Raw genomic sequence first — 61,004 nt, 5'->3', positions numbered from 1 at the left:
TCCCAGCACTTTGGGAGGCCGAGACGGGCGGATCACGAGGTCAGGAGATCGAGACCATCCTGGCTAACACGGTGAAACCCCGTCTCTACTAAAAAATACAAAAAACTAGCCGGGTGAGGTGGCGGGCGCCTGTAGTCCCAGCTACTTGGGAGGCTGAGGCAGGAGAATGGTGTGAACCGGGAGGCGGAGCTTGCAGTGAGCTGAGATCCGGCACTGTACTCCAGCCTGGGCGACAGAGCGAGACTCCGTCTCAAAAAAAAAAAAAAAAAAAAAAAAAAACCATCCTGGCTAACACCGTTAAACCCCCCTCTCTACTAAAAAATACAAAAAACTAGCGCGGCGAGGTGGCGGGCGCCTGTAGTCCCAGCTACTCAGGAGGCTGAAGCAGGAGAATGGCGTAAACCCGGGAGGCGGAGCTTGCAGTGAGCTGAGATCCGGCCACTGCACTCCAGCCTGGGTGATAGAGCGAGACTCCGTCTCAAAATAAATAAATAAATAAATAAATAAATATAAATAAACATAAGTATCCGTTTGAGTGTCTGCCTTCAGTTTTCTCAGGTGTATACTCAGGAACAGAATGGCTGGATCACAGGGTCACTCTACACGTAATTTTTTGAGGAGCTGCAAACTCGAAAGAAGTGCAAGGGAGAGCTCCAGCCGAGGGACAGAGCCCTGGGGAGGGACGCATTCTCACCAACGCTTTCCCGTCGCTTCTTTCAGGGACTGGCTGGGACCGGCAGCGCCATCCATGGCCCTATTTCTCGAGAACCCACAAACCCACAACAGAAGAGGCCCAGAGGCATGAGGAGGGGTTGACCCGGGTGGGCACCCAGCCTAAATAAGCCCCCTTCCTCCCCTGCCCTTCCCCACCCATCCAAAGTCAAGGGAAGGATTCTGAGACCTCCGTCCTCCTAGTGCTCCCCAGACGCCTGACCCCATCCTTATCGGGACATCCGCACCACCCAGCTCAGAAGCCTTTGCAAAAGGGGAAGACACTGAGAGCTGCAAGAAAGTGACAAAAATGCCACCAAGTGTCACACAGCATTCCTAGCTCGGGGCTTTTTGTTGGCTCCCACCAGTTCCCCACCCCCACAGCCGCCCGCCCCCTCACCCGAGCTGTTCCCCTCCCCCACCTTACTCTCTCCTTTGCTTTCTCTAAACGCTTCTCCTTAAAACCTTTAAACATTTTAAAATTCTTTTTTAAATATTTGTACAGAGCCTCAGGTTTATAGAATCCATAAAACAATGTAATTCTTGGGACCATCGGTCTATCCATGGTCAGCTTTATTTTACTTACTTATTTACTGAGACAGAGTCTCACTCTGTGGCCCAGGCTGGAGTGCAGTGGTGAGATCATAGCTCACTGCAACCTCAAACTCCCAGGCGCAGGAGATTCTCCCACCTCAGCCCCCTGAATAGCTGGAATTACAGGCACACGCCACCGCTCCTGGCTAATTTTTGCATTTTTTTTTTTTGTAGAGACGGGGTTTTACTGTGTTGTCTAGGCTGGTCTCGAACTCCTGGGCTCAAGGGATTCTCCCGCCGCCTCGGCCTCCCAAAGTGCTGAGATCGCAGGCATGAGCCACTCTCCGTGGCCCATTTTATCTTCCTTGATAGAAACTCTTTTCAGAATTCTGTTTTTGCTTTGGTCTCTGATAAAATCACATCTGCATATAACCACAAAACACCACATACCTGCGTTACATGACATTATGTTAAACAGCCATCATTTTGACTGGCCGCAGTGATTCATGCCCATCTCTACTAAAAATACAAAAAAAATTGCCTGGGCATGGTGGTGTGCGCCTGTAATCCCAGCTACTTGGGAAGCTGAGGCAGGAGAATGGCTTGAACCCGCGGGGCAGAGGTTGCAGCGAGCCGAGATTGTGCCACTGCACTCCAATCTGTTGACAGAGCAAGAGACTGTCTCAAAAAAAAAAAAAGCCATCATTTTAGGAAACATTTACATGTGGAAACTTCTATGTGTATTGTTCACAATTTATGGGAATAAAGAATTTTACTTTGCAAAACACATATAAATTTAAAAATAAAGAGGAAGGAAGGCACATGCATGAGCCTCCCTGGTCACCAAGAACTGAGACATGACCTTGTTCCCATGCTCCCATGTTTATCTTGCTGATTACCACCACTCCAAATACTCTTTGCCCCTTGTATTCCTTTGCTCAGTTACTTAATTTTTTTTTTTAGACAGAGTTCTTGCTCTGTCACCCAGGCTGGAGTGCAGTGGCATGATCACAGCTCACTGCTGCCTCGAATTCCTGGCCTCAAGCCATCCTCCCACTTTAGCCTCCTGAGTAGCTGGGACTACAGGTGCAAGTCACTACGCCTGGCAAATTTCTTTTTTGTATTTTTGGAGAGATAGGGGTCTCACTATGTTGCCCAGGATGGTCTCAAACTCCTGGGTTCAAGTGATCCTCCCACCTTGGCCACCCCAAGTAGTTGGGATTATAGGCATGAGCCACTGCGCCTGGCCCAGCCTTGTTTATTTTTATTTATTTATTTATTATTTCTTTTTTTTTTTTGAGATGGAGTCTGTCACTCAGGCTGGAGTGCAGTGGCGCGATCTCAGCTCACTGCAAGCTCCGCCTCCCGGATTCACGCCATTCTCCTGCCTCAGCCTCCCGAGTAGCTGGGACTACAGGTGCCCGCCACCATGCCTGGCTAATTTTTTGTATTTTTAGTAGAGACGGAGTTTCACCATTTAGCCAGGATGGTCTCGATCTCCTGACCTCGTGATCTGCCAGTCTCGGCCTCCCAAAATGCTGGGATTACAGGCGTGAGCCACCACGCCCGGCTATTTTTATTTTTTTTGAGACGGAGTCTTGCTCTGTCATCCGGGCTGGAGTGCAGTGGTGCGACCTCAGCTCACTGCAACCTCTGCCTCCCAGGTTCAAGTGATTTTCTCACCTCAGCCTCCTAAGTAGCTGGGATTACAGGTGCCCGCCACTACACCTGGCTGATTTTTGTACTTTTAGTAGCGACGGGGTTTCACCATGTTGGCCGTGGAGCCCAGCCGCCTTGTTTATTTTTCAAAGTCTTCTTGCATATGTTTGTATCCTGAAACCAAATCTCATTTTATTATCTTTGTGTCTGAGCTTTTTCACAAGGTGGCTTTTTCCTGTGGGACTTCGGAGACTTTTTCTTCTCAAGATTCTACTATGGGCCGGGCGCGGTGGCTCAAGCCTGTAATCCCAGCACTTTGGGAGGCCGAGACGGGCGGATCACGAGGTCAGGAGATCGAGACCATCCTGGCTAACACGGTGAAACCCCGTCTCTACTAAAAATACAAAAAAAAAAAAAAAAAAAAAAAAACTAGCCGGGCGAGGTGGCGGGTGCCTGTAGTCCCAGCTACTCGGGAGGCTGAGGCAGGAGAATGGCGTAAACCCGGGAGGCGGAGCTTGCAGTGAGCTGAGATCCGGCCACTGCACTCCAGTCCGGGCGACAGAGCGAGACTCCGCCTCAAAAAAAAACAAAAAACAAAAAACTAGCCGGGCGAGGTGGCGGGCGCCTGTAGTCCCAGCTACTCTGGGGGCTGAGGCAGGAGAATGGCGTAAACCTGGGAGGCGGAGCTTGCAGTGAGCCGAGATCCGGCCACTGCACTCCAGCCCAGGCTAGAGCGAGACTCCGTCTCAAAAAAAAAAAAAAAAAAAGATTCTACTATGGAAACTGTCACACTGCAATTTAAGACTTTTCTTCCCCCCGACTTCATTCAGAAAGGGGCGTGGCTAGGCATGGTGGTGTGTACCTGTAATCCCAGCATTTGGGGAGGCTGAAGTGGGCAGATCACTTGAAGGTCAGGAGATCGAGACCAGCCTGGCCAACATGGTGAAACCCCATCCCTACTAAAATTACAAAAATTAGCTGGACGTGGTGGCGCATGCCTGTAATCCCAGCTTCTAGGGAGGTTGAGGCAGGAGAATTGCTTGAACCCAGGAGGCGGAGGTTGCAGTGAGCCCAGATCGTGCCACTGCACTCTAGTTTGGGCAACAGAGCAAGACTCCATTCCCCCCCCAAAAAAACTGCACACCCCTGGAGTTATTTTTTCACAGCTGTATAATATTCCAAGTACTTTATAAAGTTACCACTGAGGAAGTACTAGGGTTTTATTAATGACTTAATGATCATCATGTTCATAGATTGCTTTGAAGGATTAATGATGCCCTTTTAAACATTTCACCCCTCTCTTCCTCCTTACTGCCCGAAATCTTGGTGATCTCTAGGAGGGGCCAAGACTGGGGACACTTTTGGGCCCAGATGCCCATGAGGACCCCACTTCTGCTTTGGCCACTTCTGCTCAGCTATCCCCGCGGTTGCTTATATACCATCTATTTATAACCCCACCCCCCCACCCCACGTCACCTGCCGCCTGCCAGGGCAACCAGTGAACTCAGTGCCCATGGGGAAGGGGAAGTGGGTTACTAGGCGCTAGAGTTTGTTTGGGGTTTGGGGGTGCCTCTGCCGCTTCCTGAAGGGCTTCATTTCCTAGAAACTGAGAACACTGAGCTGACAGATCAACCCCCCTTCCTTCCCGCAGCGAGTCATGGGGCGAAGAGGAAGAAGAAGAACCAGGTGCTAAGACCCCAAGGTGCAAACACATGCACTCCCCCTCAGCCTCGGAGCACGGGGCCTGGCTGCCTTGTCCCTCTGAGCCATCGCAGCCTCTCACTTCTGCCCTTATTATGTTTGGGCTCCTCCTGGACTTCCCTTCGGCACCGGAGACCCCTGCAGCCCTGACCTCAGGAGACTGAGAGGCCTGGGTGGTCTCTGGGACGGCAGGGCGGGGGTGGGGGGAGGCACACATGTGCAGGACTGGCTCCTCCCCACTCTGCTCCAGGGCCGAGGCCCCAAATAGCTGGACTTCTATATTTAGAAGCTGGCTCAGCAACACCAGGGAACTATAAATACAGCCCAGATCAGTGCAGCCTCCAAAATCCCCAGGCCAGGCTGGGACGGGTAGGGAGCAACGAGTTAGGGAGATGTCAGTGGGGTCAGATGGGGTCTGCAGTGAGGGCCCCCTGAGCCAGGTGCACACTGACAGGCCAGGCTCCAGGGAACCCAGGTGTTCAGCCTGCTGGAGGAGACAAAGAGACCATAGTGGGACCTGCCCCGGGTGGGGGACCAGGGTTGACCAGCGGGCTTCCCACCCTCTCCCCCGTTCTCTGGGGCTTCCTGGCGCAGGGACAGCTGTCTGGTCTCACAATAGCTGCGCCGCCCTCCTGGAGCCAGCTGCGGGGCTCATCCGCGTGGGGGCTGCCCGGCCCCTTCCTCTGCCATTGTCTCCCAGCCAGGGGGCATCCTGTTATGCCCCCTCCACCCAGAGACCCCATCTGACCCCGGCCTCAGCCCAGGCTTGTGCAGGTGCTAGGCATGAGCTGGTGGCATAAGAAGCTGGGGAGTGGGGCGTTGGGGGTCTCTTGGTCTCCCTCCCCATTGCAGAGGGCAGCAAAGCGTTCACCCCGCTCTGAGATCAACCTAACCACCCCTCCTGTTGTTTACTGAGGGTCCACACCCAGCTGCACTTCTACAATTCGTTCCCTCCAGTCTGGTCCTCACAGGCGCCTGGAGAAGTTCTGACCATTTCACAGATGGGGAAACTGAGGCCCAGAGAGGCCACATCACCTACCTGAGACCACGCAGCCCAAAAGGGAGCTCCGGGTGTAGTGGCTCACGCCTGTAATCCCAGCACTTTGGGAGGCTGAGGAGGCTGGATCACCTGAGGTCAGGAGTTTGAGACCAGCCTGGCCAATATGGTGAAACCCCATCTCTACTAAAAATACAAAAAAACTAGCCTGGTGCGGTGGCAGGTGCCTGTAATCCCAGCTTACCCAGGAGGCTGTGGCAGGAGCATCGCTTGAACCCGGGAGGCGGAGGTTGCGGTGAGCCAAGATGGCGCCACTGCACTCCAGCCTGGGCAACAAGAGCGAAACTCCGTCTCAAAAAAAAAAGGAAAAAAAGTTAGCCAGGCATGGCAGCATGTGCCTGTAGTCCCAGCTACTTGGGAGGCTGAGGTGGGAGGGTGGCATGAGCCCAGAAGGTGCAGGCTGCCTCAAGCCGTAATTGTGCCACTGCATTCCAGCCTGGGCAACAGAGGCCCTGTCTCTAAAATAATAATAATAAATTAGGCCAGGCACGGTGGCTCACGCCTGTAATCCCAACAATTTGGGAGGCCGAGGCAGTCGGATCACCTGAGGTCGGGAGTTCGAGACCAGCCTGACCAACATGGAGAAATCCCATCTCTACTAAAAATACAAAAAAAAAAAAAAATTAGCCCAGTACGGTGGCAGGCGCCTATAATCCCAGCTTACTCAGGAGGTTGAGGCAGAAGAATTGCTTGAACCCGGGAGGTGGAGGTTGTGGTGAGCCAAGATTGCGCCATTGGACTCTAGCCTGGGCAACAAGAGCAAAACTTAGTCTCAAAAAAAAAATTATACTAATTAATTATTTTAATTATATTATTATTATTATTATTATTATTGGTTGGATAATCTTAGGTTGCTTCTTTTTTTTGTTTTGTTTTTAGTTGGAGTCTTACTCTGTTGCCTAGGCTGGAGTGCAGTGGCGCAATCTCACGATCTCAGCTCACTGCAATCTGTCTCCTGGGCTCAAGCAATTCTCCTGCCTCGGCCACCCAAGCAGCTAGGATTACAGGCAATCTTGGGTTACTTCTGAGCTGAGCAACCTGGGGCCAGTGGCCCGAAACCCCCAGGTGCCAGTTCCCCTTTTGACAGATGAGGACCATGTTCCCATCCCCCATCATTGCAGAACAAAAGTCATGAGGTTGTCCAGAAGCTGCAAAATAGGTCAGCCGGACTGAGACTTCAGGACAAAGAGAAGGTGGAGAAATATAGGCAGACACCCCGGCAGGGACCAGATCAGCAAGGCTGAAGGAGGCTTCCCTTAACTGGGCAGCAGTGGAGTGGCAGGAGTACTAATTTGCATGGTTTACCATATGGGGACCCACTCAGTACAGGCTCTGTGCTCCTGCTCTGCAGAGAACAAGACAAAAGTCACTCAAGGGGCTGAGAGCCTAATGCCGCTCGAGGGCAGATGGTTGCAAGGGAAGAAGCAAGAGGGTGAGAAGTACTGGAGAGACTCAAGAAAGCCTCTGGGCATGGTGACTCATGCCTGTAATCCCAGCGCTTTGGGAGGCTGAGGCGCGTGGATCATTTGAGGTCAGGAGTTCGAGACCAGCCTGGCCAACATGATGAAACTACTAAAAATACAAAAAACTATCCAGGCATGGTGGTACATGCCTGTAACCCCAGCTACTTGGGAGGCTGAGGCAGGAGAATCGCTTGAAGCTGGAAGGTGGAGGCTGCAGTGAGCCAAGATCGTGCCACTGCACTCCAGCCTGGGCTACAGAGCGAGACTCTGTCTCAAAAAATAATAATAGGCCGGGCACGGTGGCTCACGCCTGTAATCCCAGCACTTTGGGAGGCCGAGGCGGGCGGATCACGAGGTCAGGAGGTCGAGACCATCCTGCCTAACACAGTGAAACCCCGTCTCTACTAAAAAAAAATACAGGCCGGGCGCCTTGGCTCAAGCCTGTAATCCCAGCACTTTGGGAGGCCGAGACAGGCAGATCACGAGGTCAGGAGATTGAGACCATCCTGGCTAATACGGTGAAACCCCATCTCTACTAAAAAATACAAAAAACTAGCCGGGCGAGGTGGCGGGCGCCTGTAGTCCCAGCTACTCGGGAGGCTGAAGCAGGAGAATGGCGTAAACCCGGGGGGCGGAGCTTGCAGTGAGCTGAGATCTGGCCACTGCATTCCAGCCTGGGCGACAGAGTGAGACTCCGTCTCCAAAAAAAAAAAAATAATAATAATAATAATAAATAAAAATTTAAAAATGAGGACCTGGTTGTGCTCAACTGCAATCCCAGCTACTCGGGAGGCTGAGGTGGGAGGATCACTGGAGCCCAGCAGTTTGAGGCTGGAGTGAGCTATGATCATGCCATTGCACTCCAGCCTGGGCAACAGCAGACTCTGTCTCTAACATAAAGTACAATAAAAGAAAATAATGTCAATGATCTCTATGAAGGGGTGTAGGGACAACCCCTGGCATCAGGAAGCGCCTCCTGCCTCCCTGAGATTCTGCAGATGCCAGCTGTCTGACCTACCCGTCTGATCTGCAGAGAAGGGATGTTGAGCCCTGGGGTTCTAGCTGGAGTTTCTGGCTTTCTGAGTAAAAAAAGGCAAAATCCCTCCAGAGCTGGTCTGGCCTCTCTTCTTCCAGCTTCTGCTGATGTTCATTCCCCTCCCCAACAGCCCGTGGCCACCCCCACAGGAGCCCGGGACAGGAAGGGGTAAATTCTAGGACTGGAGATGTTTGGTTACTCCCGGGACAATAGTTCTCTGACTTCAGTCATTAGTGACTTTTTTTTTCCCCATTGCTGCAATCTCCCCCTTTGAACAATTGAACTATATTTTCCTTAGCATTCATCACTTCTGAATCTTGAATTTATTCATGTAACAAGGAGACTTGATTTCGGCATCCTCATTGAAAATCCCTCCTCATTGCCCCAAATAGTAGGGAAACCCAAAAATAAATATGAATATAAGGAACAGAAAACCGAGTCCTTGAATTCTGGCTGGACACAGACGCCTGCTAAGCCTCAGGGCCACGGAGGCGCAAAGACACGTTAGCGCCCATAGAGACTCTCTCCTGGGCTCATCACAGGGACCCCGGGGCTGGGCTGCCTGCCTGTGGATCTTCTCAGCTGGGTCAGTCATTTGTGCCTCAGTTTCCTCCTCTGTCAAATGGGAATTGCAGATGTTTTGAGGAGTAAATGAGTTAAAATAGATTAAAAAAAAAAAAAACACTTAGGACCTGGTGCAAATTAAGTGCTCCATAAATAATAGCATTTTCTTGGCAGCATGGCAAGATCTCGTTTCTACCAAAAAAAAAAAAAAAAAAACTTAAGGAAAAAACTAGCCAGGCATGATGGTGCACAGCTGTAGTCCCAGCTCCTCAGGAGGCTGAGGCAGGAGAATCGCTTGAACCCGGAGGTGGAGGTTGCAGTGAACTGAGATGGCGCTCTTGCACTCCAACCTGGGCAACAGCAGACTCTGTCTCTAACATAAAGTACAATAAAAGAAAATAATGTCAATGATCTCTATGAAGGGGTGTAGGGACAACCCCTGCATCAGGAAGCGCCTCCTGCCTCCCTGAGATTCTGCAGATGCCAGCTGTCTGACCTACCCGTCTGATTTGCAGAGAGGGGACGTTGAGCCCTGGGGTTCTAGCTGGAGTTTCTGGCTTTCTGAGAAAAAAAAGGCAAAATCCCTCCAGAGCTGGTCTGGCCTCTCTCCTTCCAGCTTCTGCTGATGTTCATTCCCCTCCCCAACAGCCCGTGGCCACCCCCACAGGAGCCCGGGACAGGAAGGGGTAAATTCTAGGACTGGGGATGTTTGGTTACTCCCAGGACAATAGTTCTCTGACTTCGGTCATTAGTGACTTTTTTTTCCCCATTGCTGCAATCTCCCCCTTTGAACAATTGAACCATATTTTCCTTAGCATTCATCACTTCTGCATCTTGAATTTATCATGTAACAAGGAGACTTGATTTCGGCATCCTCATTGAAAATCCCTCCTCATTGCCCCAAATAGTAGGGAAACCTAAAAATAAATATGAATATAAGGAACAGAAAACCGAGTCCTTGAATTCTGGCTGGACACAGACGCCTGCTAAGCCTCAGGGCCACGGAGGCGCAAAGACATGTTAGCGCCCATAGAGACTCTCTCCTGGGCTCATCACAGGGACTCTAGGGCTGGGCTGCCCGCCTGTGGATCTTCTCAGCTGGGTCAGTCATTTGTGCCTCAGTTTCCTCCTCTGTCAAATGGGAATTGCAGATGTTTTGAGGAGTAATGAGTTAAAATAGATTAAAAAAAAAAAAAACACTTAGGACCTGGTGCAAATTAAGTGCTCCATAAATAATAGCATTTTCTTGGCAGCATGGCAAGATCTCGTTTCTACCAAAAAAAAAAAAAAAAAAAACTTAAGGAAAAAACTAGCCAGGCATGATGGTGCACAGCTGTAGTCCCAGCTCCTCAGGAGGCTGAGGCAGGAGGACCCCTTGAACCCTGGAGTTTGAGGCTGCAGTGAGCTGTGATGGTGCCACTGCACTCCAGCCTGGGTGACAGAGTAAGATCTCTTAAAAAATATATAACGTTTGTTTGTTTTTAGACATTTTCGCTCTTGTTGCCCAGGCTGGAGTGCAAGGGCAGGATCTCGGCTCACCACAACCTCCGCCTCCTGGGTTCTATCAATCCTCCTGCCTCAGCCTCCCGAGTAGCTGGGATTACAGGCATATACCACCACACCCGGCTAATTTTGTATTTTTAATAGAGACGGGGTTTCTCCATGTTGGTCGGGCTGGTCTCGAACTCTTGTCCTCAGGTGATCCGCCCACCTCAGCCTCCCAAAATGCTGGGATTACAGGCGTAAGCCACCACACCCAGCCAAAAAATAACATTTAAAAAAATTATTAGGTAGCTCGAGAGACAAGCTAATCATGTGATTTATCCAAAAAGGAAAGAACCCGCCTATCACATGATTCTCTGTTGATTAACGAAGTGCCCAGGGGCCTCTGAAATATAAATTTCCCACAGCGGAAACTGGCTTAGAAAGACCAGAAAGATCCGGGCGGGGGGCGGGGGTCTGCTCTGTGCAGTGAAGCTTCTCTTCTTGGCGCTGCCTGGCATGGGAAGGGCCCTTCTTCCTTCCTGGTCTCCTATGTGGACACTGTAATGCCTCAGTTTTCTTGCTTTCTGTCTTTTTGTTTTTGACACAGGATCTCACTCTATCACCCAAGCTGGAGTGCAGTGGCACCATCCCAGCTCAAACTCCCCAGATCGGGTGATCCTCCCTGCCGCAGCCTCCTGAGTAGTAGTAGCTGGGACCACAGATGTCTGCCACCAGCCTGGATAATTTTTTTTTTTTTTTTTTTTTTTTTTTTTTTTAGAAACAGAGTTTCGCCATGTTGCCCAGGCTGGTCTCAAACTCCTGAGCTCAAGCGATCCTCCTGCCTCGGCCTCCCAGAGTGCTGGGATCACAGGTGTGAGCCTCTGCACCTGGCCTGTTTCCTCAACTGGGAAATGGCAGGGGAAGCTTCTGCCAGCTGAGACACTGGCTCTGCCAACTCTGGTATGCCAAAGCGCTAGGCACAGGCCGAGCCCCACCAGCGTGGGCGCCCAGAGCTATTTCTGACAAGGCCCCTTTGCGCCTGCCCAGGGAAGAGCCAAGTGGCCCCAGGCTTGGGGCCTGCCGCCCAACCCGGCTGCCACACCTTCCCCTCCAGAGCAGCCAGCCCGAACACAGAGCCCAGAGGGTTCGTCAGAGCCACATGGTGGAAACTCCAGCGGAGGGTTTTTGAAGGCAGGTTGCACTTCATTCTTGCTGAGGGAGTGCACTGTGTGTGTGTGTGTGTTTGCAGCGCCCCTGGGTCTGTGTTTTTATTGCACTTTCCTGCTGGTTTCCAGCTGCCCCGCCAGTTCCGGGGAGGGCTCTGGGCCAGCGGCTGTCCGCCCCACCTCCTTCATAAAGTCCTGGCCTCGGGACAGTCCGCACAGCTACCCAGGCTGAGGAGACGGGGCAGCCCGCAGAGCTGCCCGGCTTGGGAGACAGGACAGACCTGTCCCACTCACTCTTTCCCTTGCCGCTCCTGCCGGCAGCTCGAACCATGGGAGGCCGCCTCTTTCTCGGTAAGTACTTCGGGGCCCCGCTGGGAGGGGCGAGGAAGCTCCAGCGGTACCTTTGGCTGCGTCTGAGAAACGGGAGGCGCCGCTGGTGGCTGTGGGGCCTGCGACGGAGGAAGCCACATGGTCAAGCAGGCACGCTCGGCACATGGGGAGAGGGGCTGGTTGTGCTTAGACACCCCCACAGCCCGGCAGGAACTCCAGGGTGCGCTCGGAGCCTGCTACTCTGCCGGAGGTATCCTCAAGCTTTCTACTGGAGCCAGTTTGGCATCTGCTCCCTAAGAGGGGAAACTGAGGCACGGGGGAAGGAAAGGGGCAAAAAGTGAGTGCTGGGACCCTGAGAGCCGCCGTGCTTAATGTAACGCATAGAAGGACATGGGCGGGGGTGGGGAAGCTAGAGGCCAGGACTTCTCCACTGCAGGGGACCCCCAATTTGTCCCTCGCAGTCTCAGCAGCAGGGGCAGCCCCAGAGTCCCCAGTTCTTGCTCCCCGCAGACCTGGCTGGGGCTCAGCTGTGGATCGAAAGAACTTTGGCTGGCTGTGGGTTTGAATTTGATTTTTGTTGTGACTTCCCGGGGACTCCCTTTCCCGCCCCACCCAAGGTGACTGTAACGGTTATCAGGGTAACTCGTTGCCTAAGCAACAGAGCAACAAAGAGAGTGAAGAAATGACATTTGGGGCAAAACCCAGAACTTCCCGGACCACAGGGACACAGCTTCCCTGGGCCAGCCCCAGGTGGCAGGTGTCAGCTCAGCACCCCGCCCTGGGCTCGAAAGCAAGAGACAAGAGCCCACCTTGGGGTTCTTGGGGGCACACCTGGTGGGGGCAGCTGCTAAGACCTGGCTTCCCAGTGGTTCCACGCCCTGGTTGTCTGTGTCACCCGGGCCAAGTCAGAGAGCCTCTGCGCCTCACTTTTCTCATCTATAAAATGGAGCACAACCCGTCTCCATCTTAGATTGTTTTAAGGGTTGAGTGAGTTAGGACACAAACTATTCCTGGTTCACAGTAAGAATTAGGTAAACAGCATTTTAAAAGTGTTGGCTGGGCACGGTGGCTCACGCCTGCAATCCCAGCACTTTGAGAGGCTGAGGTAGGTGGATCTCTTGAGCCCAGGGGTTGGAGACCAGCCCGGGCAACATATTGAGATGTTGTCTCTACCAAAAAAAAAAAATTTTTTTTTTTTGAGACAAAGTTTTGCTCTTGTCGCCCAGGCTGGAGTGCAATGGTGCAATCTCCGCTCACTGCAACCTCCGCCTCCTGGGTTTGAGCGATTCTCCTGCCTCGCGCCCCTACCCCGAGTAGCTGGGATTATAGGCACCTGCCACCATGCCCGGCTAGTTGTTGTTGTTGTTGTTTTTTCTGTATTTTTAGTAGAGACGGGGTTTCACCATGTTGGCCAGGCTGGTCTCAGACTCCTGACCTCAAGTGATGCACCCGCCTCGGCCTCCCAAAGTGCTGGGAGTACAGGCATGAGCCACCATGCCCAGCCAAAAAAAATGTTTTTTAATTAGTCGGGCTTGGTGGCATGTGCCTGTCCTAGTGAGCCCTAGTGGCTCAGGAGGCTGAGGTGGGAGGACCCAGATCCCTTGAGCCCAGGAGGTTAAGGCTGCAGTGAGCTATGTTTGCACCACTGCACTCCAGCCTGGGTGACAGAGCAAGATCCTATCTCGAAAAAAAAAATAAATAAATAATAAGACCGGGTGCAGTGGCTCACACCTGTAATCCCAGCACTTTGGGAGGCCCAGGCCAGCAGATCACCAGAGGTCAGGAGTTCGAGACCAGCCTGGCCAACATGGTGAAACTCTGTCTTTACTAAAAATACAAAAATTACCTGGGCATGGTGGCAGGCACCTATAATCCCAGCCAGTCGGGAGGCTGAGGCAGGAGAGTCACTTGAACCTGGGAGGTGAGGTGGAGGTTGCAGTGAGCCGAGATCACGCCACTACACTCCAGACTGGGCGACAGTGAGACCATATCTCAAAATAAGTGAATAAATAATAAATTATGATGATTATTAAATTATGGTAAGATGCTGGTAGGTCTGGGGAATTGTCTGGGGGTCCTTAGGAGGAAGCCTAAAGGAGGAGTGACTGCCCCGCCCCTCACCCCAGGATCTCTATGCAGGAAACTGACTGCTTAGGGCTCAGCCCAGAGAATGCAAACCAGATGAAACTCAAACCAGAACAGCAGCTTCTCTCCCAGCTTCTGTTTGGGCAACTTCCAAGGCCCCAGATGGAGGCAGCCAGGCCCTGTAGCCTCACGGTGGGAGTAGAGAACTCAGCCCATGCAGAGGGGATGGGGCACAATGGAACCCTGCCCAGGGCCCTGGGAACCTCAATCCCTCAATTCCTCCTTCCCCAGCTCTTCTGTTCATTGGATTCTTCTTGATCCTTTTCTGGGCTCCAGGCCTCAGTTTCTCTATCTGTAGAATGGGCATCAACACAGCCCCTGCCTCCTAGAGTGGTTTTGAGCTTTAAAGGAGTTACCTGGGGCTTTGGGAGTTGGAGATGAATCTGCCTAGATCCTGTCCTGCCAGGGGAGGTCATTTTGTGGTCTGTTCTGCAAAGAGGAACTGGGTTCTGGCTGAGGGAGGAACTAGCCAAGCCCTGTGGCCAGAGAGGAGGAAGAGGAGAATCCTGACAGAAGCGGGGAGCATGGGCTTGGGCAGCGGGGTTTAACCCAGCTGGAAGGAGTGTGGAGGTGGGAGTGGGGATCTGTGCCTTCCACCCACCTAAGGGGTACGAAATTTGAACACAGGGGCTGAGTGGTCAGGGGACCTCCAATCCGCACCCCAAACACCCGCCCTCTGAAGCTTTGCTCACAACAACAGACCCCAAAATTCCCCTGGGAGCTCCTCCAGGGTTGAATTGGGGCAAATGAGTGGTGAGTCATTCCTTCCCTTAGGCCCAGGAAGTGACTCATGCCCAGCCGTTGTCCTGGTCCCCATCCCTCTGCCCGACACCTCCCTTCAGGTCTCCCAGATTATTGGGGTCCCCAGGATTCCCAGATCGGCAGGGACTGGACGTCCCCCCCAGCCCGCCGTGGGCCCCACCTGCTGCTCAGATCCCAACGCCCTCCCTTCCCCCGCCCTTCCCTTCTGTTTCCATCCACCCTCCTTTCTCATGGTTTTCTCTCTTCCTTGCTGTTTCTCTCTCTGTCCCACTGTTCTCTCTGTCCCATCTCCTCCTGTTTCCTCTCCTGCTTTCTATGGGCCCCTTGTTTCTCCACCTCTCTCTTTCGCCATGTAATTTCTGTCTCTCTCCATCTCTCCATGTCTCTGTCTTCTCTGTCTTCTCTTTCTCTAGCTGTCTTCTTGCTCCTCTGTCTCACTCTCTCTCTTTCTCCAGCTCTGTCTCCTTTCTCCTCTCTGTCCCTCTGTCTCTCTGTCTCTCTCTCTTTTTTCTTTTCTTTTTTCTTTCTTTCCTTTTTTTTTTTTTCTTGAGAGTCTCGCTCTGTTGCCCAGGCGGGCATGCAGTGGCAGGATCTCAGCTCACTGCAACCTCTGCCTTCTGTGTTCAAGCGATTCTCCTACCTCCACCTCCCCAGTAGCTGGGATTACAGGTGCGTGCCACCACGCCTGGCTAATTTTTGTATTTTTAGTAGAGATGGGGTTTCAGTATCTCTGTTGGCCAGGCTGGTCTCACACTCCTGACCTCAGGTGATCCATCCGCCTCAGCCTCCCAAGGTACTGGGATTACAGGCGTGAACCACCATGCACAGCCCTCTCTCTCTCTCTCTGTCTTTCTGTCTCTCTCTCTCTCTCTGTGTCTCTGTCTCTCTTTCTGTGTCTCTCTTTCTTTCTGACTCTTTCTCTCTCTCTGTCTCTCTCTTTCTCTCTCCCTCTGTCTCTCTTCCTGTCTCTCTCTGTCTCTGTCTAATCTCTATTTTCTCTCCACCTCTGCTTCTTTGTCTCTATCTCTCTGATGAACAGCAAGGAGATCCCTAGGTCCCCATCTCTGAATCCCCTGGTGATCTGAGGAGGGTCCCCCAGGACATGGCTTGGGAGGGGGAACTCCCTGAGCGCTGGGAACCGCCACTCCATGTGCACCCCAACAGGCGGCCACAGTGTCTTCCTGTGGGAGGGCGCCCAGGGGGTGAAATATCACCACTGGGTGCCAGGACAGACCGCCAGGGCTGGTGGCGGTTGTGGGTGTGGTGTGTATGCACCTGTGTCCCTGGAGGAAGTGTGGAGGTCCAGGGCATCTTAGAGCCTGGGGGATCCAACGCCGTCATTTTTTTTTTTTTTTTTTCTGAGACAGAGTCTTGCTCTGTCACACAGGCTGGAGTGCAGTGGCATGATCTCGGCTCACTGCAACCTCTCCCTCCCGGGTTCAAGTGATTCTCATGCCTCAGTCTTCCAAGTAGCTGGGATAACAGGCACCTGCCACCATACCCAACTAATTTTTTGTATTTTTAGTAGAGAGGGGGTTTCACCATACTGGGCAGGCTGGTCTTGAACTCCCGACCTCAAGTGATCCGCCTGCCTCAGCCTCCCAAAGTGCTGGGATTACAGGCCTGAGCTACCATGCCCTACCACGTCTTCATTTTTACCTAAAGAAATGAAGATGGCAGGCCGGGCGCAGTGGCTTATGCCAGCACTTTGGCAGGCCAAGGCAGGCAGATCACGAGGTCAGGAGACGGAGACCATCCTGGTTAACATGGTGAAATCCTGTCTCTACTGAACATACAAAAAGTTAGCCAGGCGTGGTGGCGGACGCCAGTAGTCCCAGCTACTCTGGAGGCTGAGGCAGGAGAATGGTGTGAACCCGGGAGGTGGAGCTTTCAGTGAGCTGAGATTGCACCCCTGCACTTCAGCCTGGGCAACAGAGCAAGATTCCATCTAAAAAAAAAAAAAAAAAAAAAAAAAAAAAGGCGGGCGCAGTGGCTCAAGCCTGTAATCCCAGCACTTTGGGAGGTGAAGACGGGCGGATCACGAGGTCAGGAGATCGAGACCATCCTGGCTAACACGGTGAAACCCCGTCTCTACTAAAAAAATACAAAAAAAACTAGCTGGGCGAGGTGGTGGGCACCTGTAGTCCCAGCTACTCGGGAGGCTGAGGCAGGAGAATGGCGTAAACCCTGGAGGCAGAGCTTGCAGTGAGCTGAGATCCGGCCACTGCACTCCAGCCTGGGCGACAGAGCGAGACTCCGTCTTTAAAAAAAAAAAAAAGAGGCCGGGCACGGTGGCTCATGCCTATAATCCCAGCACTTTGGGAGGCTGAGGCCGGCAGATCACGAGGTCAGGAGATCGAGACCATCCTGGCTAACACGGTGAAACCCCCGTCTCTACTAAAAATACAAAAAAATTAGCCGGGCGTGGTGGCAGGCGCCTGTAGTCCCAGCTACTCGGGAGGCTGAGACAGGAGAATGGTGTGAACCCGGGAGGCGGAGCTTGCAGTGAGCCTAGTTCCTGCCACTGCACTCCAGCCTGGGCAACAGAGCAAGATTCTGTCTCAAAAAAAAAAAAAAAGAAAAGAAAAAAGAAATGAAGATAGCAGGCTGGGCGCGGTGGCTTACACCTGTAATCCCAGCATTTTCGGAGGCCAAGGCGGGAGGATCAGTTGAGGCCAGGAGTTCAAGACCAACCTGGCCAACATGGTGAAACCCCATCTCCACAAAAATACAAAAAAATTAGCCAGGCTTGGTGGCGGGTGCTTGTAATCCCAGATACTCTGGAGGCTGAGGCGGAAGAATTGCTTGAACCCGGGAGGTGGAGGTTGCAGTGAGCCAGGATTGTGCCATTGCACTCCAACCTGGGAGACAGAGAGAGACTCTGTCTCAAAAAAAAAAAAAAAAAGAAGAAGAAGAAGAAATGAAGATGGCAGTAAATGCTCAGGCACACCAGACAGCAGTCATGTGGTTCATTCCCACACATACTACACTGGGGAGTGGGTGCCATCATCATCCCTGTTCTACAGAGGGAAACTGAGGCAGAGAGGCCCACTGTCTGGGATTTGAACTGTCTATTTTCTTAGCCACTCCCCACACACCCCAGGTGGGAAGAGTGGCAGCTGGAGCTGAGACCCCCCTCCAGGCTCATGGCCCTTCCCTACTTCTCAGTTCCTGAAACTCCACCCGCAAGCCGAGCTCGGGAGGCTGAGGTGGGAGGATTGCTTGAAGCCAGGAGTTCAAGATCAGCCTGGGCAACAGAGCAAGACTCTGTCTGTAAAATAATTTTTAAAATTATTTTTAGGCCAGGTGCGGTGGCTCATGCCTGTAATCCCAGCACTTGCGAGGCCGGGGCGGGCGGATCACAACGTCAGGGGATCAAGACCATCCTGGCTAACACAGTGAAACCCCATCTCTACTAAAAATACAAAAAATTAGCCAGGTGTGGTGGTGGGTGCCTGTAGTCCCAGCTACTCGGGAGGCTGAGGCAGGAGAATGGCGTGAACCCAGGAGGTGGAGCTTGCAATGAGCCGAGGTCATGCCACTTCACTCCAGCCTGGGCGACAGAGTGAGACTCAGTCTCAAAAACAAAAAAAAAAGTATTTTTAATGTTTTGACCTGGCATGATAAATTATTTTAAAATTTTTGAGTCAGGAAATGTGGCTCATGCCTGTAATCCCAGCACTTTGAGAGGTTGAGGCAAACAGATCACCTGAGGTCAGGAGTTCGAGACCAGCCTGGCCAATATGGTGAAACCCTGTCACTACTAAAAATACAAAAAATTGGCCAGGTGTGGTGGCGGGCACCTGTAATCCCAGCTACTTGGGAGGCTGAGGCAGGAGAATCACTTGAACCCAGGAGGTAGAGATTGCAGTGAGGCAAGGTCACACTATTGCACTTCAGCCTGGGCAACAGAGCAAGATTCTGTCTCAAAAAAAAAAAAAAAATTTTTTTTAGTGCACACCTGTGGTCCCAGCTACTTGGGAGGCTGAGGCAGGAGGATTGCTTGAGCCTAGGAATTGGAGACTGCAGTGAGCTATGATTGCACCACTGCACTCCAGCCTGGGTGACCAAGTGAGACCCTGTGTCAAAAACAAAAACAAAAACAATAAAAAAAAACAGCCCCTATGGGGACAGGGTGACAGACTCTTTGGCTTTGAGCATCCGAGTGGGACGTGACATCTGCCCACTCTGTTTGAACGACGGGCAGGATCTGAACCTGAGAGGGGTCAGCATCCTCCTCCCCCAAAATGCATCACCTTTACGCCTCCTTTCCCACCCTGGGATTCCCTCTGATCCCCTTTCCTTTCTCTGTTGCAGCATTCTGTGTCTGGCTGACTCTGCTGGGAGCCGAAACCCAGGACTCGGGGGTGAGTCTGCTGGGAAGCAGAAAGCACAGTCCACAGCCAGAGTCTGGGGAGGGCCCTGGACCCCGCCCATCCCCCTTCATCCCAGGGAAAGAGAGGCCTCGTGCACGGGAAACTCAGCGCCCTGCCCATCTCCCTCAGTGCCCCTTTTTGTGTATCCCCTTGCCCCTCACCTTCTGACTGTGCTCCCTGCTCTTGCAGACTGTGCCCGGTGGTGCCCTGAGAACTCCTCGTGTGTCAGCGCCACCGCCTGTCGCTGCAATCCAGGGTTCAGCTCTTCATCTGAGATCTTCACCTCCCCCACAGAGATTTGTGACGGTACAGAGGCTTGAGGGCAGCGCAGGGTACATCGAGATTATGAGGCATTGCCCAGTGCCAGTGGGGGAAAGAGGTTGTTGTTAGGGGCCACAGCCTCACATTCCAGACTATCATCATGGACAGAGAAAAGACAAAGAGGGCAGGCGCGGTGGCTCCCACCTGTAATCCCAGCACTTTGGGAGGCTGAGGTGGTCACATCGTTTGAGGCCAGGAGTTTGAGACCAGCCTGGGCAACATGGTGAGACCCTGTCTCTACGAAAAATACACAAAATAACCAGGCGTGGTGGCACACATCTGGAGTCCCAGCTACTTAGAAGACTGAGGCGGGAGGATTGTTTGAGCCCAAGGATTTGAGGCTACAGTGAGCTATGATTGCACCACTGCACTCTAGCCTGGGCAACAGAGTGAGATCTGTCTCAGGGAAAGGAAAAGGGAGGGAGGGAGGGAGGGAAAGAAAGGGAGGGAGGGAGGGAGGGAGGGAGGGAGGGAGGGAAAGAAAGGGAGGGAGGGAGGGAGGGAGGGAGGGAGGGAAAGAAAGGGAGGGAGGGAGGGAGGGAGGGAGGGAGGGAAAGAAAGGGAGGGAGGGAGGGAGGAATGAAGGGGGAAATAAGGGAAAAATATGAAGGGGGAGAAGTATGAAGTGAATAGGTGTGGCTTCCTGGGGAGAGAGAAGCTGGGAGCTCAGGAAACTGGAATCTGTGCCTCAGTTTACCCTTAAGACTGGGGAGGGGTACATTCTGGCTATGAGTTTTTTCTGCCTTTTTTTTTTCTTTTTGAGACAGAGTCTCACTCTGTCTCCCAGGCTGGAGTACAGTGACCTGATCTTGGCTCACTGCAACCTCCACCTCCCAGTTTCAAGCGATTCTCCTGGCTCAGCCTCCTGAGTAGCTGGGATTACAGGCATGCGCCACCACGCCCAGCTAATTCTGTATTTTTAGTAGAGACAGAGTTTCCCCATGTTGGCCAGGCTGGTCTCGAACTCCTGACCTCAGAGGATCCACCCACCTCAGCCTCCCAAAGTGCTGGGATTATAGGCGTGAGCCACTGCACCCGGCCGCCATGGGGTTTAAATTTCTACAAAAAGACTGGGGATGGGGATGTGGAGCTTCCTGTTCATCCCCCATCTCAGCTGTGTTCACTGTGTCCAAATCTAGGATGCCAGCCAAAGAACTGAGCTCAAGGGTGGTCTTCAGGAATGGCTTGCTCCAGCTGCAGCACAGCCTGTGCAGTGCAACTTAGGATTCTTTCCAAAAGATACTAAGCAGCAGGCCCCATGTTGGGGAGTCAGGACGGGGGTCTCTGCCCTGACGGAACTCACATCTTTGGGAGGTGACTCCCTGTCCTGTTGTGTTCCAGACATCAATGAGTGTGCGTCACCGTCGAAAGTGTCTTGCGGAAAATTCTCGGACTGCAGGAACACGGAAGGGAGCTACCATTGCGTGTGCAACCCGGGGTATGAGCTTGTTTCTGGGGCAAAAACATTCAAGAATGAGAGCGAGAACACGTGTCAAGGTAAGAACCACCCCACGTCCTCTGACTCTTCATCTGTGAGGTTTGGGGTCACCAGAGCCATTCTGGCAGCATCCAGAGAGCAGGGCCTTGGTTATAGGGTCAGTGCCTGGGGTCTGAGATGGGACAGGTGTGCATGTACCTACCCCACCACCCCAGAGAGGCAGAGTGATGTGAGGATTAAGGGCTGACTTTGGGACCAGCTGCCTAGGACAGATCCTGAAAACCAAGTGTATGACATTGGCCAGGATACTTATTCAGAAACTTCTGTCCACATGTGAGAGGTGATAACATTATCATGCTTGTAATTCCAGTGCTTTGGGAGGCTGAGGCGGAAGGATCTCTTGAGGCCAGGAGTTCAAGACCAGCCCATAGCAACATAACAAGACCCCACCCCTATAAAAGGGGAGACCAAGGCAGGTAGATTGTTTGAGCCCAGGGGTTCCAGACCAACATAGGCAAGCGGGTGAAATCCTATCTCTACAAAAAATACCAAAAAAAAAAAAAAATTAATTAATTAGCCAGGGGTAGTGGCCTGTGCCTGTAGTCCCAGCTACTCAGGAGGCTGAGGTGGGAGGGTTGCTTGAGCCTGGGAGGTCAAGGCTGCAGTGAGCCATGATCAAGCCACTACACTCCAGCCTGAGTGACAGGGCAAGATCCTGTCTCTAAAAAAAAAAAAAAGAAGAAAGAAAAAGTCAAGCCAAAGCTTTCTTAGAGGCAGGATTTTAAAAAATTAAAAACATTCAATAAAAAAAGAGGCCGGGCGCAGTAGCTCAAGCCTGTAATCCCAGCACTTTGGAGGCCGAGACGGGCGGATCACGAGGTCAGGAGATGGATACCATCCTGGCTAACACGGTGAAACCCCGTCTCTACTAAAAAAATACAAAAAACTAGCCGGGCGAGGTGGCGGGCGCCTGTAGTCCCAGCTACTCGGGAGGCTGAGGCAGGAGAATGGCGTAAACCCGGGAGGCGGAGCTTTCAGTGAGCTGAGATCTGGCCACTGCACTCCAGCCTGGGTGACAGAGCGAGACTCCGCCTCAAAAAAAAAAAAAAAGAACTGGCTGGGCACAGTGGCTCACACCTGTAATCCCACACTTTGGGAGGCTGAGGCTGGCGGATCACAAGGTCAGGAGTTTGAGACCAGCCTGACCAACATGATGAAACCCCCATCTCTACTAAAAATACAAAATTAGCCAGACGTGGTGGCGGGCACCTGTAATCCCAGCTGCCAGCTACTCGGGAGGCTGAGGCAGGAGAATCGCTTGAACTTGGGAGGCGGAGGTTGCAGTGAGCCGAGATCGTGCCACTGTACTCCAGCCTGGGCGACAGAGTGAGACTTTGTCTCAAAAAAAAAAAAAAAGATAGGTCAGGTGCCATGGCTCACGCCTGTAATCCCAACACTTTGGGAGGCCATGGTGGAAGGATCACTTCACTTGAGGCCAGGAGTTCAAGACCAGCCTGGGTAACATATCAAGACCCCATCTCTACAAAAACAAAAATATAGACAAGGGGAAGAAAGAGTCCTTATCTTTTATTTGTTTTGTTTGTTTGTTTGTTTTTGAGATGGAGTCTCACCCTGTCACCCAGGCTGGAGTGCAGTAGTGTGATCTTGGCTCACTGCAACCTCTGCCTCCTGGGTTCAAGTGATTCTCATGTCGTAACCTCTCAATTACCTGGGATTACAGGCGTGAGCCACCATGCCCAGGCTGAGTCCTTATCTTTTAAAGATTAAAAACAAAAGTAACTTTGACTTTTGTTAAATGTATGACCTTGGACAAGTTACTTTAACTTTGCACCTCAGTTTACCCATCTATAAAAGAGGAATAATGGGCCGGGCACGGTGGCTCAAGCCTGTAATCCCAGCACTTTGGGAGGCCGAGACAGGCGGATCACGAGGTCAGGAGATTGAGACCATCCTGGCTAACACGGTGAAACCCCGTCTCTACTAAAAAATACAAAAAACTAGCCGGACGAGGTGGCAGGCGCCTGTAGTCCCAGCTACTCGGGAGGCTGAGGCAGAAGAATGGTGTAAACCCGGGAGGCGGAGCTTGCAGTGAGCTGAGATCTGGCCACTGCACTCCAGCCTGGGCGACAGAGCGAGACTCTGTCTCAAAAAAAAAAAAAAAAAAGAGTAATGGCATTTACTTACAAAAGTATTAACAGGCTGGGCACAGTGGCTCACACTTGTAATCCTAGTACTCTGGGAGGCCGAGGCAGGTGGATCATCTGAGGTCTGGAGTTCAAGACCAGCCTGGCCAACATGGCGAAACCCCGTCTCTACTAAAAATACAAAAATTAGCTGGGTGTGGTGGTGCATGCCTGTAATCCCAGCTACTCGGGAGGCTAAGGAACGAGAATCGCTTGATCCTGAGAAGCAGAGGTTGCAGTGAGCCGAGGTCACAGCACTGCACTCCAGCTCAGGTGACAGAGCAAAACTCCATTTCAAAAAAAAAAATAGACTGGACGTGGTGGCTCACGCCTGTAATCCCAGCACTTTGGGAGGCTGAGGCGGGTGGATCACGAGGTCAGGAGATTGAGACCATCCTGGCTAACACAGTGACACCCCATTTCTACTAAAAATACAAAACATTAGCCGGGCATGGTGGTGGGCACCTGTAGTCCCAGCTACTCGGGAGGCTGAGTCAGGAGAATGACGTGAACCCAGGAGTGGAGGTTGCAGTGTGCCAATATTTCGCCACTGCACTCCAGCCTGGACAACAGAGTGAGACTCCATCTGAAAAAAGAAAAGCACTTGAAAGCTCCTGGCTTGCGGAATGTGCTCTATCAGCAATGGCTATTGGGGATTTTATTGTAATTCTGATCTGATGCACCCCCAGGATGGGCACTGTAGGGTGCAAGATCAGAGAGCAGCTGCAAGGCTCTAACCCTGCACAGAGGCCACAGCTTTTGCTATGGTCTTGCTTGAGGCCATCGCTCAGGCCAGGAGAAACTGGAACTCCAGGCTTTGCCTCTTTTCCAGGGAAGCTGTTTGGGCAGGGGAGGGGCTTCCAGCATCCACAGGGGCAGATGGGAGCCAGCAGTGGGCAGCTGAGAGCAACAACCCATTCAAAGAGAGGGCGTTAGTGCAGGGTACCAAGATCAGGAAGAGGAGTGGCGCAGAGGTGGGAGGTGATGAGACTCAGACTGCAGAGAGAAGAAAGGGCCCGCAGCCCAGATCCCAGCTCCACCTCTCCTGCTCTGCATTCAGGCAGAGTGCAGAGGGACGAATAGGGAGGTAAGGTGGGGGACAAGACAGAGATGCACGTACCTGGGACATGAACCTGCATGGAGCCCAGCAGGAGGCTTCTGGCCACCACACTGCTAGTCCCCAGGGGCCCTTGCAAGTGGACTTCGTGTTGCCCCATATGCATGTGACTTGGCCAGAGGACAGAGTCTTCATGTGAATTGGAAAAAGATCCCCTCTCCCAGTGGACACATTTGACAAACAAAGAGTGGACTGGTTTTCAACCCCTGCTCATCTCACTGGCCCAATACCTTTGTGCAGTGAGCAACCTGCACAACTGTACTTGGCGATCATGGTTTCCTCCCAGGGTGCCCCGGCTAGGGGTGCTGCCCACCCGCTGCTATGAGCCCCCTGCATGGGATGGTGGTTGTGGTTATGGAGGAGGTGTGTTGCTGTGTTAGAAACAGGCCTGGGCTGAGAGAAGGGGACTCAGTCAGGCAGCTGGGCAGAGACATGGACAGCAGGGCTGAGGTGATAGAGGGACCTCCACGGACATCAAGGCAGGTGATGGAGACAGCAGCCTGCTGGTTTGGAGCAGGACCTATCACCAGAGGTGAGAAGCTCAGAGGGGCCTGAGCCCCTCCCTTTAACCCTCGGCACTCCAGGCTTCACTGTTGCATCTGAGGACACGTGCACCCAATGTCACAGCCCATGGGGCTTCTGACATCCGGGCCAGAGACCTGGGGTGGCTTGCTCCACTCCTCACCCCACTGTCTCCAGGCATCTCAGGGCCATCCTAGACACCTGCTCACCCATCTTTGTCCCAACCCTGAGACTCAGGAGCCTCCACAGGGGACCACATCGGAAGCTTGGAACATCCCCCTGCCCATCTGGCATCTTATTTGCATAAAACAAAAGGGGGCCGGCACTCAGGATATTTCATGGGCTCATGACATGGCGTGGGGTGGCGCATTCCAGTGCAGTATCCATCCTTTCCGCCATCGCCGGGGACTGCCAGGATGAGACTTGCTGCCACTGGGGCTCACATGAGCTCAGCCACACCTGGAACCCCTCTGACATCTACTCCTACCATAATGAACCCCAAAACCCTGTCCAGAATCTCAGGAGGAGGAATCTCAGCCAACAACTTTGCTTGGAGAAGACGCCTCCTGACCGTCTTGCTGGCCATTTCACCCTCATCCATTTCCCCATTCAAGGCTCCACCCTCACCCACTCTGATAATTCCTGGGCCTAAACGCATCTCCAATGACCAAAGCTTGGGACGATGCTGTGGCCAGGGGTGGGCAGGGTGACATGAGCCCCACAAATGGATTCAGAGGGCCGGGTGCCGTGACTCATGCCTGGAATCCCAGCACTTTGGGAGGCTAAGGTGGAAGGATCACTTGAGGTCAGGAGTTCGAGAGCAGCCTGACCAACATGGTGCAACCCTGTCTCTACTAAAAATAGAAAAATTAGCTGGGCGCAGTGGTGTGCACCTGTAATCCCAGCTACTCGGGAGGCGGAGGCAGGGGAATTGCTTGAACCTGCGAGGCGGAGGTTGCAGTGAGCTGAGATCACATCACTGCACTCCAGCCTGGGCGACAGAGAGAGACACTGCCTCAAAAAAAAAAAAAAAAAAAAAAAAAACAGAGGATTGGATGAAGGAAGCGGCTCCAGCCTGGACTAGATGGTAAGAGAGAGTGTCACTGGGGACCATCGCCCCAGGCCTGATCCTCTCCTGAGCCCAGTCCTGGTCTGGACCACTTGGGGACAGAGATGGAAGCTTGAACCCCATTCAGCAGGGCCCACAGGTCTCCGTCCCTGGTGGACTGACAAGGGATGAGAGGACAGATACATCTGCCACCCCTCACCCATTAGCACCTGTGCCCTCTCCAGCCACAAGCCCCTGCTCACGGCCAGCTCTGCTCAGATATGGATTCTCACCACATCCTGCTATTTCCATACCCGTAAATCCCTTCCTGGGGATCAGAAAAAAGCATCTTTGTAGACTCCGGGCTGCTTGGCTGGACATCAGTCCCCACTGTCCACCCCAGCCTGGTGCCCACTGTCCAAGCAGCCCTAGCCTGTCCCGCACTCTCTCTCACTCACCCCACCCTGCCATTGCACTGCATCACGGGCGCCCTGGCTCAGGGAGGGGTCTTGGCCCAAGCCCATGAAGCTGCGCTCTCAGAGCTAGTGTGGATGGGAGAGCGCCGTTCTGCCAGGGCCACCAGGATTCTGAGAATTTGGCCAGCGAGCTGCCATCCTGGGGGAGCCAGGCCCAGAGCACTGTTGGGAGCCAAGACGCGTCCTGTCCAGGCGCACGGCATGTCCCTTGCATTTGGTTCTCAGCAAGGCCCCACCCTGGCCTTTGCTCGGAATCCTCAGGCTGGGACACACCAGCTTGGAGCTGCCCAGAAAGGCAGAGCAGAAGGGAGGACTTGGCTGCTTCCGGCCACATCTGGACAACAGAGGGCCTGGGCCACCACCCTCACCATAGGATGCCTCTGTGTGGATTGGAAAAGGGAGGATACAGTGGTGCCTTCCAGATGCTTCCGTGCCAGGAAACATGGCGGACCCTCAGCCCTGAAAGCTGCTCACAGCTACGGGCATCCTTCACCCTCTCCTTCCTCTTGCAGACGTGGACGAATGTCAGCTGAACCCAAGGCTCTGTAAAAGCTACGGCACCTGCGTCAACACCCTCGGCAGCTACACCTGCCAGTGTCTGCCTGGCTTCAAGTTCAAACCTGAGGACCCGAAGCTCTGCACAGGTAGAGGCCCCGGGAAGACGCTGTGAGGCTGGATGGGAGCTGGGGATGGAGCCGAGGCAGGTCCTGCAAAGCAGCCGAGGAGGAGGGAGAAGATCCGCAGGTTCCCACAAGGTCAAGGACCTGCTAAGCCCCTGCCTAAGGATTCACCTCCCAGGAAGGTCCCACCACACGGCAGGGAGGCGGCAGGGCCTCTGGGGCTCGGAGTGCCCTTGTGGGCCCCCAGACCTCACCCCTTCCTCGTCTGTCACGTGTGAGTGGAAGAAGGTGTCACTTCCAGTTCTGAGAAGGGGAACCTCCACTATGACCAGGGAGGGAGCTGATGAGAGGTTTTAGTTTTTAGTCATGGAAGTCCGGCTCCCATGATTCAGTTTCCCTTTTGCTTTCACCTCCTATAAACTGAGGACCATGGTCCCTGCTGTGCCCTTCTGGTAGGAAGACCATCATAAGATGCTTTGAAGGTGAAACTGAAGGTCACCAGGTGGTGACACGTGCAATAGTGGTCTTCAGTCCGGGGCAATGAAAAGACAGGGAAGTGGGTGCAGTGAGTGGAGGGCAGGCCTGGGCTGGTCAGGGACAGGGATTGACCCTCTGGCTTTGTCCTCAGATGTGAATGAATGCACCTCCGGACAAAACCCATGCCACAGCTCCACCCACTGCCTCAACAACGTGGGCAGCTATCAGTGCCGCTGCCGCCCGGGCTGGCAACCGATTCCGGGCTCCTCCAATGGCCCAAACAATACCATCTGTGAAGGTTGAGAGCTCAGATCCCACGTTCCCAGAGACCCACAAACATCTAATCACATGTTCAACGGCACCCCACAAACCAAGCGGAACGAACGCTGGAGGCGCCCGGCTGTGCCAGGCGCTCCTTCTTCTGAGGCTAGATGAGAAAAGAGCAGGGGTCCCCGGGAAGGAGCTGGGGTACTGAGGGGGGAGGCTCAGGGGGACCCCAGGCAACAGCTGATGACTCACTGGGAGGAAGACGTTTCACCGTATTCGTAACCGGCACATCTGCACGGGGCACACCTGCTGTGCCCAGGCCTCTCCACGCTTCCATAACCCAGCGTCCGCCACTCCAAGGGGGGCACTAATGCCGGGAAGAACGAGCTGGGGGCACAGACAGGAGATAGGACCCTCTCTGGGCTCGGACAGGGCCTGACCCCCTTCTTCCTGTCCTCAGATGTGGACGAGTGCAGCTCCAGTCTGCATCAGTGTGACAGTTCCACCGTCTGCTTCAACACCGTGGGTTCATACACCTGCCGCTGCCGCCCAGGCTGGGAGCCCAAGCACGGAAACCAGAAAAACCAAAAGGACACTGTCTGTGAAGGTACGACCTGACCCTAGAAGCTCCCCAACCCCCAACACACACACACACAGACACTCTCCCGCCTAATGAGCCGCTTGTCTCGTTCCCTGCAGAGATGAATTTCCCCACCTGGACCCTGCCCCCCGGAGTCCACAGCCAGGTGAGTGGCCCCCGCAGGGACGAGGCGGCAGGAACTCCATCCACACAGCACTGCATCTGTCTCCTTGTCCTAAGCTTCCCACCCGCCGTCCAGGCTCTCTGACCCCCACATCTCCTCTCTCTGCAGACACTTTCCCAATTCTTCAACAAAGTCCAGGACCTGGGCAGAGACTTCAAGACAAGCTCAGCCAATGTCACCATGCAGGTAAGGGCAGGACGCTGGGGGACCCTAAGATAGTGTAGGATCAGCTTGGGGAGGCTTCCGTGTGGCCAGAGAGAGTGCCCAACCCAAGCAGGGGCCTCTAGTCAGAGACATACATGCGCATAAGATACACACACCACATACAGTATGTACACAAACATACGTACACCTGGACACGTGAAGACGCACGCGCGCGCGCACACACACACACACACCAGGTATCATGGCAACAGAGTGCAGCACTTAAGAACCTGGAGATGGGCCACAGGAGTTCAGATCCCCCCATTGCCACTTCTTGCTATGTGATCTCAGGCAAGTGAGCCGCCCTCTTTGGGCCTCGGTTTCCTCATCTGTTTTTGGGGTTGTGGTGGGTTTTTTTTTGTTTTTGTTTGTTTGTGTGTTTTTTTTTTGGAGACAAGGTCTGGCTCTGTTGCCCATTCTGGAGGGCTGTGACACGATCATGGCTCCCTGCAGCCTCAATCTCCCTGGCTTAAGTGACCCTCCCACCTCAGCCTCCGAAGTAGCTGGGACCAAAGGCACGCACCACCATGCCTGGCTAATTTATTTATTATTTATTTATTTATTTAATATATTTATAGATGGGGGTCTTGCTATGTTGCCCAAGCTGGTCTCGAACCCCTGGGCTTAAGTGATCCTCCTGCCTCGGCCTCCCAACGTGCTAGGATCACAGGCATGAGCCACTGTGCGTGGCCTCATCTGCAACACAGGCATGAAAATAATGCCTCCTTCATATAGTCAGTGTGAAGGGTAAATAAACTAATAGCGGTAAGACTCAGAGAACAGTACCTGACACATGATAAGCTTTATAGAAAGGCTTTCCTGGCCAAGCACGGTGGCTCCCGCCTATAATCCCAGCACTTGGCCGGGCGCGGTGGCTCAAGCCTGTAATCCCAGCACTTTGGGAGGCCGAGACGGGTGGATCACGAGGTCAGGAGATCGAGACCATCCTGGCTAACACGGTGAAACCCCGTCTCTACTAAAAAAATACAAAAAGAAATTAGCTGGGCGAGATGGCGGGCGCCTGTAGTCCCAGCTACTCGGGAGGCTGAGGCAGGAGAATGGCGTAAACCCGGGAGGCGGAGCTTGCAGTGAGCCGAGATCGCGCCACTGCACTCCAGCCTGGGTGACAGAGCGAGACTCCGTCTCAAAAAAAAAAAAAAAAAAAAAATCCCAGCACTTTGGGAGGCTGAGGCAGGCGGATCACCAAAGGTCAAGAGTTTAAGACCAGCCTGGCCAACATGGTGAAACCCCATCTCTACCAAAAATACAAAAATTAGCTGGGTGTGGTGGTGTGTACCTGTAATCCCAGCTACTCAGGAGGCTGAGGCAAGAGATTCGCTTAAACCTGGGAGGGGAGGTTGCAGTGAGCCAAGATTGCACCACTGCACTTCAGTCAGGGCAACAAGAGTAAGACTTTGTCTTAAAAAAAAAAAAAAGTTTTACCATATGTGTTTAGCACCATAGAAAAATGATGTGAGCCACTTAACATCATTTTAACTTTTCCAGTGGGTAGATTATTTATTTAGTTAGTTTTAGAGATACGGTTTTGCTTTGTCACCCAGGCTGGAGTGCAGTGGCACAATGACAGCTCACTCCATTCTTAACCTCCTGGGCTCAAGCGATCCTCCCGCCTCAGTCTCCCAAGTATTTTTTTTTTTTTTTTTTTTTTGAGACGGAGTCTCGCTCTGTCGCCCGGGCTGGAGTGCAGTGGCCGGATCTCAGCTCAATGCAAGCTCCACCTCCCGGGTTTACACCATTCTCCTGCCTCAGCCTCCCAAGTAGCTGGGACTACAGGCGCCCGCCACCTCGCCCGGCTAGTTTTTTGTATTTTTTAGTAGAGACGGGGTTTCACCATGTTAGCCAGGATGGTCTCGATCTCCTGACCTCGTGATCCGCCCGTCTCGGCCTCCCAAAGTGCTGGGATTACAGGCTTGAGCCACCGCGCCCGGCCAAGTCTCCCAAGTATTAAGAGCTGAGACTACAGGTGTGAACCACTGTGCCTAATTTCTTCATTTTTTGTAGAGACGAGGGTCTTGCTATGTTGCCCAAGCTGTTCTTGAATTCCTGGATTCAAGTGATCCTCCCACCTCAGCCTCCGAAAGTACTGGAAGTACAGGTGTGCACCACCGTGCCTGTTGTCCAATAACTACACTTTATAAAGTAAAAATAAAGTTAAATTAAAGTTAAGATTGCAGGCCAGGCATGGTGGCTCAAGTCTGTAATCCCAGCACTTTGGGAGGCTGAGGCGGGCAGATCACCTGAGGTCGGGAGTTCAAGACCAGCCTGACCAACATGGTGAAACTCCGTCTCTAAAATAACAAAAAAATTAGCCGGGCATGGTGGCTGGGACCTGTAGTCCCAGCTACTAGGGTGACTGAGGCAGGAGAATCACTTGAACCCGGGAGTCGGAGGTTGAAATGAGCCAAGATCTGCTGCACTCCAACCTGGGAGACAGAGTGAGACTCAGTCTCAGATAAATAAATAAATAAAGTTAAGATTGCATTTAACCCAATAGATCCAACGTATTAACCACTTTAACATGGAATGATTTTTTGTTTTGTTTTGTTTTGTTTTTGAGACGGAGTTTCGCTCTGTTGCCTAGGCTGGAGTGCAGTGGCACCATCTCGGCTCACTGCAAGCTCCGCCTCCAAGGTTCATGCCATTCTCCCGCCTAAGCCTTCCAAGTAGCTGGGACTACAGGTGCCGCCCACCATGCCTGGCTACTTTTTTGTATTTTTAGTAGAGACGGGGTTTCTCCATGTTAGCCACGATGGTCTCGATCTCCTGACCTCGTGATCTGCCTGCCTCAGCCGCCTCAAGTGCTGGGATTACAGGTGTGACCCACTGCGCCCAACCAAAGTTACTGTTTTTGTTTTGCTTTGTTTTGTTTTGAGACAGAGTGTCGCTCTTGTTGCCCAGGCTGGAGTGCAATGGCATGATCTCGCCTCACGGAAACCTCCACCTCCCGATTCAAGCAAGTCTCCTGCCTCAGCCTCCTGAGTAGCTGGAATTATAGGCATGCACCACCATGCCTGGCTAATTTTGTATTTTTAGTAGAGACGGGGTTTCTCCATGTTGGTCAGGTTGGTCTCGAACTCCCGAGCTCAGGTGATCCACCCGCCTTGGCCTCCCAAAGTGCTGGGATTACAGGCGTGAGCCACCATGCCTGGCCGGGAATTATTTTTTTTAAACCCTGAGATATTTTGTATTCTTTTTCTTAGAATAAGTCTTTGAAATCTGTTGTGTATTTTACACTTCAGAGCAGGTTCCGATGCATTAAAAGTGCTGGACAGAGTTAGAACAGAACCTGCCGGGGATGGTGGTGGCCACCGGTAATCCCAGCTACTGGGGAGGCAGGAGGATTCCTTGAGCCCAGGAGTGGGAGCCTGCAGTGAGCTAGGATTGCCCCACTGCACTCCAGACTGGGTGACACAGCAAGAGCCCGTCTTTAAAAATAAAATAAAAGGTTGAGTGTGGTGGCTCACGCCTGTAATTCCAACACTTTGGGAGGCCAAGGTGGGCAGATCTCTTGAGTCCAGGAGTTCGAGACCAGCCTGGGCAACATTGTGAAATCCATCTCTATAAAACAGTACAAAAATTGCCGGGCACAGTGGCTCATACCTGTACTCCCAGCACTTTGAGAGGCAGAGGCGGGTAGATCATCTGAGGTCAGGAGTTCGAGACCAGCCTGGCCAACATGGTGAAACCCCATCTCTACTAAAAATACAAAAATTAGCTGGGCATGGTGGTGGACACTTGTAATCCCAGCTACTCAGGAGGCTGAGGCAGGAGAATTGCTTGAACCCAGGAGGCAGAGGTTGCAGTGATCCAAGATCGCGCCATTACACTGCAGCCTGAGCAACAGGAGTGAAACTCCATCTCCAAAAAAAAAAAAAAAAAATTACAAAAACTAGCCAGGTGTGGTGGCACGCTTCTGTACTCCCAGCTACTCAGAAAGTTGAAGTGGGAGGATCGCTTGAGTCTGGGAGGCGGAGGTTGCAGTGAGCTATGATTATGCCACTGCACTCCAGCCTGGGAGACAGACCAAGACCCTGTCTCAGAAAAAGAAAAAAAAAGAACAGAAAATCAAAACAGAGCCTGGCAGGCAGGCTGTGCCCAACCAGTGTTAAGCACTGTGATTCATACATACATGGAGGCATATACTCAATCCACCACTTGTTTTCTGGTTACTGCATGAGCTCAGTGATTCCCTTGTGCCTGTGGGTCTCCAGGGTGTCCCCTGGTGGGCGGGGGGGTGAGATCCAGGTCCTTCAGGCAACTCCTGTGGTCCCATGCTCCAGCGATTCTGTCACCCGCCACCCCCTAGAACCTCATCAAATTGGTGGACGAACTGATGGAAGCTCCTGGGGACATAGAGGCCCTGGCCCCACCTGTCCGGCACCTCATAGCCACCCAACTGCTCTCAAACCTTGAAGATATCCTGAGAATCCTGGCCAAGACCCTGCCTGAAGGCCCCTTCACCTACCTTTCCCCTTCGAACACAGGTGAGACCTTGGCCTGCCCTGCCCCAACCCTGGGCCCCACCTGGTACCCGGGAGACCTTGGCCTGCCCTGCCCCAACCCTGGGCCCCACCTGGTACCTGGGGTCCCTAATCACTACTGCCCCTCTCCCCTCAGAGCTGACCCTGATGATCCAGAAGCAGGGGGACAAGAACGTCACTATGGGTCAGAGCAATGCACGCATGAAGCTGAATTGGGCTGTGGCAGCTGGAGCCAAGGACCCAGGTAGCAGCGGCCGTCTGGAGCGGGAGTCCGTGGGAGAGACATGGAGGAGCTGGGATGGGGCCAGGGTGAGGTTCAGAATATGGAACAACTGACTGGGCATGCCTGCAATCCCAGCATTTTGGGAGGCAGACGTGGGTAGATCGCTTGAGCTCAGAAGTTCAAGACCAGCCTGGGCAACATGGTGAAACCTGGTCTCTACAAAAAATAAAACAATAGCTGGGTGTGGTGGCCTGTGCCCGTAGTCCCAATTACTCGGGAGGCTGATGTGAGAGGATCAATTGAGCCCGGGAAGTTAAGGCTGCTATGAGCTATGATCACGCCAAAGCACTCCAGCCTGGGCGACATAGTGAGACCTTGTCTTAAAAAAAAAAAAAAGGCAGGCGCAGTGGCTCATGCCTGTAGTCCTAGCACTTTGGGAGGCTGAGGCAGGTGAATCACCCGAGGTCAGGAGTTCGAGACCAGCCTGGCCAAAATGGTGAAACCCTGTCTCTACTAAAAATACAAAAATTAGCTGGGCGTGGTGGCAGGTGCCTTTCATCCCAGCTACTCGGGAGGCTGAGGCAGAAGAATCGCTTGAACCTGGGGAGTGGAGGTTGCAGTAAGCTGAGATTGCGTCACTGCACTCCAGCCTGGGTGAAAGAGCGAAACTCCGTCTCAAAAAAAAATTAAAAAAGGAACAGCTAGAAACTGACTCATCGGGAGAGGCTCCTGGCATCATCGTGGTGGGCTGGCTGAGCCTAAGTTGGGCCATCTTGGGAGGGAGGATAGAGCATGGGAGGAGGACAATAGGAGTAGGCAGCGAGCGTGTCTGTTCCCCAGGCCCCGCCGTGGCGGGCATCCTCTCCATCCAGAACATGACGACATTGCTGGCCAATGCCTCCTTGAACCTGCATTCCAAGAAGCAAGCTGAGCTGGAGGAGATCTATGAAAGCAACATCCGTGGTGTCCGACTCAGACGCCTGTCGGCCGTCAACTCCGTCTTTCTAAGCCACAACAACACCAAGGAACTCAACTTCCCCATCCTGTTCGCCTTCTCCCACCTTGAGTCCTCCGGTGGGGAGGAGGGAAGAGACCCTCCTGCCAAGGTCTCTGCTCACTCTGCTCACTCTGCTCCTTCCTCAAAGATAACCCAGGGTCTTTGCATGTGCTGGGCCCCTCCCTGTAAAGCTCTTTCCCCATGTGACTCCGTTTTTTATGATTCCGGTCTTCTCATTTGGGCCTTCCCTGACCTCATTACTTATTTACTTATTTTATTTATTTTATTTTATTTTACTTTTTGTTTTATTTTATTTTTTTGAGACAGAGTCTCACTCTGTCGTCCAGGCTGGAGTGCAGTGGCACGTTCTCGGCTAGCTGCAATCCCTGCCTCCCGGGTTCAAGCGATTCTCCTGCCTCAGCCTCCTGAGTAGCTGGGATTACAGGCGTGTGCCACCACGCCTGGCTCATTTTGTATTTTTAGCAGAGACAGGGTTTCTGCATGTTGGTCAGTCTGGTCTCAAACTCCTGACCTCAGTTGATCCACCCGCCTCAGCCTCCCAAAGTGCTAGGATTACAGGCATGAGCCACCACGCCCGGCCTTTCTTTTCTTATTTATTTATATTTTTAGACAGGAGGGTCTCACTCTGTGGCCCAGGCTGGAGTGCAGTGGCGCGATTATAGCTCACTGCAACCTTGAACTCCTGGACTCAACCATTCCTCTGGCCTCAGAGTTTTGAGTAGCTGAGGCTACAGGCATGCACCACCACTCCCAGTTAACTTTTTTATTTTTGATAGAGACAGGGATCTCACTATGTTTCCCAGGATGGTCTAGAATTCCTGGGCTCCTCCCGCCTCAGCCTCCTGAGTAGCTGGGACTTTAAGTGTGCACTACTATGCCCAGTTAATTTTAAAAAAAAATTTTTTTTAATGGAGATGGAGGTCTCGCTATGTTGCCAAAGCTGGTCTCGAACTCCTGGCCTCAAGCAATCCTCTCACCTTGGCCTTCCAAAGTGCTGGAATTACTTACAGGTGAGAGCCACCACGCCTGGCCACCTCCTAATGTACTATGTATGTTACTTATTCATTAGGTTTATGATATAATCTGCCTCTCCCACTTTTTTTTTGTTTTTGTTTTTGAAATGGAATTTCACTCTTGTCACCCAGGCTGGAGTGCAGTTGCTCAATCTTGGCTCACCACAAACTCTACCTCCCAGGTTCAAGCGATTCTCCTGCCTGGGACTCCCGAGTAGCTGGGATTACAGGTGCTTGCCACCACGCGCAGCTAATTTTTGTATTTTTTAGTAAGAGACGGGGTTTTGCCATGTTGGCCAGGTTGGTCTCAAACTCCTGACCTCAGGTGATCCGCCCACCTCGGCCTCCCAAAGTGTTGGGATTACAGGCATAGCCACTTTGCCCGGCCACCTCTCCCACTCTTATGTCAACCTCACAAGGGTAGGTGCTTGTGTCTGCGGTGTTCACGGCGTGTCTCCAAACTGTTACATTCCGTAGGTGCTCAGTCAATACTCATCTAGTAAACAAGCAGTCCTCTTGGGCTCAGTGCAAGCCCAGGACCTAAGAGTGAGCTCCAGGCCAACCTCTCTTGACCACCCCTGTCTGCCCACAGGACGTGATGCCTGGGCCACAGCAGGAGCTGATCTGTGCCTTCTGGAAGAGTGACAGCAACAGGGGAGGGCACTGGGCCACCGAAGGCTGCCAGGTGCTGGGCAGCAAGAACGGCAGCACCACCTGCCAATGCAGCCACCTGAGCAGCTTTGCGATCCTCATGGCTCATTATGATCTGGAGGTGAGCAGCTGGGGCCATCCTCAAGCGCCCACAGGTAACAAGGTCCAGCAGCAACCAGACAGGCAGCTAGTTCTCCATGGAGCCCTGCTGGTTGCTCAGATATGTCTGCATGGTTGCACAGCCCAGGTGTCCCCACATCATACCCCTCGCATCCTCTTCCTTTGGCCTCTTCTCTACAACCCAGCAACTATACATTGGGTGCAGCCAGTAGCTCCTCTGCCTGTCCATCCTGTACCAATTGTGAGATGTCAAGTAAAAGCTCCCCGTGTAGAGCATTCCAAGGGAGCACCACTTGCCCTTTTTATTTCAGACAGAGTCTTACTCTGTCATCCAGGCTGGAGTGCAGTGATGCAATCTCAGCTAGTGAGGTTCAAGGGATTCTCCTGCCTTAGCCTCCCAAGTAGCTGAGATTACAGGCGTGCACCACCATGCTTGAGTATGTTTGTATTTTTAATAGAGACAGGGTTTCACCATGTTCCCCGGGCTAGTCTTGAACTCCTGACCTCAGGTGATCCACCCGCCTTGGCCTCCCTAAGTGCTGGGATTACAGGTGTGAGCCACCATGCTGGCTTTTTAAAATTTTTTTATTTTTTATTTTATTTTATTTTTTGAGACAGAGTCTTGCTCTGTCGCCCAGGCTGGAGTGCAGTGGTGTGATCTTGGTTCACTGCAACCTCTGCCTCCCATGTTCAAGCGATTCTCCTGCCTCAGCCTCCCAAGTAGCTGGGATTACAGGTGCACGCCACCATGCCCAGGTAATTTTTGTATTTTTAGTAGAGGCGGGGTTTCACCATGTTGGGCAGGCTGGTCTTGAACTCCTGACCTCAGGTGATCCGCCCACCTCAGCCTCTCAAAGTGCTACGATTACAGGCGTGAGCCACCGCACTCAGCCTGGAGCACCACTTTCTGTATGTGACTTCAGTAGGATCCATAGTTAAGCTGGGCCTTGTCAAAAACTGCAATTAGGCGGAGAAGGGGGGCGCCTGTGGTCCAGGCCAAAGGCCCAGCAAGCACAAAAATGTGAAATCCCTAGACTCCCCTGCCAGCTGGTAAGTGTGGCCAGATCTAGGAGGGACAAGGGAGGCGGTCAGAGAGGTGGGTCCGTCAGAGTGTTGGCGGAAAAGGGACCACAAAGAGGGCAGGAAGGCCTCAGGCCCTGAAGAAACCCTGAGCACCCGGTGCCACTCCTAGGACTGGAAGCTGACCCTGATCACCAGGGTAGGACTGGCGCTGTCACTCTTCTGCCTGCTGCTGTGCATCCTCACCTTCCTGCTGGTGCGGTCCATCCAGGGCTCGCGCACCACCATACACCTGCACCTCTGCATCTGCCTCTTCGTGGGCTCCACCATCTTCCTGGCCGGCATCGAGAACGAAGGCGGCCAGGTGAGGTCCCGCCCGGCTCCCACCTGAGCCCTGGGGTCAGGGAGGCCTGGAAGGGGTTATTCCCGCCCACTCCCGGGGCTCGGTCGGGTAGGCGGGCCCTGGAGGCATGAGGCCCCGCCCCTGCCCGGGATCTGGCCCCGCCCGCCGGGGGGGTCGGGTTCTCTTTAAAGGGCGCTGGCCTTGGAGCCGCCTGGCCACGCCCCGAGTCCCCGCTCGCTTCTATAAGCGTTGTTGGGGATGAGCCCCGGAGGGGAGCCTGGCCCGGCTCCAGACCCGCCCACGCTTCGGCTGTGGTCCCGCCCACTCTCGGGCCCTGGCGCCGCATGCCCCGCCCCACGCTGACATCGCCCCGCCCCTCCGTCCCCGCCCCGCAGGTGGGGCTGCGCTGCCGCCTGGTGGCCGGGCTGCTGCACTACTGCTTCCTGGCCGCCTTCTGCTGGATGAGCCTCGAGGGCCTGGAGCTCTACTTTCTTGTGGTGCGCGTCTTCCAGGGCCAGGGCCTGAGTACGCGCTGGCTCTGCCTGATCGGCTATGGCGTGCCCCTGCTCATCGTGGGCGTCTCGGCTGCCGTCTACAGCAAGGGCTACGGCCGCCCCAGATAGTGAGTGCAACGAGGTGGGGGCAGGGGGAGGGCAGGGTGCTAGGCCAGGGGCTCACAAGCAGTGCCACGCACGATATCCGGCTGCCCTCGGTTCTGCTTCTGGCTTCCTGGGGCACTGATGGGACCCCTCCCTTACCTTCCAGCTGCTGGCTGGACTTTGAGCAGGGCTTCCTCTGGAGCTTCCTGGGACCTGTGACCTTCATCATTTTGGTAAGTGCCCACTCTCCCTCCACCAAAGCCCAAGCGCCATGGGCCCAGGCCCGCCTGGACCATCGCTCTTGCCCTCTAACCCACAATCTGCTCCCCGCCCAGTGCAATGCTGTCATTTTCGTGACTACCGTCTGGAAGCTCACTCAGAAGTTTTCTGAAATCAATCCAGACATGAAGAAATTAAAGAAGGCGAGGTGAGAGGAGGGGCTGGGAGGACTTAGAGGCAGGGCCGGGGTGAGGGGCATGAAGCTGGAGGTGATGTGGGGGCCCACGCTGCAACCCCCCTCCCCGCAGGGCGCTGACCATCACGGCCATCGCGCAACTCTTCCTGTTGGGCTGCACCTGGGTCTTTGGCCTGTTCATCTTCGACAATCGGAGCTTGGTGCTGACCTATGTGTTCACCATCCTCAACTGCCTGCAGGGCGCCTTCCTCTACCTGCTGCACTGCCTGCTCAACAAGAAGGTGGGGGCCTGGGCACAGTGGCACACACCTGTCATCCTCCCACCTACTTGGGAGGCTGAGGGGGGAGGACTGCTTGAGTCCAGAAGTTCCAGACCAGCCTGGGCAACATAACCAGACGCTGTCTTTACAAAAATTTTCAAAGATAGCCAGGGTGAGGCCAGACAAGGCGGCTCACGCCGGTAGTCCCAACACTTTGGGAGGCCGAGGTGGGCAGATCATCTGAGGTCAGGAGTTTAAGACCAGCCTTGGCCAACGTGGTGAAACCCCGTCTCTACTAAAAATACAAAAATTAGCCGGGCACGGTGGCACATGCCTGTAGTCCCAGCTACTTGGGAGGCTGAAGCAGGAGAATCACTTGAACTGGGAGGCGGCAGTTGCAGTGGGCCAAGATGGCACCATTGCACTCCAGCCTGGGTGACAGTGAGACTCATCTCAAAAAAAAAAGATAGCCGGGTGTGGTGGTGAATACCCATAACCTCAGCGAGACTCATCTCAAAAAAGAAGATAGCCGGGTGTGGTGGTGAATACCCATAATCTCAGCTTCTCGGGAGGCTGGGGCAAGAGGATCACTTGGGCCCAGGAGTTCAAGGTTGCAGTAAACTATGATAGTGCCACTGCACTCCAGCCCGGGAGACAGGGGCACCCGATCTCAAAAAAATAACCAAACACAAAAACACCAAGGTGGGGCTAAGGGCAGAGCATGGGGAGGAGCATGCACGGTCCCAGGGCCTGCTCCTGCCCTGACCCGGTGTCTGGGCCGGCAGGTTCGGGAGGAATACCGGAAGTGGGCCTGCCTAGTTGCCAGCGGGAGCAAGTACTCAGAATTCACCTCTACCACGTCTGGCACTGGCCACAATCAGACCCGGGTAAGGGGCTGCGCCTAGGGCGGGTGTGTGGGCAGGAAGGCACCAGGGGTGGCAGTGCTCAGGCCTCACTGGGCTCTCCTCTCCAGGCCCTCAGGGCGTCCGAGTCTGGCATATGAAAGCACATGGTTCATGGACGGTCCAGCAGCTCCTGTGGCAGCAGCTTTGTACACGAAGACCATCCATCCTCCCTTCGTCCACCGCTCTGCTCCCTCCACCCTCCCTCCCTAAGCCCCATGTGTGCCACCAGGAGGGTGTGGCAGCTATAGTCTGGCACCAAAGCCCAGGACACCCAGCGGGGTGGAGCCGGAGCCACTGGTCCTGCTGCTGGCTGCCTCTCTCCTCCACCTTGTGACCCAGGGCAAGTACAGGGGCTGGCCCAGGGCTGCAGCGTGTTGCCCTGGCACCTGGGGCCAGTACTCAGGACAAACTGAGGGCTCTTGTCCCAGCCTGGACTTTTCCTCTCATGTCTGCTGCAGAACTGAAGAGACTAGGTGCTGGGGCTCGGCTTCCTTGTTAAGCTAAGACTGATGTCAGAGGCCCCATGGCAGGGCCCCTTGGGGCCACTGCCTGAGGCTCACGGTACAGAGGCCTGCCCTGCCTGCCCAGGCAGGAGGTTCTCACTGTTGTGAAGGTTGTGATGTTGTGTAATGTGTTTTTATCTGTTCAAACTTTTCAATGTTGACACTTAAAATTAAACACATGCATACAGAAGATGGCCTTGCCTGCTGGTGGTGATTCAGACGCCAGGCCCAGGGTGTCCGTCAAAGTCCGAGATGACCAAGAAACAGATGGTGTGGGAGCCAGGTTTCCGTAATAACAAGTTTATTCTCACACAATTTCTAGCTTCTCAACAGTGGCACCTGGAAAGGGGAGGTGAAGCTGCATGCGGGCGGCTCCGGGTGGGCGGCTCTGGACTGGCAGGTCACGTGGTGGTTACCGGCTCTGCACGTGGTGGTTACCGGCTCTGCTCAACTGTAAGACACAGGAAGCGGTGAACCGAAGGGCCGGGGTAGGAACCCTCTGCCCCAGCCCCCTGCCCTGCCCAAGGCACTTACTGTATGTGGATATGTCGATTTCCTCTGGAAGTTCTGCCACATTAACTTCAAACCGGTCCTGGACATCATTGAGGATTTTGGCATCATTCTCATCAGACACAAAAGTGATGGCTAGGCCTTTGGTGCCAAAGCGACCCGCCCGGGCCACCTGCAGGCAGAGAGGATCAGGGTCAGGCCACAGATACCACCTCAGGACTTGAGAAAAAGCAGGGTTGGGGCCCCACCCCACCGCCAGGGGAAAGCGACATGCCCGTGAGGCCACTCACCCGGTGCAAGTAGGTGTCCGAGTCCTCAGGCATGTCGTAGTTAAAGACGATGTTGACTCGCTCGATGTCCATCCCCCGGCCAAACAGATTGGTGGCCACCAGGATCCGCCGCTGGAAATCCTTGAACTGCTGATAGCGTGACAGGCTGGGGTGCAGGAGAAACAAGTGGAGGCCGTCAAACACTGGGCTCCTGGGTGGCGCTCCCTGCAGCCTTGGCGGGTGGCTCGCACTCACCGCTCCTCCTGGGCCATGCCCCGGTGGATGGCGATGGCCGGGAAGTTCTGCTCCACGAGGAGCTGGGCCAGGGCCATGCAGCGCTGCACTGACTTGACGAAGATTATCACCTGAGGGAAGGAGTGGCGGTCAGGGCCACATAGTCTGGCGGCCCAGCGACCCCGATGGTCCAGAGCCCCAGGATGGGCTGATGGAAGTGTCACCTGGTTAAACTCCAGCACGTCCAGGAGATCAAAGAGCTTGCGGTTCTTCTCACTGTCTTTGAGTTTGACGTAGTACTGCTGCAGGCCGTGCAGCGTGAGCTTGGTCTCGTCGTCCACAAACACCTCCATGGGCTGTGTGGGAAGGGAGGTGGGAGGGGCGGGCAGGGATCACCTCTGGGCATCTCGCCTGCCCAGAACCTTCCAGTGGGCGACTCCTTTGTGCGACGCTTCCCAGAGGGCCTCCTGCACTGGACCTCAGTAAACATCGCTCAAAACCTGGATGTAAGCTCTGGCCCGGCTCAGGTGTGGACCAAGCTTGACTCCCAGTTTGACAAGACCGAGGGGAGGAAAGGAGGCTCCGCCGGCTCCCAGCATCCCAGCATCCTCCGAGGCATGTGGGCTGTGCGGGTGTCCTGGGGCCCCAGGCTCCAGGCCCCTGGGGAAGGCCGAAGCTGCCACTCTCGCCTTACTCACATCCTGCATGAACTTCCTGCACACAGGCCGGATGTCCTTGCTCAGGGTGGCGCTGAACATCATGCACTGCTTCTCGTGTGGTGTCAGGCGGAAGATCTCCTGCACATCCCGCCGCATGTCTGGGTGGGGAGGGCAAGACATGTGTGGGCATGAGCGTCTGCCATGCAGGACCCCCACCCCAGACCAGACCCAGACCCCTCCCAACCTGTGCCAGGGAGCCAGTGGCACCGTGACGAGGGCGGAGTGAGCCGCGGGAGTGGCCAGTCCTGGTGCCTGAGGGGCTGGGGGGTGGCCAGCGAGCGCAGGCGCGGGAGGAGCTGCAATCCACTTACGCGCTGGCGCGGAGCAGCCGTGCCCGTGCGCCTCGAGACACGCTTCAGGGAGGGAAGCCTGAGGCAGAGACAGCCGCTGGGGTGAGAGCTGCAGCTGCCTCCCAGGACACAAGCCCATCTCCCACCGGCCCTGTCGAGGCTCACTGAGGGTAGGTGGGGCCTAGAACCAACCCAACAGGTGGCAGAAGCCTCACACTCCTAGAGGTATGTGCGCGTGCCTTTACGTCCAGGAGGGACGGGGGCTTATTTGGGTCCCGTGGTCCCATTTGGCTCGGGCTCAGAAACAGCACGTCCCTCTGCCGGCAGCAGAGCTTTCCCTAAGATCACCACAGGAGCCCGGCCTGCCAGCCACCCATGTGATCCACTCAAGAGTCTTCCGCCTGCTATGGGGCCCGCCTAGTCGCTGATTCTCCAGCTGAGGCTGCAAGGCAGATGACTCACCCAGCTGCTCCAACATCTTGTCACACTCGTCCAGCACAAAGTGCTTCACATTCTTTAGGCTGAAGCTCCTGTTCCGCACAAGCGCCAGGATGCGGCCCGGGGTCCCCACCACGACATGGGGACAGTTCTTCTTCAACACTTCTTCATCCTTCTTGATGGAGAGACCCCCGAAGAACACAGACACCTACGGGGAGGAGGAGGAAGCTGCTCCATGCTGATACCCGGCCCAAGGCCCCAACCAGCTCGGCCCCAGCAGCCCCTGAGGGCACCTATTACCCAACCCCAGCACCTGTGAACAGGAGGCCTCAGGAGACCAAGACAGGCCTGAGAGCCTCCCGGGGCTCCACTCAAAGGAAGCCCCAGGCTGGGACCTGCACAGGCCCCTGGGAGCCATGCATAATTCATCAGGCTTTTAAGGAGCAAAAACCACCGCAAACCTCAAAGGCAGCTGCCCCTGCCAAGCTTGGTAAATGCTGGCTGGGCCAGAGCTGAGGCTAACAAAGCTGCAGAAACCAAGCGGCACCTGACCAAGTCCAACCTGAGGGGCTCACCTTGACGCTGGGCATGTACTTGGAGAAGCGCTCATATTCCTTGCTGATCTGGAAGGCCAGCTCCCTCGTGTGGCACATGACCAGGACCGTCACCTGGGAAGTGGCACGAGAAAAGGGCCTTCAGGCAGTATCCTAAACCCCACCCCCACCAGAGTCCACCCAACCCAGTCCCCCCCACACCACAGGCCATTTGAAGACCCAGTCCAAATGCCTCCCCCTTCTCACGGCCCTTCTCTAACCCTCACACCCTACACCCTCCCACAGTTACTGAAACCTGTCTCCCAACACCAGGACCCACAACGAGAAACAGACAATGGCCCGCATAATGGTTAGACCTGGCCTGCCCGGGTGATGTGGGACCCAGCTCTTTAAGGATTTCCTGAATCTCGGCACTCAGGCGGCCTCAGCCCCGGTCTTCCCACCCATGCCACCAGACAGTGGACCACACCACAGCCCTCCACGGCACCTTCATCCATCAGGATGTGCTCTGAGATAACGAGGGCATGGGCGCCAATATGAGGCCCAAAGATGTGCACCCGGCCTGACTCAGGAGCAAGACACCAGAATTCACTGAAGTGTCTCCCCAAGATAGTGGCACACAACAAGATAAAGGGAGAAGATAGCCAGGGCCTAACAGCAAGGACAGCAGTGACAGCTGGATTCAGGGCAACCCAACCTTCATAGATGGACACTCTCTAGGTAGGTGGCAAAACAGCAGCAATGCCTCTGGGACAAGGGGCAAACTGTGGGCACTTTCCAGTTATTTTGGCTTATTGGCAATTTCTGATTTTTGTTATAACTGATTACTCTATTTTTTGAGACAGAGTCTCCCTCTGTCACCCAGGCTGGAGTGCAGTGGTAGGATCATAGCACACTGCAGCCTCGACTTCCTGGCCTCAAGCGATCCCCCAGCCTCGGTTTCCCAAAGCGATGGGCTAACAAGTGTGAGCCACCTCACCTAGCCTACTCTACTTCGGCCGCCACAGGTAGGGTGGGGCTGGGAAGGGAGGAGCCCACCCACCTGTCCATTAACAGGCTCAATCTGCTGTAGGGTGGCCAGCACGAAGACCGCCGTCTTGCCCATCCCGGACTTGGCCTGGCACAGGACGTCCATGCCCAGGATGGCCTGGGGAATGCACTCGTGCTGGACTGCAGGAGAAGCAGAGCGTGAGGGACGAGAACCTGGAGACACCCCTGTGCAGGCTGCTCACCAGTTGACCGGGGGGGCCCACAGTGAGGGCAATCAGAAGAGGCCAAGTCCGGACAAGGCCATAGACACCTGCCGGGCTAGGGTATCCGCCTGGTCAAAGCAGAGCACCCCGGTGCTGAGAGCAGCCATAGGCCCCGCTGGGCACAACTGATCTGAGGGGCGGGCAGGCCCCTCCCTCACCCACGGCACACTAGAGGCAGCACTGCTCTGGGCGGGCAGGGCTGGTCTTGTCTTGGTGAGGACCTGGGCAAGAGGATGACACCCAGAAGGCGTACCCTCAGACGGATGCTCAAAGCCACAGTCCACGATGGCCCGCAGGAGCTCCGGCTTCAGCAGAAAGTCCCGGAAGCCAGAGCTGTGGATGGAAACGTAGGATCCCTTGATGTCTTTCTTAGGGGGAGCTGGTGTGCTCTCTTGAGGAGCCTGGGGCTCTTCCTCTTCATCGTAATCCAAAAGATCGTTTTCCACATCCTGTTCTGCCATGATGCTGAGAAGAGAGAGAGGCAGGGTCCGGCGAGTGGGCACAGAAGGATGATGAAGCTTCATTCAAACAGCATTCTCTACCACCTCCTTCCATAAGCCAGCCCATCAGCTCCACCTGGGCTGCATCTCGTAGCTTCGCCGTCTTCACCTCCGCACCCCCAAGCCACCCCATCTCTCCCCCATGCCCCGCTTGCCACACCCACAGACAGAACACCCTCCACCTCTAAGGGCTTCCCATGGCTTGCAGAGTTAAAATCCCAACTCTCACCACAGGCCAGGCAATCCCCTTGGTTTGACCCCTGCCCACCTCATCCCACACCACCCCCAGCCTTGTTCAGCTGCTCAGACCCCTGGAGCTCCTGCCCCAAGCCTTTGAACCCGGTTGTCACCACCAGCAATGCTCGGTCCCCAGGTCTCTGCACAAATGCATTCTTCTCCACACGCAAGCCTCAGCTCCAGTGAACCTCCTCGGGCTACCTAGCCCAGAGAAGCCCCCTACCTATCACTCCCCAAGGAACCCACTGGGCTTGCATGGGGCAGAAGCCCAAAGACCCCAGGGTAGGCCTGCCAGGATGCTGGCGGGAACTGAGTTTGCAAGAGAGCAAGCAGTATCTGCCCAGCCCCAGCTTCTCCCGCTCTCTGTGGTCTGCACAGGGGAATAATTAAGTGCTCTCATGAAAGGCCTCCTATTGGGCCTGGGCCAATAAAAATAAAGCTGAGAAGATGGAAAATGGAATTAATACAAAGTCTGCCTACCTCTTTGCTTTATTAATCTAATGCATACCAAGTGCCTGCTGGGTGCAAGGGACCCAAACATGAGGACAATTGTCTTTCATCCTCCTCCCCTACTCCAGACTCCAGTGGGGGGTGGAGCAGAGGGCTGCAGCTGCTACAATTCTTCCTGAGGCTGGATGCTGAGGATCCTAAGCCACTTCTGGCCCCGCTGTCACTCAATCCCAGCCCAGAAACAGCAATTCCATTCTCTCAGTGGCTGTTTTCTCTCTCTCAACACCCCTGTCCATGAGGCAGTGAATCCCACCCAAGTGAATCCCACCCAGAGGACCCAACTGGCCCTCTGGCCAGTTCTCACCTATGCCACCATGCTGGCCCCAATGTGCTATCACCTGTTTTTTATCATTATTGAGACGGAGTCTTGCTCTGTCACCCAGGCTACAGCACAGTGGCACCTCAGCTCACTGCAACCTCCGCCTCCAGGGTTCAAGAGATTCTCCTGCCTCAGCCTCCTGAGTAGCTGGGATTACAGGTGCTTGCCACCACGCCCAGATAATTTTTGTATTTTTAGTAGAGACAGGGTTTCACCATGTCAGTCAGGCTGGTCTCGAACTCCTGACCTCGTGATCCGCCCGCCTAGGCCTCCTAAAGTGCTGGGATTACAGGCGTGAGCCCCTGCGCCTGGCCTTGTTATTTTTAATTAGAACAGCTTTACAGGCCAGGCGCAGGGGCTCACGCTGTAATCTCAGCACTTTGAGAGACCAAGGCGGGCGGGTCACCTGAAGTCAGGAGTTCCAGACCAGCCTGACCAACATGGTGAAACCCCATCTCTACTAAAAATACAAAAATTTAGTCAGGTGTGGTGGCAGGCGCTTATAATCCCAGCTACTCGGGAAGCTGCTGCAGAAGAATCGCTTAAACCCGGGAGGCGGAGGTTGTGATGAGCCAAAATCATGCCACTTCACTCCAGCCTAAAAAAAAAAAAAAAAAAAAACTTCACAGAGATATTTACATGCTATACAGCTCACCACTTAAAGCAGACAATTCAGTGGTTTTTAGTGTAGAACACACATGTGCAACTACTACCACACGTGCAATTTTAGAATACTTCATCACCTTGAAATAAAAGCTCCTGTACCCTTTACCCATCCATACCCTAAACACCCCACCCCAGCCCCGGGCAACCACTAATCTGCTTTCTGTTTCTATGGATTTGCTTGTTGTTGTGGATATTTCACATACATGAAATCTTACAATTTGTGACATTCTGTGTCTGGCTTCTTCACTCAGCACAACGTGCTCTAGCACATCATCAGCACTCCCTTTTTTTTTCCCCCTCTGAGACAAGGTCTTGCTCTGTTGCCCAGACTGGAGTGCAGTGGCCCAATCAAAGCTCACTTCAACCTCTGCCTCCTAGGCTCAATCAAGCGATCTTTCCACCTCAGCCTCCCTAGTAGCAGAAGCTACAGGCACCCGCCACCACTAATTTTTGTATTTGTAACAGAGATGGGGTTTCACCATGTTGCCCAGGCTGATCTCCAATTTCTGGGCTCAGGCAATCCACCCACCTTGGCCTTCCAAAGTGCTGGGATTACAGGTGTGAGCCACCACACCCGGCCTCATTTCTTTCCATGGTCACCTAATGTTCCATCTCATCAATATACATTTTGCTTAACCACTGTCAGCTGGACATGCAGAGGCCATCATCTCTTGGCTGAATTAAGCCAATAGCCTCCTCCCCGGTTTCCCTGTTGCCATCCCCCAGCCCCTCCCTAGAGCAGCCAGAAAGAACCTATCAAACTAAGTCACGGCCAGGCCCAGTGGCTCACGCCTGTAATCCAGCACTTTGGGAGGCCGAGGCGGGCGGATCACCTAAGGTCAGAAGTCCAGGACCAGCCTGACCAACATGGTGAAACCCCATCTCTACTAAAAATACCAAAAATTTGCCGGGTGTGGTGGCAGGCACCTGTAATTCCAGCTACCCGGGAGGCTGAGGCAGGAGAATCACTTGAACCTAGGAGGTAGAGGCTGCAGTGAGCCAAGATCACACCACTGCCCTCCAGCCTGGGTGACAGAGCAAGACTGCCTCAAAAAATAAATTAAAAAAAAAAAAAAAAAAGCCTGAGTACATCACTGCTCTGCTCAAAACTTTTAATGGGTTCCTTCCCACTGTGCTTAGAAAAAAACTCAAGTTTCCACACAGCCAGCCTACCAGGCACCTCCTGACCTGACTCCTCTATACTCAGACTCATCTCCCCCATTGCCCCTCACTCACCGGCCTTGCTACTGTGTCTCAAACACACCTCAGCACCTTTGCACTTGCTGTTCCTGCTGTCTGGGTCACAAATCCCCCACTTCTTTTGGGCCTCCTTTGCTCCAGAAAGGCATTTCCTTACAGCCCCAAATAAAACAGCACCGCTTCCAGTCAGCCCTGCCCTGTGAGAACAGCTAATAAGCACTCCATAGCCTAGGCTGAATAAATGGAACTAGAATAAAGGAGTTCAGGCAGAGCTGAGCAGGTTTCTTTATCTGATCAAACAGGCAATCTGAAGGGGTCACTTCCCAGGCAGCAAGGAAAACATGAGCCAAGAAAGGTCAGTCCAAAAAGCACCAAAGCCTTTTGGGGTATGGAGAGTAGGACTAGCTGGCTGGCATCCGGGCAGAAGAGAAAGCTGGAAGAGCTGGTCGGCCACAGGGCATGTTTTTTCTTTTTTTTTCCTTTTTTTTTTTGGAGACAGGGTCTTGCTCTGTCACCCAGGCTGGAGTGCAGTGGTGCAATGATAGCTCACTGGAGCTTCGACCTCCCAGACCCAGTGAGTCTCCCACCTCAGCTTCCTGTGTAGCTGGGACTACAGGTGCATGCCACCACGCCTGGCTAATTTTTGTATTTTTAGTAGAGACAGGGTTTCACCATGTTTCCCAGGCTGGTCGTGAACTCCTGGACTCAAGCAAACGTCCTGCCTCTGCCTCCCAAAGTGCTGGGATTACAGGCATGAGCCACCCACCACACCCAGCCTGGGCATGTGTACTTGCTAAGCAATAGGGAATTGCTAATTAGGTTGGAGCTGAGTCAATCAGGATCTGCCCAAGAGTACTGTAATTTACTCCACAGATGAAGGGGGAGGTTAAGACCAGCAGCAGGGAAAACCAGTCACCAAATGAAAGAGAAGTAACCAGGGTAGGGGCACGACGTAAGGAAAGAAAGGGTGGGACATGCCACAAGACAGGAACATCCCCTGAGCAATCCATGGGTAAAGAAGAGCCACAGTCTATTCTGGGCTCCACATCTAGGTGGCCAAGAGATGCTGTATTTTAAGGAAATAAAGCAAAGTTGTTTTGTTGGTGGTGAAAGAAATGTGTGGCAGGCCGGGCATGGTGCTCACTTCTGTAATCCAGCACTTTGAGAAGCCAGGGTGGGTGGATGGCTTGAGCCCAGGAGTTCCAGACCAACTTGAACAGTAAGTCGAGACCCCGTCTATACAAAAACAATTTTTTAAAAAAATTAGCCGGGTGTGGTGGCATGGGCCTGTAGTCCCAGCTACTTGGAAGGCTGTGCTGGGGAGGATCGCTTGAGCCAGGAGGTCCAGGCTGCCCGTGATGGCGCCACGACATTCCAGCCTGGGTGACAGAGGGAGACCCTTTCTCAAGAAAAATAAACTTAAAAAAAGAAATTGGGGCCGGGAGTGGTGGCTCACACTTGTAATCCCAGCACTTTGGGAGATGAAGTGGGCGTATCACTCGAGGTCAGGAATTAAGAGACAAGCCTGGCCAATATGGTGAAACCCGTCTCTACTACAAATACAAAAATTAGTCGTATGTGCCTGCTTGAACCCGGGAGACGGAGGTTGCAGTGAGCCGAGATAGTGCCACTGCACTCCAGCCTGGGCGACAAAGCGAGACTGTATCAAAAAAAAAAGAGAGAGAGAGACAGAGAAACATAAATTGGGGCAATTTGAATCCGTTAAGACACAAAATTTTCGAGAAACCGGGCTGGACAGGATCTAAAACTCAAAACAGGATCCGGCGGGGTTTTCCCCGCCCAAAGTGGGTAGCCATGACCGCTGAGGCGCCAGAAGCGGATGAACTTGAAAGGTGACAGCAGGGAACTCACAACCCAGACCGCCACGTACACCCATTTACCCTCAAGTGTCCCCAGGCAGGCTTTCCACCCCGGAGTTTATTCCCACCTGGGGACTCCTATTTCCAAAACAAAGTCTTTTTTTTCTTTTTTTGAGGCAGAACCTCGCACTGTCACCCAGGCTGGAGTGCAGTGTCGCCATCTCGGCTCACTGTAACCTCTGCCTCCCGGGTTCAAGCGATTCTCGTGCCTCAGCCTCCCGCGTAGCTAGGACTACAGGCGCCCGCCACCACGCTCGGCTTTTTTTTTTTTTTGGTAGAGACGGAGTTTCACCATGTTGGCAAGGCTTGTCTCGAACTCCTGACCTCAAGTGATCTGCCCTCCTTGGGTCTCTCTCAAAGTGCTGAGATTACAAGAGCCACCGCGCCCGGCCTTCCAAAAGAAAGTCTTATGTGCCCCAAATCTCAGAATCCCGAATCCCGTGAAAAGTAGACCAAGAAGAAAGTAAACTGGGAAAGGGGTCAAGTCCCTCGGACCCTAAGAAACCCCTGAAAACTGGAAGTTCCGACTTCTCCCACCCAGGCCCCAGACCCCAGCGTCACGCCCTCGTCCCTCTCCAAATGGCCCCAGGCCGCCGCGGGTCTATTGGGACGGACTGACGGACTCCAAGTGGGACTCGGAGCGCCGTCGGCCATGACAGCCCCTCCCAGAAGCGGGCCCCGAGCCCCGCGCGCCAACGGCCGGCCCACCCCTAGCGCATGCGCCCCGGTCCCCAACGGCCAACACACAGCGCTCTAACACACCAACCGCCCCGCCCCCCCGGTCTCGCGACCCTTTCTCCTCCTCCCCTTAGCTCCCAACGTCTCCCCTAGTCCTCTCGCTCTCAGGTCAGACGTCCCCACACCGCTGCCCCGCGCCGGGGAACCGCCGCTCACCTGGCTCCCCGTTCTTCTCCGCGTGCTGCTAAGAGAGCCTTCTGACCGGTTATCCGCCGGGCGCTCAGACACGAGCTGCTGCGCTTCCTGCCTCTTGCGTCGGGCTGCTGCTCTGCTCACTGGATCGCTGCCTTTTCATTCAAGAGAGGCTGAAGCAGTGATTGGGTCCTGTGGAAGGGACCGGGAGATTATTGGCGGAGACGGGAAGAAAGAGAGCCTGCCTTACGCCTCGCGTTCATTGGTCAATCTAAAAGTAGGCGCGCCCCAGTGAGCCGACAGACTGGGGCCGGCAGCGCACGGTCTCGTGATCTGGGTGTGGTGCTCGGTGGGAGCCGCCATGTTTAGTACTGATAACTGAAGACCAGATGGTTGCCCCTTGGCTTGTGCCCCACCCTTTTCGAAGCGTGGCTTCTGCGCTGGGCGCTGAAACCGGAACTGTCCCAGTTGCTATCAATATGCGGCCTGGGGTCCTCCACAGTGGAGGCTCTGAAAAAGAATAGGGAGCTTGGAATGGTTCGAGTGGAGAGAACATTTTGCAGTATTTGGATTTCTATCACTCAATGATAGTTTTGTCTCCTTGAATTTCACATAAGTAGAAGCATGCAATAGGTTGTCTTTTGTGTCTGACTTTTGCTCAACAAAACTTTTTTTTTTTTTTTTTTTGAGACGGAGTCTGGCTCTGTCACCCAGGCTGGAGTGCAGTGGCGCAATCTCTGCTCACCGCAACCTCCGCCTCTCGAGTTCAAACAATTCTCCTGCCTCAGCCTCCTGAGTAGCTGGGACTGCAGGCGCCCGCCACCACACTGGCTAATTTTCAGATTTTTAGTAGAGACGGGGTTTCGCCATATTGGCCAGGCTGGTCTCGAACTCCTGGCCTCATGTGATCTGCCCATCTCAGCCTCCCAAAGTGCTAGGATTACATCAGCCATTCTGCCTGGCCCCAACAAAGTGTTTTTGAGAATTGTCTGTGTTGTGGGGATATCAACAGCTCGTTTTTATTGCTGAGTGGTATTTCATTGTGTGGCTATACTGTAATGTAGCCAATATAGTTTCACCCACCTGTTCTTGGCTGTTTCCGGTCTTTGGCCACTGTTAATAAACTTGTACTGTAAGAGTATTTTGGGGAAGATAAATTTTCATTTCTTTTAAATACCTAGGAGTAGCATGGTGACATGGTCACTGAGCTTCATTAGATCCTGGCAGATTTATTTTCCTATCTTCCTCCCTCTCTCCCTCCACTTTCCTCTTTCCTGCTTCAGGGTGTGACTCTGTTACCTATCATGCCCAGCTAATTTTTAAAAATTTTGTAAAGGTGGGGTTTTGCAGGCCGAGCGTGGTGGCTGACACCTGTAATCCCAGCACTTTGTAGGGGCCAAAGTGGATGGATTAGCTGAAGTCAGGAGTTTAAGACCACCCTGGCCAACATGGTGAAACCTCATCTCTACTAAAAACACAAAAATTAGCCGGGCGAGGCCGGGCGCGGTGGCTCAAGCCTGTAATCCAGCACTTTGGGAGGCCGAGAGGGCGGATCACAAGGTCAGGAGATCGAGACCATCCTGGCGAACACGGTGAAACCCCGTTTCTACTAAAAAAATACAAAAAACTAGCCGGGCGAGGTGGCGGGCGCCTGTAGTCCCAGCCACTCGGGAGGCTGAGGCAGGAGAATGGCGTAAACCCAGGAGGCGGAGCTTGCAGTGAGCTGAGATCCGGCAACTGCACTCCAGCCTGGGCGACAGAGCGAGACTCCGTCTCAAAAAAAAAAAAAAAAAAAAAAAAAAAATTAGCCGGGCGTGGTGGCGGGCACCTGTAGTCCCAGCTACTTGGGAAGCTGAGGCAAGAGAATGGTGTGAACCCGGGAGGCGGGGCTTGCAGTGAGCCGAGATGGCGCCCCTGCACTCCAGCCTGGGTGACAGAGCAACACTCTGTCTCAAAAAAAAAGAAAATGCCAAGTAAAGAAAGGATCAGCCAGGTACCATGGCTCCTGCCTATAATCCCAGCACTTTGGGAGACCAAGGAGGGCGGTTCACTTGAGGTCAGGAGTTTGAGACCCGCCTAACCAACATGGAGAAACCCTGTCTGTACTGAAAATGCAAAAGTAGCCAGGCGTGGTGGCATATACCTGTAATCCCAGCTACTCGGGAGGCTGAGGCAGGAGAAATGCTTGAATCCGGGAGGTGGAGATTGCAGTGAGCTGAGATTGCGCCATTGCACTCCCACCTGGGTGACAGAGCCAAGACTCCGTCTCAAAACAAAAAACAACAACAATAACTATTGGCTATTTGGGGCTACTCAGGAAGCTGAAGCAGAAAGATCGCTTGAGATCAGGAATTCCAGACCACCTTGGGCAACATAGCAAGACCCTATCTCAAAAAATAAAAAAATAAAAAAGATAAATTGTACGGACATTTTGTGTATCTTAAGTTTTTGCCACCCTCTTAAATTTTCCTACCAAAGGCCAGTGCGGTGACTCATGCCTGTAATCCCAGCACTTTGAGAGGCCGAGGTGGGCAGATCACCTGAGGTCAGGAGTTAGAGACCAGCATGGCCAATGTAGTGAAACCCCGTCTCTACCAAAACTACAAAAAATTAGCTGGGCATGGTGGCAGGCACCTGTAATCCCAGGTACTCGGGAGGCTGACGTAGGATAATCACTTGAACCCAGTAGGCAGAGGTTACCCTGAGCCGAGATCGCGGCCTTGCACTCTAGCCTAAGCAACAGAGTGAGACCCCATCTCAAAAAAAAAAAAAAAAAAAAAAAAATAGCCAGGCATGGTGGCACATGCCTGTAATCCCAGCTACTCTGGAAGCTGGGGCAGGAAAATCACTTGAACCTGGGAGGTGGAGGTTGCAGTGAGCCAAGATCACGCCACTGCATTCCACCCTGGGCGACAGAGCAAGGACTCAGTTTCAAAAATGAAAAGCCGGGCGCAGTGACTTGTGCCTGTAATCCCAGCACTTTGGGAGGCCGAGGCAGGTGGATCACCTGAGGTCGGGAGTTCAAGACCAATCTGATCAACATGGAGAAACCCCTACTAAAAATACAAAATTAGCTGGGCATGGTGGCGCATGCCTGTAATCCCAGCTACTCAGGAGGAGGCTGAGGCAGGAGAATCGCTTGAACCCAGGAGATGGAGGTTGAGGTGAGCTGGATCATGCCAGTGCACTCCAGCCTGGGCAACAAGAGCAAAACTCCGTCTCAAAAAATAATAATAAAAAGAAAAGAAAAGAAAAGGGAAGGGAAGGGGAAGGGGAAGAAAGAAGAAAGAAGGAGAAGGAGAAAAAGAAAAAGAAAAAATTAACTGGGTGTGGTGTTGCACACCTGTAGTTGCAGCTACTCAGTAGGGTGAGGTGGAGGGTCAGGTGGATGGATTATTTGAGCCCAGGAGCTCAAGACCACAGTTAGCTGTGATTGTGCCACTGCACTGCAGCCTGGGCAACAGAAGGAGACTCTGTCTCACACATACAAAAATAAAATAATATTAAAATTAAAAACATTTAGGCCGGGCGCGGTGGCGGTGGCTCAAACCTGTAATCCCAGCAGTTTGGGAGGCCGAGACGGGCGGATCACGAGGTCAGGAGATCAAGATCATCCTGGCTAACACGGTGAAACCCTGTCTCTACTAAAAACTACAAAAAGCTAGCCGGGCGAGGTGGCAGGCGCCTGTAGTCCCAGCTACTCGGGAGGCTGAGGCAGGAGAATGGCGTGAGCCCGGGAGGCGGAGCTTGCAGTGAGCTGAGCTCCAGCCACTGCACTCTATACTGGGTGACAGAGCGAGACTCCGTCTCAAAAAAAAAAAAAATATATATATATATAATATATATTTAATCCTTAAGTGAAGCGGATGACATGAGGGCATTAGCATATTCGTGGCCAGGTGTGTGAAGTAAAGCTCAGAGCACATTAATCCCAGGCCCAAGGTCACACAGCTGGCAGGGATCCAAGCCCAGGCCATCTCCCACTGTTGGAACGCACTGTGCAAAGGTGGAGAGAGAGACCAAGGCCAGGAAACTTGGAAGCCTGGGGAAAACCAGTCCTTAAGGAGAGAAGAAATGCCCCAGCAAAGCAGGTGGAGGAGTCTCATGGATCGTCTGTGTTGAGTAATAGAAGAGACTGTCAGGCTGCGAACGATGGCTCATGTCTGTAATCCCACCACTTTGGGAGGCTGAGGCGGGTAGATAACTTGAGGTCAGGAGTTCGAGACTAGCCTGGCCAACGTGGTGAAATCCTGTCTCTACCAAAAATATAAAAATTAACCAAGCATAGTGGCAGGCACCTGTAATCTCAGCTACTCGAGAGGCTGAGGCAGGAGAATTGCTTGAACCTGGGAGGCAGAGGTTGCAGCGAGCCAAAAGCGCGCCATCGCGCTCTAGGCTGGGCTACAGAGCAAGACTCCATCTCAAAAGTAAATAAATAAATAGAAGAGACTGTCAAACGCAGTTAAGTCCAGTTGAGAGGTCTGAGAAAACAGGAAAACACCTCCAGCTCACCTACCATCCATGCAGACAGGAGGAGCTTCTGTTTTCTTCTTCAACAAAATAAAAACAAATGTTAAATGCAGAACAGATCAGAGCCTCCTAACTTACACCCACAATCCAAGATTAACAAATGTTAACATTTGTCATATCGGCTTGATTCACTTCAGAATCGTTGAAGATATTTTTTTAAAATTATTTATTTTTTCGCTCTTTCCTGCACACGGAAAGATGTAAAAATTTTATTTTATTTTTATTATTTATTTATTTTGAGATGGAATCTCACTCTGTCACCCAGGCTGGAGTGCAGTGGCACCATCTCGGCTAACTGCAACCTCTGCCTCCCGGATTCATACAATTCTCCTGCCTCAGCCTCCTGAGTAGCTGGGACTACAGGCGAGTGACACCATGTGTGGCTAGTTGGTTTTTTTTTTTTTTTTTGTATTTTTAGTAAGACAGGTTTTCACCATGTTGGTCAGGCTGGTCTCAAACTCCTGACCTCAGGTGATCCGCCTGCCTTGGCCTCTCAAAGTGCTGGGATTACAGGCGTGAGCTGCTGCACCAAGCCTGAAATATATTTAAAAAATTTTAAGCTTGCTTATCTGAATGTCTAAAAAGCAAAAGACTGGCCAGGCGCAGTGGCTCACGCCTGTAATCCCACAACTTTGGGAGGCTGAGGCAGGTGGATCACCTGAGATCAGGAGTTCTAGACCACTCTGGCCAAGATGGCGAAACCCTGTTTCTGCAAAAAACAAAAATTAGCTGGGTGTGGTGGTGTATGCCCGTAATCCCAGCTACTCGGGAGGCTGAGGCAGGAGAATGGTGTGAACCTGGGAGTCGGAGGTTGCAGTGAGCTGAGATCGTGCCACTGCACTCCAGCCTGGGCAACAGGGAGAGAGAGACTCTGTCTCAAAAAAAATAAATATAAAATAAAATAAAATAAATAAATAAATAAAAATTAGCCAGGCATAGTGGTGCATGCCTGTAGTCACAGCTACTCAGAGGGCCGAGGTAGGAGGATCACTTGAGCCTGGAAAGCTGAGGCTGCAGTGAGCCATGATCTCACCTACTGCACTCCAGCTTGAAGAACAGTGAGACCCTGTCTCAAAGAAAAGAAAAGAAGAAAAACTATTGATACATGCTGGGCGCAGTGGCTCATATCTTTAATCACGGCACTTTGAGAGGCCAAGGCAGGCGGATCACCTGAAGTCAGGAGTTGGAGACCAGACTAGCCAATATGGCGAAACCCTGTCTCTACTAAAAATACAAAAATCAGTTGGGTGTGGTGGTGGATGCCAGCAGTCCCAGCTACTGGGAAGGCTGAGGCAGGAGAATCACTTGATCCTGGGAGGCGGAAGTTACAGTGAAATGAGGTCACCCCACTGCACTCCAGCCTGGATGAAAGAGTCTTGCTTGCAAGACTCCATCTCCAAAAAAAAAAAAATCAAGAAGGGAAAAAATTAATCTATGGTGATAGAGTCTATTTGAGGAGGTTGCCTGGGCAGGAGCAGAAGCAGTTCTGGCAAAGTGGCATGCCCCTGTAATGTCAGCCACTTGGGAGGCTGTGGCCGGAGGATCACTTAAGGCCAGGAATTCAAGACCAGCCTAGGCAACATAGTGAGACCTCATCTCTACAAAAAAGTAAAATAAAATAAAATAAAAATTAGCCAAGCACGGTGGCTGATACCTGTACTCCCAGCTACTTGGGAGGCTGAGGCAGGAGGATTGCTCAAGCGCAGGAGTTTGAGGCTTCAGTGCGCTATGATTGCACCACTGTACTACAACCTGGGTGAAAGAGTGAGACCCAGTCTGTAAGATAAACAAATAAATAACACATGGTAATTAAAGTCAAAGTCACGGCCTAGTGTGGTGGCTCACGCCTGTAATGCGAGCACTTTGGGAGACCCAGGCAGGCAGATCACCTGAGGTTGGGAGTTTGAGACCAGCCTGACCAACATGGAGAAATCCTGTCTCTACTAAAAATAGAAAATTAGCCGGCCGTGGTGGCATATGCCTGTAATCCCAGCTATTCGGGGGAGGCTGAGGCGGGAGAATCGCTTGAACCCAGGAGGCGGAGGTTGCGATGAGCCAAGATCATACTATTGCACTCCAGCCTGGGCAACAAGAACGAAACTCTGTCTCAAAAAAAAAAAAAAAAAAAGGTTGAAGTCACTTGTGCTTCACTCCAATTCCTTTCCTTCCAGTACAGAAACAATGTCCTAAAGAAAAACAGTCGTACTGAGCAGTTACTGCACCCAACTTTACAAGAATTACAGTCATTGGGTCACATAATGACAGGGACATGTTGAGAAATGTCTCCTTAGGCAATCTTGTCATCGTATGAATGTCATGGAGTTTGACATAGTTTGGATGTTTGTCCCCTCCAAATCTCATGTTGAAATGTGATCCTCCTTGAGCCCAGGAGGTTGGGGCTGCAGTGAGCCATGTTTGTGCCACTGCACTCCAGCCTGGGCGACAGAGTGAGACTGTCTCTAAAAAAAAAAAAAAAAAAAAAAAAAAAGGAAAGAGGCCAGGCGTGGTGGCTCACGCCTGTAATCCCAGCACTTTGGGAGGCGAGGCAGGCGGATCACAAGGTCAGGAGATCGAGAGCATCCTGGCTAACACAGTGAAACCCTGTCTCTACTAAAAATACAAAAAATTAGCCAGGCGTGTTGGCGGGCGCCTGTAGTCCCAGCTACTCCAGAGGCTGAGGCAGGAGAATGGCGTGAATCTGGGAGGCAGAACTTGCAGTAAGCCAAGGTGGGTCACTGCACTTTAACCTGGGCGACAGAGCAAGACTCGTTTAAAAAAAAAAAAAAAAGGCCGGGCGCGGCGGCTCGCGCCTGTAATCCCAGCTACTCAGGAGGCTGAGGCAGGAGAATCGCTTGAACCTGGAAGGCCGAGGCTGCAGTGAGCCGAGATCGTGCCACTGCACTCCAGCCTAGGTGACAGAGCAAGACTGTCTCGGAAAAAAAAAAAAAAAAGAGGGAAAAGAAAGAAAGAAGGAGAAGCAGGAAAGAAACAAAAGAAAGAGAAGAAAAGAAAGAATAAAAATAAAAAAAAAAACAGAAAATAAAAGTAATGAAAGAAAGAAAAAAGAAAAAAGAATAAAACAGAAGAAAGAAAGAAAAGAAGGAAGGGAGGGAGGGAGGGAGATAGGAAGGAAAGAAGGAAGGAAGGAAAGAAAGAAGAAGGAAAGAAAGAGAAGAAGGAAGGGAGGGAGGGAGGGCAGGCGGGCCAGGCACGGTGGCTCATGCCTATAATCCCAGCACTTTGGGAGGCCGAGGTGGGCGGATCACCTGAGGTCGGGAATTCAGGACTAGCCTGACCGACATGGAGAAACCCGATCTCTACTAGAAAAAATACGAAATGAACTGGGCGTGGTGGTGCATGACTGTAATCTCAGCTACTTGGGAGGCTGAGGAAGGAGAATCACTTCAACCCAGGGGGTGGAGGTTGCGGTGAGCCAAGATCGCGCCATTGCACTCCAGCCTGGGCAACAAGAGTGAAACTCTGCCTCCAAAAAAAAAAAAAAAAAAAAGGGAGACGAAACGAAGGAAGGCAGACAGGTGATCCACAATGTTGGATGTGGGACCTAGTGGGAGGTCTTTTTGATCATGAGGGCAGATGCCTCATAAATGCCTTAGTGACATTTCCACAGTAGAGTGAGTTCTCCCTCTATTAGTTCATGAGATTCCTGATTGCTTAAAAGAGCACAGCACCGCTGTCCTCTCTCCGTCTGGCTTCCTTCCTGTCTCACCATGGAATGCCTGCTCCTCTTCCCCTTCAACTATGATTGGAAACTTTCCGAGGCCCTCCCAGAAACAAACGCTAGTGTCATGCTTCTGGTACAGTCTGCAGAACTGTGAGCCAAATGAACCTCTTTATAAATTACCCAGATTCAGGTATTCCTTTATAGCAATGCAAACTGACCTAGACAAGTGAACTTAGATAAACCTAGATGGGTCTGGGCATGGTGGTTCACTCCCAGCACTTTGGGAGGCCAAGGCGGGTGGATCACGAGGTCATGGGTTTGAGACCAGCCTGGCGAATATGGTGAAACCCAGTCTCTACTAAAAATAAAAAAATCAGCCGGGCATGGTGGTGTGCTCCTGTAATCCCAGCTACTTAGGAGGCTGAAGCAGGAGAATCACTTGAACCTGGGAGGTGGAGGTTGCAGTGAGTCGAGATCCTGCCATTGCACTCCAGCCTGGGCAACAGAGTGAGACTCCATCTAAAAAAAAAAAAAAAGAAGAAGAAGAAAAAAACCTAGATGGTATGGCTACTACAATTATAGGAAGGCTACATGTGTACATGTAGGCTATGTGGTATAGCCCAGCAGTCACCAACCTTTTTGGCGCCAGGGACCTGTCTGATGGAAGACAGTTTTTCCATGGACGTAAGGAGGGTGGATGGTTTTGGGATAAAACTGTTCCACCTCAGATCATCAGGCATTAGTTAGATTCTCAAAAGGAACGCGCAACCTAGATCCCTCACATGCACAGTCCACAATAGGGTTTGAGTTGCTATGAGAATCTAATGCTGTTGCTGATCTGACAGGAGGCGGAGCTCAGGCAGTAGGTAATGCTCACCCATCACTCACCTCCTGCTGTGTGGCCTGGTCCCTAACAGGGTCCCTGCACAGCGTGTAACCGTCTGAATACTGCAGGCAATTGCAACACAATGCTAAGTATTTGTTCTGTTGTTTTTACCTTCATCTTCTTTGTGATGGTACAATGTTAGGTATTTGGATATCTATACATATCAAAACATAGAAAAGGTACTGGGTGCCGTGGCTCACACATGTAATCCCAGAACTTGGGAAGGCTGAGGCAGGAAGTTCAAGACTAGCTTGGGTAATGTGATGAGACCTTATCTCTACCAAAAAAAAAAAAAGAAAAAACTAAAAAGCTACTTCATATACATTTCCTTCTTTTTTTTTTTTTTTTTTTTTTTGAGACAGAGTTTCACTCTTGTTGCCCAGGTGGAGTGCAATGGCGCGATCTTGGCTGACTGCAACCACCACCTCCTGGAATCCTGAAGTGATTCTCCTGCCTCAGCCTGAGTAGCTGGGATTACAGGCACCTGCCACCATGCCCGATTAATTTTTCTTTTTTTTTCAAACAGGGTCTGGGCTGGGCACAGCGGCTCACGCCTGTAATCCCAGCACTTTGGGAACCTGAGGAGGGTGAATCACCTGAGGTCAAGAGTTCAAGACCTGCCTGGCCAAAATGGAGAAACCCTCGTTTCTACTAAAACTACAAAAATTAGCTGGGCATGGTGGCAGGCACTTGTAATCTTAGTTACTCAGCTGTCTGAGGCAGAATAATCTTGTGAACCCGGGAGGTGGAGGCTGCAGTGAGCTGAGATCACACCACTGCACTTCAGCCTGGGCGACAGAGTGAGACTCTGTCTCAATAAATAAATAAATAACATAAATAAAAATTAAAAAAAAAACAGTCTGGCTGTCACTTGGGCCATAGTGCCAGGTGAGATCTCAGCTTACTGTAATCTCCATCTCCTGGGCCCATTAATTTTTTTTTTTTTTTTTTTTGAGACGGAGTCTGGCTCTGCCGCCCAGGCTGGAGTGCAGTGGCCGGATCTCAGCTCACTGCAAGCTCCGCCTCCCGGGTTCACGCCATTCTCCTGCCTCAGCCTCCCGAGTAGCTGGGACTACAGGCGCCCGCCACCTCGCCCGGCTAATTTTTTTGTATTTTTTAGTAGAGACGGGGTTTCACCGTGTTAGCCAGGATGGTCTCGATCTCCTGACCTCGTGATCCGCCCGTCTCGGCCTCCCAAAGTGCTGGGATTACAGGCTTGAGCCACCGCGCCCGGCCTAATTTTTGTATATTTTGGAAGAAATGGGGTTTTGCCATGTTATCCAGGCTGGTCTGGAACTCCTGAGCTCAAGCAATCTTCCCGCCTCTGCCTCCCCAAAGTGCTAGGATTACAGGCATGAGCCACCCCGCCCAGCCTCCTTTACTTTATACATTTTTTCACTTTATATGTATATGTGTGTGTGTGTGTGTGATACAAATG

General features: G+C 52.9%; 2 protein-coding genes across 5 annotated transcripts; one reads left to right on the top strand and one right to left on the bottom strand.

Moving 5' to 3' along the window:
- Positions 1–11,529: 11,529 nt before the first annotated feature.
- ADGRE5 (adhesion G protein-coupled receptor E5) lies at positions 11,530–40,211 on the top strand. Of its 3 annotated transcripts, XM_033199593.1 has the most exons (20): positions 11,530–11,727; positions 18,931–18,984; positions 19,179–19,295; positions 20,652–20,807; positions 26,628–26,759; positions 27,364–27,510; positions 27,940–28,086; positions 28,179–28,225; positions 28,352–28,429; positions 32,775–32,952; positions 33,086–33,193; positions 34,013–34,278; positions 35,796–35,975; positions 37,167–37,358; positions 37,733–37,959; positions 38,103–38,169; positions 38,272–38,363; positions 38,464–38,632; positions 39,397–39,498; positions 39,585–40,211. In XM_033199593.1, exons 1-20 carry the CDS (start codon positions 11,706–11,708, stop codon positions 39,612–39,614), a joined length of 2,511 nt encoding a protein of 836 aa, XP_033055484.1. In that variant the 5' UTR covers positions 11,530–11,705; the 3' UTR covers positions 39,615–40,211. The 3 variants fall into 3 exon arrangements, with proteins under 3 accessions (XP_033055484.1, XP_033055486.1, XP_033055487.1); XM_033199595.1 differs by lacking the exon at positions 27,364–27,510 and having other exon boundaries at positions 11,531–11,727; XM_033199596.1 differs by lacking the exons at positions 26,628–26,759; positions 27,364–27,510 and having other exon boundaries at positions 11,531–11,727.
- Positions 40,212–40,303: 92 nt separating this feature from the next.
- On the bottom strand, positions 40,304–50,649 carry DDX39A (DExD-box helicase 39A). 2 transcript variants are annotated; one of them, XM_033199591.1, is made up of 11 exons: positions 50,493–50,649; positions 44,540–44,751; positions 44,076–44,203; positions 43,055–43,147; positions 42,504–42,687; positions 41,731–41,849; positions 41,257–41,388; positions 41,054–41,163; positions 40,820–40,964; positions 40,554–40,701; positions 40,304–40,470 (listed from the first exon to the last, which is right to left on the bottom strand). In XM_033199591.1, exons 2-11 carry the CDS (start codon positions 44,745–44,747, stop codon positions 40,454–40,456), a joined length of 1,284 nt encoding a protein of 427 aa, XP_033055482.1. In that variant the 5' UTR covers positions 44,748–44,751; positions 50,493–50,649; the 3' UTR covers positions 40,304–40,453. The 2 variants fall into 2 exon arrangements, with proteins under 2 accessions (XP_033055482.1, XP_033055483.1); XM_033199592.1 differs by having other exon boundaries at positions 44,540–44,779; positions 50,494–50,632.
- Between the last annotated feature and the right edge of the window lie 10,355 nt (positions 50,650–61,004).

Source organism: Trachypithecus francoisi, unplaced genomic scaffold (genome assembly GCF_009764315.1).
Source record: "Trachypithecus francoisi isolate TF-2019V2 unplaced genomic scaffold, Tfra_2.0 Lachesis_group5, whole genome shotgun sequence".
Classification (NCBI taxonomy): domain Eukaryota; kingdom Metazoa; phylum Chordata; class Mammalia; order Primates; family Cercopithecidae; genus Trachypithecus; species Trachypithecus francoisi.
This window is presented reverse-complemented; position numbering and strand designations above follow the sequence as displayed.

Coding starts and splice junctions, on each gene's coding strand:
- ADGRE5 (XM_033199593.1), top strand. CDS start 11,706: ATGGGAGGCCGCCTCTTTCTCG. Junction 35,976..37,166: donor TGGCTCATTATGATCTGGAG/GTGAGCAGCTGG, acceptor TGCCACTCCTAG/GACTGGAAGCTGACCCTGAT. Junction 37,960..38,102: donor GGCTACGGCCGCCCCAGATA/GTGAGTGCAACG, acceptor CTTACCTTCCAG/CTGCTGGCTGGACTTTGAGC.
- DDX39A (XM_033199591.1), bottom strand. CDS start 44,747: ATGGCAGAACAGGATGTGGAAAACGATCTTTTGGATTACGATGAAGAG. Junction 43,148..44,075: donor TTGAGCCTGTTAATGGACAG/GTGGGTGGGCTC, acceptor GCCACTTCCCAG/GTGACGGTCCTGGTCATGTG. Junction 41,389..41,730: donor GCAGGAAGTTCATGCAGGAT/GTGAGTAAGGCG, acceptor CTTCCCACACAG/CCCATGGAGGTGTTTGTGGA.